At 38.3% G+C, this 60719-nt stretch overlaps 1 protein-coding gene and 1 pseudogene across 4 annotated transcripts; one reads left to right on the forward strand and one right to left on the reverse strand.

Annotated features, from left to right (window-relative positions):
• Window positions 1-2590: 2590 nt before the first annotated feature.
• Window positions 2591-42481, reverse strand: LOC308424827 (arylacetamide deacetylase-like 4; the record flags this gene model as incomplete). Of its 3 annotated transcripts, none has more annotated exons than XM_080922009.1 (4): window positions 2591-3365; window positions 4524-4587; window positions 5312-5483; window positions 42314-42481. In XM_080922009.1, 4 exons carry the CDS (start codon window positions 42479-42481, stop codon window positions 2591-2593), a joined length of 1179 nt encoding a protein of 392 aa, XP_080778135.1. The 3 variants fall into 3 exon arrangements, with proteins under 3 accessions (XP_080778135.1, XP_080778134.1, XP_080778133.1); XM_080922008.1 differs by lacking the exon at window positions 42314-42481 and adding an exon at window positions 16867-17034 and having other exon boundaries at window positions 5267-5483; XM_080922007.1 differs by lacking the exons at window positions 2591-3365; window positions 4524-4587; window positions 5312-5483 and adding exons at window positions 32943-33717; window positions 34794-34857; window positions 39609-39825.
• LOC308424826 (N-acetyltransferase ESCO1-like) lies at window positions 8292-10791 on the forward strand (annotated as a pseudogene). Its single transcript has one exon. The product of its transcript is annotated as an N-acetyltransferase ESCO1-like (transcript).
• Window positions 42482-60719: the final 18238 nt, after the last annotated feature.

Genomic DNA, 60719 nt, shown 5'->3' on the forward strand with positions numbered 1-60719 from the left:
GAAATTATTAAAATGGATTGCTCAACCTTTTATTGGCTCCCCTCAGTCTCACTCAGGATGCAGCTCTAGTGTGGAGCTGAGCACACACATTCAGCCCCCACACCACTTGACAATACAGGCTGCCTCTAAGAACTCAGGCATGGTTCACTCCACTGCCCCTGTTGTTTCAGTCCCAGGTGGAAATGACCACCCCAGTATGTTTCATTCCTCCACTGTCTAGTACAAACATGACTCCAAAGCCTAATAGCTTTCCATGTGGGCTTCTGTATTAAATTCTCAATCAACAAACCCTCTACACAATAAGATTACACCCAGTGGATAAAGATACAAACTGCCCTTCTATGTGAGATAAAAATACCTATGGAATCTTTTAAAAGTATTCATATCTACCTATCGTGAATTAAATCCACCTGGATATATATTATTCTTCTCAAACTCCATCTTGAATTTTCTCTTCCAAATCTCCTCCACCTCCTGCCTCCACTTCTGCTCCTTGGCCTTTTCCTCCTATCTATCTCATGTCCAATCATGTGTCGCCTTAACATAAGTCTACACAAACCTCTTTAACAGATGATGCCAAAAACTAGATATACATGTGTTGAAGAATAAATAAGGCCCCTATCCCTTTAGTTGCACAAAACCAACTCCCAGAAAATCAAAGATCTTATTATAGGACATGAAACATGAAATGCTTCAAGAGAAAGAAATGCTTCAAAATGCCAGCATATGGAATGGCCTTTAATAGAGAAGCAGTTGCTAAAGAAAGGTCAATTATCAACAAAGGGAATCATCAGCAATTAAAATGTTTGTGTACAACATAAAGAAAAACAATAATAATAACAAAAAACTTTTTAATTAAGCCAAGAGGCAACCTACAGAATATGAGAGAAAATTCTTGCCAGTTATAAACTTGATAAAGAATAAATATCTAAGAAATAAAAAGAACTTTTAAAAATCTAACCAGAAAATAATAATAATAATAATAAGGCTTTCCGGCAGAAAACAGAATTCCTCAAAGGGTAAATGCAAAAGGCAAAAGAAATTATGAAAGTGTTCAACAACTTAAGCTATCAGAAACACGAAAATTAAATCATAATGAGTTTCCATCTTACTCTCAAAAATATGACATCACCCAAACTATTTTTTAAGTAACAAATACCCAAAAAAAGTGTGAACAGTAAGGAACACTCACAGAAGATAGAAATAGAAACTGGTGCAGCCACGAAAGAAATCAGTGTGAAGGTTTTTCTCTAAGCTTAAAAGAGAGATTCAAAATGACCCAGACATACCAATCCTGGGCATCTATTCAAAACACTTCCTATATGCCTACAGAGATATCTACACATCCAAGGTTAATAACTGCTTTATTCATTGTAGCACAGAATGGAATCCTGCAATATGCCCATCAACAGATGAATAGATAATAAAAGTTCAGTACACATACACAAGGGATTGGGTTATTTTTTTTTTGTTATCTTATTTGTTTATTGTCTTTCTGGGGTAGAAGCACCTGTCATAGCACACATATGGAGGTCAGAAGACAATCTGAGGAGTTGGATTTTTGCTCCCATCAGGTGGGTCCATGGACTCAAACTCAAAAACTATGCTTTGAGGCAAGTGACTTTATTCTTTAAGTCATCTCACCAGCCTTACTTGAAAAAATCCCATTCAGACATCAAGAAAAATAGAAAGATAAAAATTTTAAATAGATAGAAATGGAAAATATATTAAGTGAGACAAAACAGACACACACACACACACGTGTGTGTGTGTGTGTGTGTGTGTGTGTGTGTGTTTTGGAGAGAGGGTAGAACCATAGGGAGTCGTATATTAGGAGATGTGGCTTTGTTGGCATAGGTTAGGCTTTATTTCAAGAAGTGTACTACTAGGAGATGGGATTTGAGGTCTCAGAAGTTCAAGCTACTTTACTTTCTGTTGCCTGCTGATCCAAATGTAGAACTTGCAGCTTCTGCTCCAGCACCAAGAAGTCAGACTTCTCCATTGGACTTCATCTTTTCATGATTATTGCCATGATCATAGTGGAATAAACCTCTGGGATTTTAAGACAGCCCTAATTAATTTTTCTTTGTTATATGAGCTGCCATGATTATGGTTCACAGCAATAAAACTCTACAACATCCAGCATGAGAAATCTGAACTTCTTGATTATGCTCCGTTAGAATTCCTGTTTAAATTTACATTCAGGTGTAGCTTCTCTACTGGTATTATTGAAAATGTGATATTCTGTTTCTGCACAATTTTCACATGTAACTATAAACATTGGGTTTGAATTTTATTCTGATGTAAGCATCTTTCATTTTTGACTAGTGGCCATTGTATAAGTTTAATTGTCCTAATAAAAAATACACAAAATCTCAGACATATTTCTTCCCTTTTATGTTTATGTAACCTACATGGCAGTAGCACACGCTGGGTTTTCTTAACTATCAAGCCATCAGTTCTTTGCTTCCATTTCATCCTGTTCTCTTAGACTGCACAATATAAACATCTCCCACAGCAAAATAAAGCTTAATCAACTCTACTGCACAGGACATCTTTATTTCATTACACTCAAAGACCAGAGTGATTATCATATGCTTTTTATGTAACTGACAACAGTGTTTGCTATTTTCACAGAGCAAGGGAAAGATAGAAACTTTCTATCAAATAGTAATAGGGATCCATGAAAGCCATCGGTCACATGGTACCAGGTCACAGGAACTCCCTGGTCTTCCAAGCGCTTCTTGTAAAGCATGGTATCATCTCGAACTATGTCATTCTCACAACTCACTAGGAATGTCTCAGGAAGCTGAGCAATGATTTTATCATCTGCTATGATAGGTGAAATTTCTGCAGTAAAAATTAATTTTGTTTCTAGATAGGCAGCCTCATTAAAATGTCCAGGAAACTCCGGTTGTATGTCTTGCCTCCAGAACCTTCTGGGGATATTGTCACTGCAGAGCCATTTTTTGTATTTCTTCCACTTGTCCACAGGTATAACAGCACCTGTCAACAAGGCATCTCTCCAAGAGAGGTCAATGGACAGGTATTGACACAAAAATGTAATCATCATGTCGGTGGTAAGAAATGGGGTATTTTTATTCTGTTGATGAGATGGTAAGAGAAAATTAATGCACTGCAAAATGGGAGTAATCAACACTTGAGCCCGGATCTGGGGGAGACTGGGCCTATTGAGCAAGATCTGTGAGACAGTGGCCACAGCCCAACCTCCAACACTCTCTCCACAGAGCACCACTCGAGATGGATCCACTCCATAGGTTTCCAGACCCTTCAGAAACAGGATGGTGGCATTCAGGCAATCCATAAGAATGGAAGGGTGGTGGTAGTCAGGAAGCTTGCGGTACCTAAAGAAGAAAGTGGAAACATAGCATGCCTGTTTACAAAGGGAAAACTGGAAGTCATTTCAATCATCATCCTCTCCTCTCAAAGGAGAAATCTAATTCAGTCCTCAGAGTTATCTTAAAAAGTAAACAAACTTATGGATGAGTGTATCACTCATTGGATAAGGAAAGTTCAAAGTTATTGTCTTTAGAAACCCATCGTGTATCATTAGATAGATAACAAACTGTTTCAGTAGAAGCTGGAAATGCAGTAAGTGCTGAGAGTAACACAAAATGTAGAGGCCAGACTCAAGAGGATTCAGAGGAGAATAAAGATTGTAACCTGAATTTAAGATATCCATGTGATAGTTTAACAAAGAATCTAGCTATTTTCTACTCCTGAGTATTTACATGAGTTTAAATTTCAAAGTAATAGATTAATTTTATAGGAGGAATTTTAATAGAACATAACATTGGGTCTGTAGCATAACTATTATTACTGGTTACTCTTATGATTTTCATTTGAAAAATAGCAAATGGGGCATGAACAAACATAAAATGTACAGCTTGGAAAGAAAGGAAAAACTAAAAGAGTTAATGTGCCGCAAAGAATGCCATATTGGTTATTAAGATTAATGCTATTCAGGAGCCGCCTTCTCTTCTCTACTCTAACAATGAGAAAGGTACTGGCCGGAAGGGACAACCTTAGACAACTAAGCTTCCAACTGGTCAAAGAGAGCCTGAGAAATTCTCTTCTCTACAAAACAACAGTACAGAAAAACTACTTCTAGTCTGATTTATAAGGGGATGGGTGTCATCCAGGCCCAGTGAAAAGTCTTTCTGGTTTTCATTAATTTAACTCCACAAAGAAATATTAACCTATAATAAGTTTTTTTTTTTTTTTTTACCATGGTTTTATGCTCAGTTCTTCATCATGTTATTTCCTTAAGGCTCATTTACTAAAGTGATTCTCCAGATTGGCATCATGTATTCTAATTTCAAAATCACACTTCCACAGCTCATAAGTCTTGCCATGCTTCTGTTGTTTTGACTTTGGTGTGCTCATATGTATGGGACTATATACAAGAGAAACACTCTCTGGGTTTTTTTGTTTTTTTTTTTTTTTTTAGTGATCTCTAGTCAAAAAGTAGTCAACTGTTCCAGGGCTCTCAGACCACTTACCCCACTGAAAGCAATACTGAGTCTGTCTCCTGGACCAGGAAACTGCACAGGCTATGGTAAAGGTCTGTAAGAGAAGGTCAGTTGCTAAATAGAGAAAACAGAACTTCCCACCACACTCCAATGGACATCAGCTACAATAGTGAATATGGCTGATAGCCCGTCTCTCAAGTTCGGAGTTCAAGTGTTTCAGTATGTCAAGGTCAGGGAGAGGTAATGGTGTGCAAATGGGAGAGAGGGTTAAGGTGCACGGCAGCAGCTAAAATGTAGCAGCAATGGGCTCTGACATGTGTTTTTAAGGATCCTTCTCTTGGGAAGACAGGACTAAATGAAAAGATAAAAAGTAGATCTATCGGTTTTGAGGTGTAGAGATGAAGAGGGTGGGAAGGAATAAATTGGTTTTTTACTACAGTAATCCAGCTGAGCTGAGGGAAGCACATGGCCATTGTGAAAAGACAAGAATAACCAGTGCTGCAAATGGGGAAAAGAGAGAGTCATACTCAGTGCCATGATAGCCCACCAAGACATTGATGTCCCAATCTGAAGATAGACTAATATAGGAAATATTGCTATGGAAGCTACAAATCCTCTGGCTAATGTGAGCCCTAATCTTTCTATGTTCTTTAACAAAAGCACCTACTTCCACTTGTTTTTAACCCCATAACAAAAGATCCTTATATAAATGTATGCAGCATTCGATCTTTTACCAGTACCTTCCTCTCCCATCCCATGTGGAAGCTACTCACTCAGGCTACCAAAAATGGCACCCCCTCCATGGTAGAAGACGATGCCTCTCCGGAGTTTGGAGGACACTGCCTTGGGCTGGAATAGTCTCACAGGGATTGTTCCAAAATGCATGTTGGTCACCACTAAGGTAGAATTCTTCTTTAGGGCCATTAAATCATGAATAAAAATAATGAAGCTGGGCATAGAGCAGATTCTCAGTTTCTGTAATATATTACCCTGTTGGAGGGAAAGGAAAATGAGAGTGTGAGAGTAGGGATTATAGGACAAGAGTATAGATGCTGCAGCCACTTAGCACTGTTTGTATGTATTTACCATTTCTCACATGCCTCCTGCATGTGCACAGATCTCATGGGCATAGCAACTAGCTTTGTACTCTTTTGCATTATGAAGGCAGTTCATATTTTTCTTCTCAAAGGCCCTTGGCGAATGATGAACTTGCTATGACTTGAGTGTTTCCTTTCAAACTTGTGTTGAAATGTCATTGCCATTGTGAGTGTTCAGAGATGGATCACTTGATGGTGACATGTTATCTCTACGTATGGTTGAAATCCACAGTGGAGAAGAGTGAAATCATTAATTCTGGCATAGGCTTCTGAGGAGTCAGTTCGGCTTGAATTTTTTTTTCTTTGAATATAGGCACACTTGTCTTTCTACTGAGGGATGTCACAAAGAAGGCTTATTGCTTGTTTTTGGGTTTTCCAAACAAATCCAGTGAGACAAACTCACTTACATTGTCTGTAAATTACCTTGTCTAGGGTACTCTTAGAGGAGCAGGAAAAAAAAAAAAAAAGACTGAAGGACAAGCCAGCTTAAGTAGAATAGCAAGAAGTCATTAAGTGAGAGGAAGTTGAGTGTTGCAATAGTCCTAATCTCAGTGTCCCAATTAGCTGTCAACTGACACATTTTAGAGTTGCCTGAAAACAGATATTCAGCTGGTAGGTTATCAAGATGAGATTGTCATGAAGGGATAACTGGGTGGGAGGGTGTCTCTTGATTGTTCATTGATGTAGAATGGGTCAGCCCATGCTAGGTACTACCATTCCCTGGAAGGTGGTTCTGGGCTATAAAGAAAGCTTGATAGGCATGAGCCTTTGAGAAAACCAGGAAGCAGTGATTCTTTATGATTTCTGCTTCAAGTTCCTGCTCCAGTTCCTCCGCTGACTTCAGTGATTGACTCTGGCCTGAAGTGAATTCTTTCTTCCCCTAAATTGTTTTTGGTCATAGTGTTTCATCACAGCAACAAAAAGGAAACCAGAACATTGACTGTCTTTTGCTCTCTCTAAAAAAAAAAAAAAAAAAAAAAAAAACCACACACACACACAAAAAACTGTTCATAGCCAGAAATGGTGAAGAAAGTTTTCCATGACTGTCAGCACTCATCATAACCCACAGTTTTTCATTATGAAGGATGCCTACCCTGTGTGTGTTGTTAATAGAAAGAAGTAAGCATGGTTGATTAGGTATATATTATGGGATTCACAGAAAGGACAAGAGGCTTGTACACTTTTCACAAATGAGCTTTTTCTTTCCTGGTTTTCACTTATTAGGGAGCGTAATGCAAATGTGATTGTGTCCCAACACGTGTAAGACTGTCAGAGGACAGTTTATCTCCTTCTACCACATGGGTCCCAGGGATTGAACCCCATTCATCAGGTTTTGTGAAGATAGCTTTCACTCAATGAGACAATTCACTGGCACTCCAATGTGATTTTCAAGCTAATATGTTCACTCTGATAAATCTTTGCTAACATAAACTGCAGGCATATTTCAGTAAACATTACAGGTTATCACCGTGTGTGTGCTCAATATATCACAGTCACTGGACTGTGTCCTCCATGGACTTCACACTTGGAGTATTTCTTTGTCATGAGGAAAAAAAAAACATGGTAGGTTAACAACAAAAGTTAGAGCAGCCAGTGCTTACCAGGTACTTATAATGTACCAGTAGTTCAATTATTAACATGTTTGATCCTTCTAATTCAAGCACAAGCATTTTCTCTGAGAAAGAATGGGAAACGGAGGCATAACAATGTCATAGTATCTGTTCAGAGTTGTTGAACAAGTCGTAACTGATAAACTGGATGAACTGGAAAGAGTTTGGGGTTGAAATCAAACAGGTATGATTTCAAGGCTGAGACCCCACCATGAGGTAACTGGAAAACACTGATCATTATCATTGATTTCCAACCTCTCTTGTTTGCAAATGAGAAACTGATATCCATGAAAATGACAGAAAGGAGGAGGTGGGGGATTCAGAAGACCTTGATGAAGGTCTTACTGATGAGTTTAAGAGGAAGAGCTTTTACAGGAGGACCCCCGGCCGTGCAGCAAGAAGGTGCTGTATAATGTGTTAAGAAGAGGTTATAAGGAATGGTTTTATCAAATTTTCTTGAGTTATGGTGGATGAAACATCAGTTCTATCTTGTAGGAAAATAACTAAATGGCAGCACAAAAGGAAATCTATGTTAATAGAGTACTTTACTAAGTGAAGGAGATTAAATAGAAGCCACAAACCAACAAACTTGGCCAACAAGGAAAGAAACCTGTTAGCCATGACATGTTACAAATTCATCAACGTCCAGTAGCTGAAGACTTCAGAAGAAAAAAAATTTCAGAAATGTTGTCAAAGTAGACAGGTCAGTGATAAATAACTCCTCTAGTAATAGGGTTAGGTCAGAAACTAATAATTAAGACAAATTGGATCTGAATAAAGTTTATTTTCATTAAAAAAATAAAAACTTCTGAAAATAATAAATTAGAATTTCCTTCAATTTTTCATTTCCCTATCCAACAGAAAGCAAATATCTTTCAACATTCATGCCAGCTTTTCTCATGTCTTAGAAATTGTCAAGAGCAACCTTACTTGAAACAACCTGGTAGTTTTGTTGGAAATGTACATTAGTATAAGTTAAAGTCAATTTTTAAGATCTATTCCTTAGTGATAATACTAAGTACTTAGCATCTGCACCTTCCTGGACACAGTCCTCAAAAACTCCTCAGAAAGAAAGACATTACTCAGGAATAATGTCCATTCAGGAGAAATCGAAAGAAAATTCTTCCAAAGTTACTAGAGAAAGTGAAGATGTGAATTTAGAACAAGAAAATGAAGATTCTCAAAACAGTCTAGCAAAGAAATCAGGCTCCAAGGATGCTGTAAAGGCACCAGTTAGATTTTCCAGCAAAAGTAAAATAAATCAATCTGAATTTGGTACTCGAATGAGTACAAGGTCAGCATCATGTTCAACTGATAAAAACACTACTAACTCCAATAATAAAAATATGGTATCTGTGAAGGGACAATCACAAGAATCTTCAAAAAAGAAGAAATTATGTCAGGAAAAATTAACACATGGAACCTTCAAAGGGAATGAACAACTTAACTGCAGATCACAAAGACTACAAGAGTTATCAGAGTGTACAACCAGGTCTTTGCGCAGTAGAGAGATTCAGGGTTAAATTCAAACAGTTAAACAGGATTTGCAATCAGCAAAAAGAGAACAGTATAACCGTCCTCAAAATAAATATAATAAAGTCAAAGTAAGTCTAAAGCATGTGAAAAGAAAAGTGCATGAAATAAAGTCTGATTGTAAGGAAGACAGACATCCAGTTACAAATAAAGTAATTTCCCAAAGGAAAGAATCACAAAGTACAGCATCAGACAACTTCTGCTTGTAGTTCTCAGTGCAGCCAAGGATCTGAGAAATGTCTCCAGAAGACTGTTAGGAATGAAGAAGCAAAACCTGTGCCTGTAACTGCTGAGATTAGAAAATTAAAAGCAGCTACTTCCGTGGTCTCTAAAAGGAATGAACTGAGGAAATCAGCTCATACACAAGTGAGTAGTAGCACAAAATTCTCCCAAATCCCACTGCCATTAGTGCCTGAACACAACATTGACCATGAATTGGAGCAAGCTGGAAAGAGCAAAAGAGGTAGCATTCTCCAACTTTGTGAAGAAATTGCTAGTGAAAATGAATCAGATACTGTAGAGGTAAAAAAAGTAATTGTCATGTGTGGAAAGAGGAGAAGCCTGAAGAAGTAAAACTGGAAGAGACTGATGCTGAAAGACAAATACTCCATCATAAAGAAACAAGCCAGGATGCGCAGTGTAATCATTTCTTTCCCAGTAGGAAAACAAAGCCTGTGAAATGTGCACTAAATGGAATAAATAGCTCAACTAAGAAGAACTCCCACTGGACTAAAATTAAACTCTCAAAATTTAACTCTGTGCAGCAACATAAATTGGACTCTCAAGTGCCTCCTAAGTTGAGCTTATTACAAACTGGTTTGTCCCTACCAGTTTTAGAAATGCCTCATCCAGTGTCTCAAAGTACATTTTTAGAGATGGAACCACATGGTAATGTAACTTGCCAACAGGATAAAATGAAAGGAATTAAATCTGAAGAAGTTAAAATTAATAATATTGCAATTGAAATTAATAAAGCTACAAAAGGGGCTCCTGGAAATTGTAATTTGGATAATCATATTAAACCCTCTCCTGACTCATCACTGAATAATCAGATGAAACATTCTTGTGAGTCAGCACCAGATCAGAATTTCAGCATATGTTCAGCGTCTGAAGTGGAGACTAGTCCATTAGAAAACACTGTTGCTGTTTCAACTCTTCTCAGTCAAGATAAGGTTGACAGAAAAGTTCCAGGTTCAGCTCTTAATCAGCAGCATACTGTACTCAGCAATGAAGCGTCTACCAACAGAAACAACAGGGATGTATCACCAAATCATTCTCAGCTGAAGTGTAATTCTCATTTGGAGATAACAATTCCAAAGTCCTTGAAACTGAAAGACTCAGAGAAAGTGGATGAAAAACAGCTGGTTATAGATGCAGGACACAAAAGATTTGGAGCAGTGTCCTGTAATATCTGTGGAATGCTTTATACCGCTTCAAATCCAGAAGATGAAACCCAGCACCTGCTTTTCCACAACCAGTTTATAAGTGCTGTAAAGTATGTGGGCAGGAAAAAAGAAAGAATTCTGGCTGAATATCCTGACATTAGGATAATAATGGTCCTTCCTGAAGACCCAAAGTATGCCCTGAAAAAGGTTGATGAAATTAAAGAGATGGTTGACAACGATCTGGGTTTCCAGCAGGTTCCACTGATGGGCTACTCCAGAACTAAAAGACTTCTCTTCATTTCTAATGACAGAAAAGTAGTCGGCTGCCTAATTGCAGAACGTATCCAGTGGGGCTATCGAATTATAGAAGAGAAACTTCCAGTTATCAGGTTAGAAGAAGAAAAGTTCAATTTGAAAGGCAAAAAGCCTGGAGCTGCTCAACATTGCCAGAACCTGAAATATGTGGGATCAGTCGAATACGGGTGTTCAGCATGATGCGGCGGAAGAAGATGGCTTCTCGCATGACTGAATGCCTAAGGAGTAACTTTATTTATGGCTCATATTTGAGTAAAGAAGAAATTGTGCTTTCAGATCCCACTCCTGATGGAAAGCTGTTTGCAACACAATACTGTTTCTGGTCTATAATTTTATCAGTGGACAGAATATCACCTAACATAGAGTGTGCTGCCTGTGCCAGAAGACATCTTTGGAAGAGAAAGAATTGGTTGCTGACTTTATCCAGAAACTAGGGCCATTTTTTTTACCAATGAACTCAGGACTGGCAGCAACCATATGGTTGTTCCATTTTCATAAAATTGGAAACAATGCAGTAATAGCTTATTATTGTTTTGTTTTTTAAATAAGATATTTTATTTTCTTTTACAGAAATTTATGATTGTATTTTATCTATAGTTATTTAGACATGTTTACATGCAGCAGATAATTGTTCATAGTGAACTGAAAATTAATGCAATGACTATGGTCTCAGTGATAAGTATATTTTGAAGTTCTTAATATGAAAATATACCAGTGTAGCTTGGTACTGTATTTTTTATATTGATCTACCGATACCAGTTATAGGTTTAAAGATTGTATTTTCAAAGTGAAAACCAATGCTTTTGAATTACTATTCAAAGAGAGTACAGTATTACACACTTAAGAATTTGAAGTTACTAAAGTAAACTCTAAGGAGTCCCCACAGAAAAGGAGAGCTCCACGTGAAAGAACTTGTGTGATAGCAGTGTCTCCATTGCTTATGTTTCTGACACTGAAGGTGGAAGGGGAAACTTCCCCTTCCCACCCCCATGTGGAGCCATAAATGACCAGAGTCACAGAGAACCATAGAATAGTTGAATAGTAAATGTGGACGGCTTGGTATCTTCATTGTTACTCCTCAGAAATCCTGCACTGAGTATACGCCCTCATTACTGGACGTCATCTTGATACTTGTCTGTCCTTCATAGTGCCCTCTACTTTTAAAGGATTATATGTTGAAAAACTGCTGTGGCCTTTTATGACCTGTATATTATGTAGAATAAATTAATAAAATACTTGATAGCTTAAAAGAAAAAAAAAGAGGACGAGCTTTAGATCTTGGTTGATTGAGCTTGTTTTAGTCCAGAGTCCAGCAGGGTGCCCCAATGTATTTCCCTCATGGACAGACTTCCCAATGGAAAACTCAATTATTTTTCTATGAAGCTGGAAAGCAATGAGTCGTCCTACAAGACAGATGCTCTGTGATGATTTCATCAGGACCATCAGCAGCTCAGCTCTGAATGCCTTGATTTCAACTTGCTTCTCCTTGGCCCAGGCTGGTTTCATCTCAGCATATGTTGCCATACCCTGTGACTTATCTTGCCATCTGTTTCCCTAAGAGACTCTTTAACACAACCCAAGCAGACAGCTCTAAATGATATAAATACCCAGCTTTAGGAATGATATTCTTGTAAAAGCCAACATGCTTCTCTTCCTTGTATAGATACATGCTCTTCCTCGGATGTCTCCACTATACTATCAAACTTTCATAAAGATAACCTAAAACTGCATGACAAAAATATGAACATCTGCACATATTTCTCCCAGCAAACCAGAACACTCTTATGAGAATGATCATAACCCAGTGCACTCTTAGTCACCACTCTAGAATAATAAACCCTTGTTCAGGAATTTTAAATAGTGGAGTATCACATTAGAACTCTCTAAGTCTCACATCCTACAAAGTTATAATGTATGTTGTAAAGGTATATTGCTTTGTACAAACAGATTCAATGACTTAGTACTAGAGCAAAGATGAAAGTATATGGTTAGATAATTACTACAATAAATATCAGTATAATTGTGACATTATTGCATTATATATATATATCAGGATTGCTTGTGGTCTAAACATTAGAGAGATACTGAAACACCATTAGAAAATGATCTTTCAAATGAATTGTGCTTCTTTATTTCCCCTCCCCCTGTGTGTGTGTACACACACACATATGTATTGAATATAAATTAGTTATGAGTTGAAGCCTACTGTGTCATAGATGCTAGGCTAGGACTCCAACTCTTAACTGCATCTCCCAATCCTTTACATCTTGTAGTAGGGATGGAGTCATTTGTAGCAAGCTTCAAATCAGTGACCACTTCAGCGAATGCTGCCATTGTCTCTAGGGTTTTGGTAATGTACCAGTAGTAGTATTATAACAAAGCCCAGACCTTACCACAACTGACTCCGTGATGAAAGTGCTATTCAGGATTTAAAACTCAGGAAGTAGGCAGTACCAGCAGCCAAAGTGAAAGAAGAGACCTAATCCAGCAATGTGCATATAGTTCTTGGAAAGTCTCAAAATGTACTAATTTGACAAAAGCCATCTAGGAAAGGGTAGCAAGTGAGTTTCCTGGAGATGGTCCACTGTTTTGTATGGATGTGATGGGTTCACTCTGAGATGCCAGGTCCTCAGAGACTGTATCCCAGTATTACTTCACAGTGATGATATTCTTTTCTTGCAATTATTATATAGCCTAATAATTCCTGGGCATCAGCCCACCCTATTGGATAAATGTCCCACAGATCATCATGAAGATGATCTTTAATGAATTAATACTGTATAAATGAATTAATTACTTTATAGCATTCTTTATTTGATTTAAATAATCTTAGGAATAAAAGTTTAAGGAGATGGTTTTAATTATTTTGCCAGAAAGATGTAATAAAGTTAAAATCAAGATAATAATGTGCCCCTCTTCATAGGATAGTAAGTAAATGCTGCATAATAAGAAATTCAATGAGCTTTCATAAATTGTATTTGAAGGAAAATAAGCTTGGGACAAATTTTTATCAATAAAAACATTAATTTTAGATAAGGACCTAAGATGAAGCCTCAGGTATGCACTATGATAAAGCAAGGCCATGTGAAACTGTTGTTTTGAACTTATAATGAGATGATAGAATTAAACAATGCTTTGAACTTACTATCAACATATTTTTCAACTTCTCTTTTATGTAACATTTTATCTTTGAGGTAATTTTATGAAGAACATTTGTCTAAGAAGAAATAAATTGTGCTCGACATCATTAGCCATCAGGGAAATGCAAATCAAAACAACCCTGAGATTACACCTCACACCAGTCAGAATGGCTAAGAACAAAAAATCAGATGACAGCAGATGCTGGAGAGGATGTGGAGAAAGAAGAACACTTCTTCACTGTTAGTGGGGCTGTAAACTGGTACAACCACTCTAGAAATTAGTCTGGCAATTCCTCAGAAAATTGGACATAGTACTACCCGAAGACTCAGTTATTCCACTTCTGGGCATATATCCCAGAGAAGCTCCAACATACAACAAAGGCACATGAACCACAATGTTCATAGCAGCTCTATTTATAATATTCAGAAGCTGGAAAGAACCCAGATGTCCTTCAGCAGATGAATGGATACAAAAATTATGGTATATTTACACAATGGAGTACTACTCAGCTATCAGAAACAATGACTTTATAAAATTCTTAAGAAAATGGATGCATCTAGAGAATATCATCCTCAGTGAGATAACCCAGTCACAAAAGAACAGACATAATATGCAGTCACTGATAATTGGATACTAACCCCAGAAATCTCAGAACACCCCAGAAACAACTCACAGACTATATGAAGTTCAAGAAAAAACAAAGGCCAAAAAGAAAACAAAGAAAGAAAATGAAAAACCATTATGCTTAATCTTTGCACACCAAGAAAACTTTGACTATTTCCAGGTTACATCTTATTTTACGTGTACTTTATGCTCATTGTAACTAGTAAGATTTTAATGCATACTATCAAACCTTTAAAAAGAAATCGAGTACTGACAAAAATGTATTCACATACTTTTATGCACAAATGCTTAAAATCTGTACAATTATCTTTGCTTTTTAAAATAAAGTTGTTCAATATTAAAAGGAGGAGAAGAAGAAGAAATAAATTGCCAGAGAGAAGAAATGAGGTATGGCTTTTGTGGCTCTTTTCCATCCATCCAATGTATATTTGTCTGTCTGCCTATATGTACATACATACATGTGAAGGTATGTATATAAGTATGTATGAACACTTGTGGAATTAATGAGACAGGAGGTCAGTGTGTGTGTGTGTCTATTTATTTGTATGTGTTTGTGTCTTTCTTGACTTTCTTCCATTTCTTTTCTTTTCTCTCTGGCTCAAAAAGAGTTAAAAACCGGATCCTGCCAGTCTCCAAATACCCCAGAGCTAAAGCTCTCCCAGAGCCCTCCTGACCTAAATCCTTCCCAGAGGAACCTGGTATGTATAATGATCATAATGTTTGATTTTAAATCAAAATTTTGCTTTTCAGGTGAGAACCCACGTTCTATCCACTTACCATCTAACGAGAGACACCCCAGGAGCACATAGAGCACAGGAACTGTAGGGCTGCCTAGAATGGGACTCTTCTAGTCTCCATCTATGCCCAGAGATGAGACTGTCCCAAAACCTTTCAGACCCAAAACCTGCCCACAGAAAGCTAGTCTAACAGAAGTGCTCTCACTCCTAAGCCCACAGATGGGACCCCACTTTCATTCCACTGAATGTCCAAGAACAGACCTGATGGGAGCATTCACAGCTTAGAAGCCATGGGGTGGTCTGGGACAGGAGCCTTGCCATCTCTGTCTGTGCCCAGAGTGAAGGCTGTTCAAAAGCCCTACAGAACCAAAATCTGCCAGGAGAGAGCTGATCTCCCACGAGTACTCTCACTCTTAAGATCACAGGCTTATAGGCCCACAGAGGGACAAGCTCCAGTCAGAGACAGCAAGACCAATTAACATCAGAGATAATAATTTTGCAAGACACAAGCACAAGACCCCAAGCAACAGAAACCAAGACAACTTGGAATTATCAGAACTCAGTTAACCCACCACAAAAAATACTAGATGTCCCAACACACCAGAAAAGTAAGATTTGGATTTAAAAATCACATCTTATGATGATGACAGAGGACTTTAAGGATGACATAAATAACTCTCTTAAATAAATACAGGACACAGGTAAACAAGTAGAAGCCCTTAAAGAAGAAATACAAAAATTCCTCAAAGACATACAGGAAAACACAACCAAACAGGGAAAGAAATTGAGGAAAACCACCCAGGAACTAAAAATGGAAAGAAAAACAATAAAGAAATTACAAAGAGAGATAACTCTGGAGTTATAAAACCTAGGGATAAGATCAGGAGTCATAGACACAAGCATAACCAATAGAATACAAGATATTGAAGAAAGAATCTCAGGTGTAGAAGATACCATAGAAAACATTGACACAATAGTCAAAAAAATGCAAAAACCAAAAATGTCTTAAGACAAAATGTAAAATCGCAAACCTTCTGTACGGCAAAGAACACTGTAAACAGGACATTGCTCAAGTCCAAGTAGATCAAAGACTTCCACATAAAACCAAATATGCTCAAACCAATAGAAGAGAAAATGAAGGAAAGCTTTAACACATGGGCACTGGGAAAATTTTCCTGTACAGAACACAAGTGGCTTATGCTCTAAGATCAAGAATATACAAATCAAACCTCATAAAATTGCAAAGCTTCTGTAAGGTAAAGGACACTGTCATTAGGACAAAACAGTAACCAACAGAATGGGAAAAGATCTTTTGCCAAGCATACATCCAATTGAGGGCTAATCTTCAATATATACAAAAATAAAACTCAAGAAGTTAGGCTCCAGCAAATCAAATAACCTTATTAAAAATGTGGGACAAACAAAAGCTAAGAATATAGCTTTGTGGAAATTTTTGGTATCCAAAGATCATTATGCTTAATCTATACTCACCAAGAAAACTGTTTCCATGTTATGTTCTGTCTTATATGTACTTTATGCTTATGGTAACTAGTGGGATTTCAATGCATGCTATCAAACCTCTAAAAAATTAAGTACTGACAAAAATATTCACATAGTGTTATGCCAAAATGCCTTTTAAAATATGTATGTATATCCCTCTTTTTTTATATAAAGTTGTAAGCGAGGAAAAAAATTGGGGACAAAGCTAAACAAAGAATTCTTATCTGAGGAATATCGAATGGCTGAGAAGCACCTAAAGAAATGTTCATCATTTTTACTCATCAGGGATATTCAAATCAAAACATGGGAGATTCCTCAGACTTCATCTTGTGGAAATCTAGACAAAGAAGAGAAGGGAATGAAAAGAGAAGAAAGAAGTTACTAACAACACCCCAGTGCAGAGTGCCACCCCACACCAAGAGCAAACTCACCAAGGCAAGCGCAAAGAGCACCACACAATGCATAAGCCTTAACTTGACTGGATACTGTAGAGAGGAAGAAATTTCTGCTGTGAGAAAATGCTTTACCACAGCCCATATAAAGAGTCCCAGTAAGAACATGGGCAGACCCACTAGCAGCAGCTGCCACAGAACAGCCATGTTCCTGAGGCCCTGGCTCCTGAGTTGCTGTCCTGAAGGACAAACTTCAAAATGTTTGAGCGGATTACCTAACCCACGTTTATACACTACTTCTTACAGTCCATTGCCTCAAGTATGCTCCTTATCTGAACTGTACCCGAGTTAGTTTCATAAGCCAGCTAAGGAGAGCCAGAAGTACTTTATGCCTGAGAAACAAAAAGAATTAAAAATTGTGTCTGAACCATTAAGGTGGATTTGACACCATTTTAAGACTCTTATACATGCCAGCGTCTGAGGATTCAAGGAAGGTGTCTGACAGGGATTACACACCCTAATGTCCTGACTCAACTTTTCAATTGTATCACATGAGAAGAAACCTCTTCTGCACCACATTCCCAACTGATTAGTTCAATACCCTCTCACTATTCAATTCCCCAATCCAGGATGCAGAGGTTTTCAGAGAATTTTCTTATTAAAAATAATCAACTAAGATCTAGTGAGATGGTTTGACATGAAAAGGCACTTGGGGTGCAGTTGGATGTCATGGGTTCAATTCTCAAGATTCAGATAATGAAAAGAGAGACTCAGGTCCTGAAATTTGTCCACTGACGTTTATATATGCACCATGGAATGCAAACATATGCATGTATAAATCAAAGTACTTTTTAAAATGATCCTGAGTGAGGTAACCCAGTCACAAAAGAACAGATATAATATGCAGTCACTGATAATTGGATACTAGCTCCAGAAAGCTCTAAATACCCCAGAAACAACTCATGGGCCATATGAAGATGAAAACAAAACAAAACAACAACAAAAAAAGCCCAAAAAGTAAAAGCCTTAGTCCTTCTTAGAAAAAAAAGTAAGTGTACAGCACCCTCTCAGAGTGTGGTACACCTGGTTCTTAAATCATTAATAATTCAAGAGCTAAGAATATAGCCTTGTGGCAATTTTTGGTATTCAAAGATCATTATTTTTAATCTATACACACCAAGAAAGCTCTGACTATTTCCATTTACATTCTGTTCTACATGTACTTTAAGGTTATGGTAACTAGTAAGATTTCAGTGCATACTATCAAACCTCTAAAAGAATCAAGTACTGACAAAAATATATTCACATAGGTTTATGCCAAAAAAAATCTAAAAGAAAAAAAAAAATCCAAGATGGTAATGCACCTTAACAAATGAAATGATTGCTATACAAGCCTGTAAACCTAAATCCAATCCTTGGATAACCCATAAAAAATACCTAAATGCAGTGGCATATATGTGTAATACTAGCACACTTCTTATCGTGAAATCAGAGACAGAAACAGAGTCGTCCAGAAACTCATAGGCTAGCTCTTCTGGAGTATTCAGCATGACAGAAATGAGAGAGACCTTCTCTCAACAAGATGTCAAGACTCAATTTCTGAAAGTTGTCCTCTGTTGTCCACAAACACGGTGTGATACATATGTCCACACTCATGGATATATAATAAGCACACAAAAGTAACTGATTTTAAAAAACTGAATGAGTCCATTTGATTTCTTCAAAACAAAACGAAACAAAATGACCTATCCATGTGAAAGAGATAAATATCTTACTGTAAAATGATGAAAAAAAATTATCCCAAGCCAATGGAACTACATATCTAGAAGGTTTTGCTACTACTATTCTAATATTTTTAAAGTTGACTAGAATCAAAACTGACTATAAATGATAAAGATTGTTTATTACTTACTAAGAGAACAAATCAAAAATAGGATATGACAATTCTAAACACGTAAATACTAAGCACAGGCACCCCAAACTTCATAAAACAAGTATTACTAGATATATAGTTACATATTAACCACTATATGTTGACAGTGGATACTTTCAATATTCCTTGAAAAATGTCATCTCCCTACAAAAAAACAACAACAAAAAGGAGTGTGTAGTTTTGCTGAATGTGTGTAAATTTTTAAGTTTTGTTATCAGAATAATGCTAACTTCATAAAAGAGTTCAGTTTTTGGTATTTCGAATAAGAATGGCCTTTGCACCCACCCATATGCTTGGGTGTGTGAATATTGGTCCCCAGTTCCTGGAACTGCTTGAGGAAGTTTGGAAGGTACAGCCTGTTGAAGAAAGTATGTCACTGGAGGCAGGCTTGGAGAATTTAAAGATGTGTGCTATTTCCACTTTGCTCTCTCTTTTTCATGACTAAAGTTGAAGAAGTGAGCTCTCGGCAGCCCCAGAGAGCTCTCCTGCCACCATGCTGCCTTCTGCCTGTGGCCACTCCATCCCACTCTTGGTTCATCTCACCTCTCTTGATCTGTAAGTCCCAATTGAGTCTTTCTTCAATAGGTACCCTTGATCCTGGTGTTTTATCACAGCAACAAAAAAGTAAACCATACAGTTTTATTTCTTCTTTTCTTAGTTGATGAATTGCTTTGGAGAACATGGATGTAAGTTCTTCATACAATTGAATAGTGAATTTGTCTGGATCAGAACTGTTTTTGAATCAATCTTATTGCTTATCATAGATTTGTTTACTTATCTTGTTGGTCTGATAGATAATATGCATAGAAATTCACCTACTTATTTTATTTTTTTTCTTATTTAGTGGAATACATTCTTTATTTTTTATTAATCATTCCATTCATTTACATCTCAAATAATTTCCCACTTGCAGGTTATGCCTCCACAAGCTCCCCATCCCACAACCTCCCTCTCCTTCCTCCCCTTTGCCTCAATGAGAATATTCCCCCACCCACCTTCTCCCACCCCACCCCTCCAGCATCTCCCTATGCTAGGGCATCAAACTTCCACAGGACCAAGGACTGCTCTCCCCATTGATGTCAGACAAGGCCATCCTCTGCTACATATGTATCTGGAGCGACTGATCCCTCCCACCCTGTATACTCCTTGGTTGGTTGTCTGGGCCCTGGGAGCACTGGGTGGTCTTTCCAACTGATGTTGTTCTTTCTATGAGGTTACAATCCTCAACTCCTCCAGTTCTTCTGCCCGTCCCCCTACAAAGGTCCCTGAGCTCAGTCTAATGGTTGGCTACAAGCATCCACATTTGCATTGGTCGGTTGCTGGCTGAACCTCCCAAGGAAAAACCAAACCAGGTTCCTGTGAGCAAGCATCTCTTGGCAAAGGCAACAGTGTCTGGTTTGATGTCTGCAGGCAGGATGAATCCCCATATGGGGCAGACCCAAGATGGCCCTTCCTTTAGTTCCTGCTCCATATTTTGTCCCTGTTCTTCCTTTGGACAGGAACATTTCTGGGTTAAAAGCTTTGAGATGGATGTGTGTCCCCATCCCTTGACTGGGGACCATGCCTATCTACTGGACGTGGTCTCTACAGTTACTATTTCTCCTTCTCTGATATTATCATCCCCATTGAAGTCAGGGAGCCTCTTATTTCCCTAGCACCTGGGACCCTTCAAAGGCTATCCCCATTTCCTTATCCCTCCCTTCTGCTACATATTTTTATTTGATTTCTTGACCCTCTATACCTCTCTCCTGTCCCCTCCAGTACCTGATGCTGCCCCCTCTATAGTCTCCCCTTCATCTCTCCTTCCCAGGTCCCTGCTTCAACCACCTCCCCCTATCATCCTGTTTCTCCCTCAATGCAAGACTGAAGCATCCACATCCTGGTCTTCCTTCCTCCTAAGCTCCATATGATCTGTGGGCATTGTGAGGTTTTTGGACCAATATCCACTTATCAGTGAGTACATACTACATGTATTCTTTGTGTCTGGATTCCTCACTCAGGATGATATTTTCTAGTTCCATCCACTTGCCTGCAAATTTTATAAAGACATTGTTTTTAATAGCTGAGTAGTCCACCATTATGTAAATGTACCAAATTTTCTGTATCCATTCTTCTGTTGAGGGATATTTGTGTTGTTTACTGCTTCTGGCTATTATAAAGTAAGGCTGCTATAAACTTAGTGGAGCATGTGTCCTTGTTATATATTGGACCATCTTTTGGGTATATGCCCAGGAATGGTATAGCTGGGTCCTCAGATAGTACTATATCCAATTTTGTGAGGAATCACCAGAATGATTTCCAGAGTGCTTGTACCAGCTTGCAATCCCACCAACAATGGAGGAGTGTTCCTCTTTCTTTACATCCTCAACAACATCTGGTGTCACCTGTGTTTCTTACTTTAGCCATTCTGACTTGTGTGAGGTGGTTTCTCAGAGTCATTTTGATTTGCATTTCTCTGATGACTACAGTTGAATATTTTTATTGGTTGCTTTATTTATTTGCATTTTAAACGTTAGCCCCTTCCCAGTTTTTCCCCAAGCCCACTATACTCTCCTCCATCCCCCTGCCTATATGAGAGTGCTTCCCCACCTCCCACTCACTCCTGCCTCAACAGCCTACAGTTCCCTTGTGTTGGGCTACCAAGCCTCCACAGACCCAAATTGTTCCCCTCCCAGTGATGCCAGATAAGTCAGTTCTCTGCTACATATCCAGTTGGAGCCATGTGTACCTAATGTGTACCCTTTTGTTGGTGGTTTAGTCCCTGGGAACCCTAGGGAGTCTGTTTAGCTGACATTGTTACACTTCCCATGAAGTTGCAACCCCTTCAGCTTCTACAATCCTTGGCCTAACTTCCCAATTGGTGTCCCCAAGTTTAGTCCAATGTTTGACTGTATACATGCTCATCTATATTGGTCCACCTCTGACAGAGCTTCTCAGGGAACAGCTATACTGGGCTCCTGTCAAAAAGTACTTCTTGGTATTAGCAACAGTGTATGGGTAGGTCCCTAGGTGGGACAATTCCTAGATGGTTTTTCTTTGAGTTTCTGCTCCACTCTTTGTCCCTTTATTTCTTTTTGACAGGAAGAATTCCAGATGAATATTTTTGAGGAGGGTAAGTGGCCTCACCCCTCAACTGGGGGCCTTGCCTATTCACTGGACAGGGTCTCTACAAGTTCTATCTCCTTTTTGTTAGACATTTCAGCCTAAGTACTTCCTGTTGGGTCCTGGAAACCTCTTGGGTCCCTGGCATCTGAGACTTTCTAGTGGGTATCTCCAGTTCTACCTCCTCCATAATGCTATACACCTCCTTTCAAATTCCTGACCCTCTGTACTTCTCCCCTATCTCTTCCCATATATAAACTGGCCCTCCTTTTCTCTCCCATCATTGCTAAGGAAGGATAGGTTCCAGTCAGAGACAGCTAACGCAGGGAGCACTAGAGAGGCAAGCACAAGAACATGAGCAACAGAAACCAAGGCTACATGGCATCATCAGAACACATTTTTTTCCACTGCAGCTAGTCCTGAATATCCCATCACACCTAAAAAGCAAGATCATAATTTCAAATCAGTTTTTGTGAAGATTATAGAGGAATTGAGTAATAACAAGAATAACTCCTTTTAAAAAATACAGGAGAACACCACCAAACGAGAGAAGAAATTGGGCAAAACCATCCAGGATCAAAAAATGGAAATAGGATCAATAACAAAATCACAAAGGGAGACAGACCTAGACATAGAAAACCTAGGGAAAGGATCAGAAATCATAGATGCAAGCATCACCAACAGAATACAAGAAATTTAATAGAAAATCTCAGGGGCTGAAGATACCATAGAAAACATTGATACAACAGTCAAAGAAAATAAAAATGCCAAAAACTCCTAACCCAAAGCATTCAGGAAATCCAGGACACAATGAGAAGACCAAACCTAAGAATAATAGGCATAGAATAGAGAGAAGATTCTCAAATTAAAAGGCCAATAAATATTTTAAATAAAATTAGAGAAGAAAAAAATTCTAACCTGAAGAAAGAAATGAACGTGAACATACAAGAAGCTTAAAGAATTCTAAGTAAACTGGACAAGGAAAGAAATTCTTCCCATCACATAATAGTCAAAACACCAAATGAACAAAACAAAGAAAGAATATTAAAAGCAGTAAGAAAAAAAGATCAAGTAACATATAATAGCAGACCTGCAAAATTATACCAGACCTTTTAAAAGAGACCAGGAAAACTGGAAGATCCTGGACAGATATCATTCAGACCATAAGAGAACACAAATGCCAGCCCAAGCTAATATACCCAGCGAAACTCTCAAATACCATAAATGGAGAAACCAAAATCTTCCATGACAAAAATAAATTCACACAATAGCTTTCCACAAATACAGATTAACAAAGAATAATTGATGGAAATATCTAGCACAAGAAGAGAAACTGCATGCTACAAAATGCAAGAAAATTTTCTTCTTTCAAAAAACCCAAAAGAAGATATCCACAAAAACATAATTCCACATATAACAACAAAAATAACAGGAAGCAACAATCACTATTCTTTAACATCTCAACGTAAATGGACTCAATTCCCCCAGTAAAAAGACATAGACTAACAGATTGGATATGTAAACAGGACCCAGTATTTTACAACATAGAGGAAATACACCTCAGTGACAAAGACAGACACTATTTCAGAGTAAGAGGCTGAAAAACAATTTTCCAAGCAACTGGTCACAAGAAACAATCTGGAGTAGCCATTCTAATATCAAATAAAATTGACTTTCAAACAAAGTTTATTAAAAAGATAAGAAAGGACATCTCATACTCATCAAAGAAAAAAGCCTACCAAGATGAACTCTAAATTCTGAACATCTATGTTTCAAACGAAAGGGCACTCACATTCATAAAAAGATAATTTGCTCAAGGCATATATTACACCACACACAATAATAGTGGGAGATTTCAAATGCCACTTTCTTCAATGGATCATAGAAACAGAACTGAACCACAACTCAGGGAAACTAACAGAACTTATGGAACAAATGGACTTGACAGATATCTATAAAACATTTCATCCTAAAATAAAAAAAGATATGTTCTTCTCAGCACCTCAGGGTACCATTGCCAAAATTGACTATATAATCAGTCACAAAACAGGCCTCAACAGATATGAGAAGATTAAAGCACTCCCCTAAATCTTATTGGATCACCATAGACTAAGACTGGTCTTCAATAACAACAAAAGCAAGAGGAAGTCCACATATACATGGAAGGTGAACTGTTCTCTACTCGATGATAGCATGGTCAAGAAAGAAATAAAGAAAAAATTAAGGATTTTTTAGAAATTAATAAAAATGAAAACACAGCATACCCGAACTTGAAATGCAATGAAAGGGGTGCTAAGAGGAAAACTCATAACTCTGAGTGCCTCCATAAAAAAAATTGGAGAAAGCATATACTAGCAGCTTGATATCACACAAGAAAGTGCTAAAGGAATCAAATACAGACAAGAGTAGTAGAAAGCAGAAAATAATCAAACTCAAGGCCAAAAGCAACAAAGTAGAAACAAAAAGAACTATACAATGAACCAACAAAACCAGGAGCTGGTTCTTTGAGAAAATCAACAAGATAAATAAATCTTTAGCCAGACTAACCAGAGAACACAGAGATAGTATCCAAATTAACAAAATCAGAAATGAAAAAGAAGACATAATGGAATCAGAGGAAATTCAAAAATCATCAGAACCTACTACAACAGTTATACACAACAAAACTGGAAAATCTAGAGGGAATAGGTAAAATTCTAGACAGAAATGAGGTAGCAATGTTAAGCCAGAATCAGATAAACCATCTAAACAGTCCCATAACACCTAAGGAATAAAAGCAGTTATTAAAAGCCTCCCAACCAAAGAAAAGCCCTGAACAAGATGGATTGATTCTATGAGACTTTCAAAGAAGACCTAATATCAATACTCTCCAAACTATTCCACAAAATAGAAACAGAAGGAACACTATTCAACTCAGTCTTTGAAGCTACAATTATACTCAAACCTAAACCACAGGAAGATCCTACAAATAAAGAGAATTTCAGACCAATTTTTCTCATGAACACCAATGCAAAAATACTCAATAAAATCATGCAAACTGAATCCAAAAACACATCAAAATGATCATTCACCATAATCAAGTAGGCTTCATCCTTGGGATGCAGGATGGTTTAATATACAAAAATCCATCAACATAATCCACTATATAAACAAACTAAAAGGGATAAAAAAATGATCATCTCATTAGATGCTGAGAAAGCATTTGACAAAATTTCACACCCCTTCATGTTAAAAATCATGGAAAGATCAGGAATTCGAGGCCCATACCTAAACATAGCAAAAGCAATAGACAGAAAACCAGTAGCCAACATCAAATTAAATGAGGAGAAACTTGAAGCAATCCTACTAAAATCAGGGACTAGACAAGGCTGCCCACTCTTCCCCTACGTATTTAATATAATACTGGAACCCCTGGCTAAAGCAACTAAACAGCAAAAGGAAGGCAAAGGGATACAAATCAGAAAGGAAGAAGTCAAAATATCACTATTTTTAGACAATATGATAGGATACTTAAATGACCCCCAAAATTCCACCAGACTACTCCTACAGCTGATAAACAACTTCAGCTAAGTGACTGGATATAAAATTAACTCAAACAAATTGGTAGCCTTCCTCTACTCAAAGAATAAACATGCTGAGAAAAAAATTAGAAAAAAACACCCTTTACAACAGTCACAAATAATATGAAATACCTTGATGTGAACCTAACCAAGCAAGTAAAAGATCTGTATGAAAAGAACTTGAAATCTCTGAATAAAAAAATTGAAGATCTCAGAAGATACAAAGATCTCCCATGCTCATGGATTGAAACTATCAACATTGTAAAGATGGCCATCTTGCCAAAAGCAGTCTACAAATTCAATGCAATCCCCATCAAAATTTCAACAATTCTTCCTAGAGTAAGAAGGAGCAATTTGCAAAATCATTTAGAGTAACAAAAAACCCAGGATAGTGAAATATATTCTCAACAAAAAAAGAACTTCCAGGGGAATCACCATTCCTGACCTCAAGCTATATTACAGATCAATCATGATAAAAACTGCATTTTATCATTACAAAGATAGGCAGGTAGAACAATGGAACAGAATTGGATACCCAGAAATGAATCCATACACTTATGGTCACTTAATTTTTGACAAAGGAGCTAAAAACATTCAACTGAAAAAGGACAGCTTCTTCAACAAATGGTGCTGTTTAAACTAGCAGTCAGTATGCAGAAGAATGCAAATCATTCTTTCTTATGTCTTTGTACAAAGCTCAAGTGCAAACAGATCAAAGACCTCCACATAAAACCAGTTACAATGAAACTATTAGAAAAGAAAGTGGGCGAAAAAAGAAGAGAAAGTGGTGAAAAGCTTAGAACACATAGGCTCAGGGGAAATTGTCCTGAACAAAACACCCATGCCTTATGCTCTAAGATCAAGAATCAACAAATGGAACCTTATGAAATTGCAAAGTATCTGTAAGACTAAGGACTGTGTCAAGAAGACAAAACGGCAGCCAACAGCTTGGAAAAGAATCTTTACCAATCCTTTGTCTGGTAGAGAGCTAATATCCAACATACACAAGGAACTCGAGAAGTGAGGCACCAGATAATCAAACAATCTTTTTTAAAAGTGGAGTACAGAGCTAAACAACAAATTCTCAACTGAGGAATTCAGAATGATCAGGAAGCACCCAAAGAAATGCTCAAAATACCCAGTCATCAGGTAAATGAAAGTCAAAACAACCCTGAGATTTCACCTCTCATCAGTCAGAATGGATAAGATCAAAAATTCAGATGACAGCAGATGCTGGTGAAAAACCCCCGGATCAGGAAAGCCCCTCACTCAAGTACTGGGAGAACTCGAACCCAAAAACTCACAAAGAGCCAGACTTGCTGCAAATAGGAAAGAGGTGTATTTAGGAAATCAGAGCACTGAGGACAACTCGTATCTCACACAGGAGATAGAGGAGTTGACCTGAGCTCAATTAGGGGGACATATTTATAGGGAAAATTACATAGGTAGTTAGCCACAAGCACATAGCAATTTCATTGGTTTATTCAAAATTGGCATTTTCTGTCTGTTTTGGATGATTCAAATCCAGACCATCTTGTTTTGGTAGATACCAACCTTCATACTTGTTTATGTCTGGACTGCAGAGTCGGACTTTGTCAACACCAGATGGTTTATAGTAAGGCTGCTTCTTGAAACATGTTATGTTATTCTTAGCCTTGAGGCATATCTGTTCTCAGGGTAGAGTCAGTGGAGCTATCTTGAAATTTTAACTCTTTCACTGGCAAGGATGAGGAGAAAGAGGAACATACCTCCACTGTTGGTGAGGTTGTAAGCTGGTACAACCACTCTGAAAGTCAGTCTAGTGGTTCCTCAGAAAATTTGACATAATAATACCTGAAAACCCAGATATCTCACTCCTGGACATGTACTCAAAAGACACTGTGACATATAACAAGGACACATGCTCCACCATATTTATAGCAGCTTTATTTATAATAGCCACAGCTGGAAAGAACCCAGATGTCCTTCAACAGAAAAAATGGATAGAGAAAGTGTGGTACATTTACACAATGGAGCACTACTCAGCTATTAGAAACAATATAATCTTGGAATTCGTAGGCAAATGGATGGAACTAGAGACTATCACTCTGAGTGAGGTAAGCCAGTCACAAAAGAACAGACATGGTATGCACTCACTGATAAATGGATATTAGCCTCAAAAAGCTCTGAATATCCAAAAAACAATTCAGGGACCTTATGGAGCTCAAAAAGAAGGAAAGCCAAATGTGGATGCCTCTGTCTTTCTTAGAAGGGAGAACAAAGCACTCAACAGTAGGAAATGCAAGGTCAAATAGAGGAACAGGGATTGAAGAAAAGATCATTCAGAAGCCACTTCACCCAGGGATCCACCCCATATGCAACCATCACATCCAAGCACTATAGCTGATGCCAAGAAGTACTTATTGGCAGGAACCAGATAGAGATGTCTCCTCAGGGACTATGTCAGAGTCATATAGATACAGCTGAGCATTCTTGCAGCTAACCATCAGACTTAACTTGGAAACCCCAATGAAGATGCTAGGGAAAAGACTGAAAGAGTTGAAAGGGATTGCAACCTCATGGGAAGAACAACATTGTCAAAGAACCAAACCCTCCCAAACCCCCATGGACTAAAACACCAGCCTTTGAGCAAACATTGAGAGACCTATTGATACAGTTGATGTGTATATGAAGATGCCAGTGTCTGGCATCAATGTGAGAAGAGGTTTTTGGTCCAGGGAGGGCATGTTTTTTTCAATGTAGGGGAATGCCAAGTCAATGAGGTGGAGAGGGTGATTAGGAGGGAGTGAACCTTTGTGAAGGCAAATGAAGGAGGAGGAGGAGAGGCAGGGTATGGGGAAAAGGGATAACTTCTCAAATGTAAATACAGAGTGTCTAATAAAAATATGAAAAAGGGTAATTTTAAGAATAAAAGTATGCTTCAGAAGAAATAAGGGAAGTAATCTCATTTAAAAACTTCTCATAGGCTTCTTCATTGAAGGATGTTAGCTACTTGTATCTGTGAGTATAAGAATAAGCATTATAATGTAACAACCATGCTAGTCTAGCAAAGTGGCAGTAGTAGATTCTTTTCTAAGGGCCATGACCTCAATAGCCCACAAAACCTGGTAGGTTCCCAGTATCCAGTACACGTTTTCCCTCTTGTTGAATGTGTCTTAAGTTCAACTAGAAAGCGGCTGTTTGCCACTAATATGAGAGTGCCACCTACTGTACCTTTAAGAATACATTGCCACACTAGTGATTGCTGTAGGTTCATAATTGTTGCAGCCTGATAGAACTGCTTAATTGCATCTCTCCAGTCGAAGTTTGCATATTATTTTCCGGTCAGTTCAAGCTCAAATCTTCTGAATCCTGTATTCTAAGTATGTGGTGTCTTCAGAAATATTGGCCCACCTTCAATCCTGAGAGGAAAGGAAGGACTACATTGATAATTCATATTTTGAGGGTCACTTGAACTACCATTCAAAAAAAATTCTGCCTAAGAGGCCAGCAGAATGAATAAGAATATGCAATCTTAGGAGGTGGGAGGTACGGTGACCCTCTAGAATGCACCAGAGATCTGGGAAGTGAGAGACCCTCAGGACTCAAAGGGAGGGACCTTAGATAAAATGCCCAACTGTGGGAAGAGGAAACTTGTAGAATCCATCTCCAGTAGAAACACAGGGCATCAAGTGGAGGGTTGGGGTGGCCATCCCACAGTCAACAAGAAGTGCATGCTTACAGGAGCCTGATACAGCTGTCTCCTGAGTGGCTCTGCCAGAGCCTGACAAATACAGAGGTGGATGCTCTCAACCAACCATTGGACTGAGAATGGGGTCCCCAATGGAGGAGTTAGGGAAAGGAGTAAAGGAGCTGAAAGGATTTTCAACCCCATAGGAAGAACAACAATATCAACCAACCAGACCCCCCAGAGCTCCCAGAAACTAAACCACAAACCAAAGAGTATACATGGAGGGACCCATGACTCCAGCCACATTGGTAGCTGAGGATGACCTTATCAGACATCAACAGGAAGAGAGGCTCTTGGTTCTGTAAAATCTTGATGCTCCAGTGTAGGGGAATGCCAAGACAGGGAAGTGGAAGGGAATGGGGGGAAGCACTGTCATAGAGGCAGGGATAAGAGAGATGGGATAGGGGGATTTCAGAGGGGAAAATGAGAAAGATATAACATTTGAAATATAAGTAAAGAATATCAAAAAAAAAAAAAAGACTGTGACCTAGAATTGTTCCTGTCTAAAAGAACTGTGGGGACAAAGATGGAGAATGAACTGATGGAAAGGTGGTCCAGTGACTGGCCCAAATTGGGATCCATCTTAAGAGGAGGCTGCAAGGCCTGACACTATTACTGATGCTTTGGTGTCCTTGCAGACAGGAGCCTCTGCCTTCCAAGAGCCCATAAAAGCAGCTGACTGAGACAGATGCAGATATTTACACCCAACTAATTGACTAAAGTCAAGTGCCCCTTGTATCAGGGGAAGGCTGGAAGAAGTTGAGAAGGAGAGTGATCCCATAGGATGACCAGCATTCTCAACTAATCTGGATTCCCGAGATCTCTCAGACACTGAGCTACCAACCAAGCAGTATACATGACCTGGTGTGAGGCCCCGATACATATGCAGCAGAAGACTGCCTGGTCTGGCCTCAGAGAAAGAAAACATCTAATTCTTGAGAGACTTTAGATCTCAGGAAGTGGGGAGGCCTGGTAGGGTTGGGTGGGGTGAAGGTAGGTACATATTCTTGGAAACAGGAGAAAATAAATAGGATGAGAAACTGTCAGAGGGTAGACTGAGAGGGGGATTACTATTGGACTGTATAAAAAGATTAAAAATAATACTAAAGACAGGAAGGGAGAAGGTAGGAAGGAAACAGGAAGGAAGGAAAAGAGAGGGAGGGAGGGAAAGAGGGAGGAAGGGAGAGACAGAGGGAGGGAGGAAAAAAGAAAAAGTCTTTTTATACATAGTTCAAACTATGTTTAGTAATCTCTGCAATGGATGTAGATTGCTTGAGGCTGTTAACACAGTTTTTTTTAAATTCTTTGCAGTACATTAACTCAGGTATTCCATATAACACAATATGTGCATGTCCATGAATAACTCTTTGTTCTAATGTCTATAATTGTGTTATGTATATGATTATGTTTCAAGTTAGACATTTGTTTCTTTCCTTGGCAACATGTGTTTTTGATAAGAAATCAAGGATATTGAAAAAATTCTTGTGACTAGTACTGAAATTTTTCTAAATGTATGGATGGCCCCTAAGCAGCTTAAGTTTCATTGATAGATAGATAGATGATAGATAGACAGATAGTTACATAGGAAGGAAGAAAAGATAGATGTGAGAGACAGACAGACAGACAGACAGACAAAGGAGGAGTAGAAGCTCAGAAATTCAGAAATTAAACAGGAAATCAGGAGATGGGAAAATATTTTCAACAGGAGATAGGCATAAAATTTAACTAAATTAAAATAAATTAAATTTCAATAACAGGCATTAGATATAGATGATAGATAGATATAGATGATATAAATATATATAGTTTTATAGTTTATGCCATGATATATAGTTTGCACTAGATATTTTATATAGTGTATTATTTGAGGTTAATATGAAATAATATTATTTTCCTTGAGGCTTTATCAAACAATCTTTGTGTCATCTGTCCTTCATCTTTTCTTCTCCTTCTGAATTGGACTTTTTCATTCTCCCTAGTTGGAGACCTCTCCCTATTGTTATTTTCCAACTCCATATCACCAGAATCTCCTACTCCCTTCCTCTCCCAACCACCATGGTCCCTTTATTCTTTCTTAGTTTTGGCAGTTATTCTATTTTGTTTACTCAAATCTGTCAATTTGGAGCTAGTAACTGTGGATGAAAGAAAATTTTCTGAGACACCCCAGTCTATGTAATCTACTCTCGGCCTATACATTTACCTGAAAATTACATGCAGAAGTCAACAGAACATAGGAACCACAGCATCAATGGATAATCTGCATCACAGTTTCTGCATCAGAAAAAATTATCTGGAGGTTGTTGGATAGCTGTGGTGGTTTAAATATGTGGGACCCCCATAAGTTCATGAGTTTGAACACTTGATTATAGAGAGTGGCATTATTGTGATATGTGACCTTATTGGAGGAGATATGGCCTTGTTAAAGAAAATGTGTCACTGTGGAGGTGGAACTTTGTGGTCATATATGCTCAAGGTATGCCAGGGTGACAGTTCCCATCTGCTACCTGTGGATCAAGATGTGGAACTCTCATCTTCTTCAGCACTATGTTTGCCCGGATGCTGCTATGCTTCCCATCATAATGCTAATAGATTAAACCTCTGAATTTGTAAGCCAACCCCAATTACCTTTTCTCCTTTATAAGAGTTTCCTTGGTCATGATATCTCTTCACAGTAATGAAACCTTAAGACAATGACTTTGGAACTTAGACCTGGGAAAACCATTAAGTGCTCAGAGCTTAATCTCAAGAGTAGGTGAAGTAATAGGAATTTATTCCCTAATGGGAGGAGTATAACCTGGTGCAGGTTTTGTGAAAATCAAAATGAATGTTTATTAATAAACTGAAGACAGAACTCTCAAATTTTCCAGGTATATCACTGCTGGACTTCTACCCAAAAAGACTCCACATTTCTCTGTAGAGATACCTGCACATTCAAAGTAATAACTACTCTGTTCATAGTAGCAGAAATGACATTAGGTCAGATACACATCAATAAGTATTTGAATAATAAAAGTGTGGTACACATACATAATACAGTTTTATTCAGTCATAAAGATAAAGAAATAGCATAACTTTCAAGAAAATTAAGAGTTGTTAAGTGTTAAATTGAAAGGAGTAAGTAATATTTCAATATAAAAAAATACTACATGTTATCTCTCATGTGTAGTTCCCATGTTCTAATGAAAGTATAAAGGCAGAAATTAAACAGGAGCTAAGAATAGAAGAAAGTATTTTTAGCAGAATATGGCCAAATAATTAAATTTCTATAACTGGTATCTATTCTGAATCTGAATTACAAAAATCAGAAAAATCTTAAATTCTTCAAAGAATTTAATTCTAGCAAACTCTGTTAGGGTACTTGTCTACATGTACAATATGTAGTTGTTCTTCTGATGTTGCTAAAAATGTGGTATTCTGTTTCTGCACAATTTTGTACATTTTACCATTACTTTTGAGCTTTGTTTTTATTTTGATCTTGCTGTCTTTCTTCCTTAATTAGAACCCATTGTGTAAATTTAAACCCACTAACAAAGAAAGAACAACATAATTGCAGGCACTTCTCACTTTGATGTCTATTTTACCTAATAGTAGAATGTGATGCTGTTAGATGTACCATGGAACACTTGCCATTGGAAGGCAACAATAAGTTTTATGTCATTCAATGTAAAATCCTTCTCTCTCAGACCACATACTGTTTACCTGTCTCCTTCTACAATGAAAGAAAATTTATCATCAAGGAGCCAAGTATAAGCCATTCTTTCTTTATTTCATCCAAGGATCATAGCCACCATCATACATCCTTAATGTAACTGATGACAGCATTTAAAGCACGCATGGAGCAGGGAAAAGAGAAAGGCTGCTTATTAAATAAAAAGAAGCATCCATGAAAGCCATCCTCCACATGGTACCAGGTCACAGGGACTCCCTGGTCTTCCAGGCGCTTTTTATAGAGTAAGGCATCATCCCGAAGGATATCATGTTCACAGCTCACCAGAAACGTGTCTGGAAGTTGAGCAATGATCTTGTCATCTGTTAGGAGAGGGGAAATTTTTTCATCCAAAACATGCTTAGTTTCCAGATAGGCAGTCTCATTGAAAGGTCCTAGAAACTCGGGACGAAAGTCTTTGCTCTTGAACCTTTGAGGAATATTGTCAGAGCTGAGCCACTTGCTGTACTTTTTCCAGGTGTCCAGGGGCACAGAGGCTCCTGTCAACATGGCATTTTTCCAAGAGAGATCAATGTTTAGGTATCTACAAATAAATGTAATTGCTAACTCTCTGGTAAGCAAGGGGGCATTTTGATTCTGCAGGTGCGATGGTAACTGGAAGTTAACGCCCTGCAAAACTGGAGTAATCAGCACTTGAGCCCTGATCTGGGGCAGGTTGGCTTGACTGACCAAAGCCTGAGTGACAGTGGCCACAGCCCAACCTCCAACACTCTCTCCAGAGATCATCACCCGGGAGGGATCTACGCCATAGGTTTGAAGGTTCTTCAGGAAGTGGATGGAGGCGTTCAGGCAGTCAAGATGAATAGCAGGATGATGGTGGTTAGGAAGCTTGCGGTACCTAGGGAGAGAAGAGTGAACAAAGCACACTTATGTACACAGTCACTGGAGTCCATTGCAAACAAAATATCTACTCTCACATGAGACCAAAAATGTGGCACCAAATACCGCTAACATAAATGTCTGTCCTCCTTTCTCTTACATGGACTTGAGAAAACCTGTCTATAGTAAAGTTGGTCAAGAATTTCCATTCCATCCCGCACCATGCATGATTCATTGGTGAGCACACAGAAACAGGAGAATTCAAAGCTGTTGCCTAGGAAGCATAAAAGCCAGTAAAGATCCAGACGAGGCCATTGAAACTTTGCTGGCCACATCTCTCTCTGCACTCACCTCTCCCTGATGTGTTGTGCAAGTGTTAAGCACTGATAAAACCACTGCCAGCCACTCTCAATGTATTTTTTTGCCGACTTTCATGAGGCAGCTCTTTTAGTTGAGCTGGTTACAGCAAGGTAGAAATACTGGCAATGATGCCATCGAACCAGCGGCAGCATAACAATAGCAGAGGAAGGAGAAAACCGAAGCAAACAGTGGAGGAGTTAGACCCAGGAGAACCAGAGATGGCTAGTGGGCAAAGGAGCAACCAGAAGTTTTATACAGGGGCAGACTTGCAGGAACTGCCAGAAGCACTGACAGACAGTGGTGGAAATGAGAGCACACCAGTGGAGGAAATCTGAAAAAGCAGCATCACAGAAACCTCCATCTTCAACTTGGCCTTCAGCCTGCTCAGCCCACTGCACGACATTACACAATCTTAATACTCCTCCTCCACTCAGAGCAAGGCTAGGCTAAGGTGTGTATCTGTCATCTCTGTTCATCTTTAAGTGTTTGATAGGTTTACAAGAATTCCCAGAATTCATTCCATTTTAATTAGCTTTACAAATCATTTTTACCTTGTATATTAGGTTTTGGCTAAGGCTAACTCACTTTACACTATCTAGGTTCCTTCATGATATTGTGTGATATTTTGCAGGTTAGAGTACAAAAGCAACTTTCTCTGCCCTCCAGTCCAAAAATAAATTTCCAGACAGACACTCTCTTCTTTTAAGAAGTCACTGACTACATCAGTCTACTCACCCCACCAACAGGACCACTGAGTCTGTCTCACGGGCAAGGAAGATGCCTAGGCTATGGCAAGTATCTGTAAGAGAAGGCCCACTGTTAACAGTTGTGACAAGAACCAAGCACATTCTACCACAAAGCCAGGGACAGCAGCCACCTTAGTGAACCCAGAGATGATACTTTCTCTCTGAACTTTTGAGAAGTTCAGTGGCTACGGCCTAATAAGGGCAAGAAGAGACATGGGGGATGATATTAGGAATGACACTCAGAGGTATGGGAAAGGCTAGTGACAAGCTCTTTAGTGTGTTTGTAAGGATCCTCCTCGTGGGAATATAACACTAAAGCAAAAACTGAGAGCGGAGCCAGCACAACTCTACCTTGGGTTTAACAAAGGAGGAGATGAAGGGAGTATGTTTTTTCCCACCACAAACCACCGAAGTTGAGGAAAGTGCATGAATTTGAGAGCATTGTTAAAGGACAAAGATGTCCACTACTATAACTGGTGAGGGAAGAAAGGACTCACGTCTAGTGCCAAGACAGCCCTGCTAGGATATTGCTGTCCATATCTGGACTTAGACCACTTAGAAAGTATTGCTGTATAAATCACAGCCCACTGACTGAGATGAGCCCCAAGCTCTGGACCCAACCTCTCTTTAAGAAAAACTGATGCCAACCCAGAGGTACCTCTATTCTCCTGCTGCCCATCTTCCCCACTAGTGGAGCCCTTCATTCTTGAGATACTTCTCCTCCACCTCCATTAGACTTTTGAACCATACAGGTAAATTTCCCTTCACCCACCCAACCTCCTGTTCTCTGAGCCCTCTCTGCCAAGTCATACTGCCCAGAGCAGTCTGCAATCCCAGGGGGACTTCTAGTCTCCTGCCACCTCTCTGCCTAGCTTCATCATACCCGAGGCTCCTGAACCAAACTAAATTGCATGTCAGGAACTCTACAGCCCAAGGATACCCACTAGAGGTCTGACACACCAGGACCATCAAGGTGCACCCCCTCCCAATATCTACTACAAGGACATCCAGGCACCAAAAACACCCATATGGCTAAAGGCCCTCAAAAGAACACAGTCAACAAGAGCCATGGTGATATGACACCACCAAAGCACAACTACCCAACTATAGCAAGCCCTAAATATCCTAACACAACCAAAACATAAAAACATCGCCCTAAATCAAATCTTATAAAGTGGATAGAGGCCTTTAAAGAGGAAACAAATGAATACCTTAAGGATATACAGAAAAATACAATTAAACAAGCGAGGGAAATAAATAAAACCATGCAGGACCTGAAAGTGGAAATAGAAGCAATAAAGAAAACATACACTGAGAAACCCCAGGTGATGAAAAACCTAGAGAAGAGAACAGCAGATACAAGCATCACAAACAGAATACAGAAGATGAAAGAGAGAATCTCAGGTGCAGACGATACAATAGAAGAAGTTAATACATCAGTCCAAGAAAATGTCAAATATAAAAATTCTGGACACAAAACATCCATGAAATCTCATATAGCTTGAAAAGATCTAACCTAATAATAATAGTAATAGAAGAATATAAAGAGTCCCAGCTACAAGGCCCAGAAAATATTTTAGACAAAAATCATACAAGAAAAAATTTCAACCTCAAGAAATAAAACCCCTTATGAAACATACAAGAAACTTATAGAATATCAACTAGATTGGAATAGAAAAGAAAATCCTCCAAGCATATAATATCATAACACAAAATTTACAGAAGAAAGAATATTAAAAGCAGTAAGGGGAAAAGACAAGTAACATACAAAGACAGACCTATCAGAATTATGCCTGGCTTCTCAACAGAGACTCTAAAAGTAAGAAGGGCCTGGACAGATAACCTCTAAACAATTACAGCAAAACTCTCAATCACGAGGGAAAGAAAAAAAGATATTTCAAGACAAATTCAAAGTCAAACAATACCTATCCACAAATCCAGCCCTACACAATATACCAGAAGAAAAACTCCAACCCAAGAAGGTTAACTACACCAAAAAAAAAAAAAAAAAAAAAAAAAAAAAAAAAAAAAACAATAAAATAAGTAATCCCATACCAGCAAAACAAGGGAAACACACAAAATCAATCATCAATCTCTCTCTCTCTCTTTATTTCCCTGCTTCTCTCTCTCTCTCTCTCTCTCTCTCTCTCTCTCTCTCTCACTCTCTCTCTCTCTCTCTCTCTCTCTCCCTCCCTCCCTCCCTCCCTTCCTCCCTCCCTCCCTCCCTCCCTTTCTTTCTCCCTCCCTCTCTCTCTCTCTCTTTCCCATGCACATGAATCAGTAGGATAAACATAATGAAAATGGCCATCTTACCAAAAGCAATCTACAGATTCAATGTTGTTGCAGTAAATATTAAATGGATGGCTTAACCTTTCATCAGCCCCACACAGTGTGGAGTCGAGCACACACATTCAGTCCCCACACCACTTGGCACTCCAGGCTATCTCTAAGAACTCAGGCACAGTTCATTCTACCGCCCCTGTTCTTTCTGTCCTGGGTGGATACGACCACCCTGGCATCTTTCTTTTTTCCATTGCCCAGCACAAACATGGCTCCGAAGCCCTAAAGCTTTTCAGGTAGGTTTATATATTAAATTCTCAATACACAAACCCTCTACACAGTAAGATTATATTCAGTAGACGAAGATAAAAACTGCCCTTCTATATGAGATAAAAAGACCTATAGAATCCATTAAAAATATTCATATTTACCTATCATCAACTAAGTTCAACTGGATCTAGATACTCTTTCACTAGTTCCATCTAAATTCTTAGAGACAGCCTGGCATGCCAAGTAGTGTGGGGACTGAATACATGTGCTTGGCTCCACACTGGAGGCTCCATCCAGAAGTTGACTCAGACAGATACAGACACCCACAGCCAAACAGTGGAGCTTGGGGATTCTTATAGAAGAATAGAAGGAAGGACTGTGGGTCCCTAAGGGGTAGGAACTGCAATGGAGGACCAACAGAATCAACTAACATGGACCCTTGGGGTTCTCAAAGTATGAGCCACCAACAAAAGAGCACACACACGCTGAACCTAGACCTCTTCGCACACATGTAGCAGATGTGCACGTTTGTCTTCATGTGAGTCCTGAACAACTAAGGGGAGGGGCAACCAGGTGGTTTTTTTTTCTTGTTTGGTTTCTTCTTGAGGCAGCAGAGAGGGAAGATCATCAGCAGGGGTAAGACTTGGTCTTATGATATATTTACGGTTGCTATATAATAAAAAATTTACCTGTCTTAAATCTAAGTCACTTTCCTGTGTTAGCTGACCTGCCTGTTTGATTTCCTCTGAGATCAGAAACTGTTTATCACTTCATCATAAAATTGCAGGGAATTATGTGAAAGTGCTGATTTTTGTGGTGAGTCAGCCAGAAGCCTCTCTGGCTAAGCTGGTTAACTCTTTTTGAACCAGAAAGGAAAGAAAGGAAAAGAATTAAGATGCTTTATACAGGCAAACATGCACAGGCATATATGCATTCAAACATTCACACACACACACACACACACACACACACACACACACTGGCTGGTCCCAACTGTCTGTCACAATTAACTCCACAAGTATTCATGCATTAGATAGAAAGATAGATAGATAGATAGATAGATGGATAGATAAATAGATAGATAGATAGATAGATAGATAGATAGATAGATAGATAGATAGATAGACAGACAGACAGACAGACCTACACACAAACATATAGACAGACATGTATACATTTGGATGGATGGATGGATGGATGGATGGATGGATGGATGGATGGATGGATGGATGGATGGAGGGAGGGAGGGATGGATGGATGGATGGATGGATGGATGGGGCAAAGTTTCCCAAGCCAAACCATTCAACCAACAACTTTATTTCTTTTCTCTGGTCTTTTTATGCCTTCTTAGACAAAAAGTTCTTTAGAAAATTACCTCAGAAATAAACTGTTATATAAAATGGGAGTTACAAAAGGATGTTGATATTAAGTTCAAAGAAGTGTTTCATTATAATATACTTATTAAAAGTTAAAAGCAACAATTTTTACATGGTCTTGACTTACGATAGTACACACCTGTGACTTTATCCTTGGACCTAAATGTTTTTTTTTTCTTAAACACAAAATTGTCCCAAATCTATTTCTCTTTTTAGTGTGATTATAAAAGCTTCTTGTATTTCCAATTATTCATTCTGTACTTACTATTCTGAGGAGTGGGCAACATTCTATTCTTGATTCTAAATTTATTACACCTTTTTACAACCGAGGCCATCTCTAAAAACGTTCTTCATAAAATTATTTAAATTAAATCAGGAATTCTATAGAATCATTCTCTATTTGTCTGTATAACATCACTACAAGATAGTACATCTTTGTTGTTCTGCAGAGATCTACTCAAAAGTATGATCTAATATCTAGTGATTGTTATAAATATTTAACAATAATAGAGAAAGCATATTAATAGCAGTAATCTCCTAAAATGGATTTCTCTTGGGCCTTCCCTATAGGAGCAAATACATCATAGATTTTAATCTAAGGTGGACCCATCTCAGGAAGATCACCTGCTAGTTTTTAGCTTCTAGATGTTTGATCTTGACACTGAGAGGAGAAGGAGAAGGGAGGAGGATTGTGGGAGGGGTGAGGGTAGCGAAATGGATATAAAGTGAAAAAGTAAATTAATTTTTATAAAGGAAAAAGAAAAAAAATTCCAACTACTACTGAATTAACTCCACCCTGACAAGTCCTCACGAGAATATGTGCACATTCTTACTTTTACTGAAGATCCCCTCCCCCACAACACATGGAAGCTCCTTACCCAGACTTCCAAATATTGCACCTCCTCCATGGTAGAATATAATGCCTCGCCGGTTTTTGGAATATCCTCCTTTGGGCTTGAACAGCCTCACAGGGACTGTCCCAAAACGCATGTCAGTCACTAAAACATTGGGATCTTTCTTTATGATTATTAGGTCTTGAATAAACTGTAAAAACCCAGGCATGGAACAAATTCTCGTTTTCTCTAGTATGGTACCCTGTAGAAAGTAAAAATAAAAAAACAGAAAGTTGAGCATAGGAGAGTGTGAGGTGGATGATTTCATGCTGAAGCCACTTAGCATCACTCATGTGTGTTCACCAATTCTCACCTACTACATACCTGTGCAAAGGGGTCATGAGGACATCAATGACTGTGGATTCTTTTCAGATAGGAGAGAGTATTCAAGCTCTCTTCTCCTAAAGTCCTGATTGATATAATAGGTTGCTGTGTTTGAAGTGCTGGCCTCCATCAAAACTTACATTCAAATTCCATTGCTAGTGGCAGTGTTAAGAAGTGGAAAATGTTAGTTGAAATGAATTGGCATCTTCATGTGTTATGTTTTTATGGAGTGACTGATGCAGAGATGACAACTCCTCTCTTCCCCCACCACTCACCACCTGAGTCAGTCAAGACAGCTGACCCCACCTAGCTATAGTGTAGGATAAAAGGTTATTCTCTATTTAGTATTCAGAGCAACAAATCAGAGCCTAGAAGAATTGTCACCAGAGAGGCTTCATCCACTAACTGATGCGAACAGAGACCCACAGCAAAGGTTAGGCAGCACTCAAGGAATCCTGAGGAATAGAGGAAAAATAATTATAGGAGCCAAAATAATTAAGAACACCACAAGAAAACACACAGAATCAACTTATCAGATGCCATACACACTGTTAGAGACTGATTTTACAATGAGAGCTTGTATGAATCTGACTTAGATCCTCTGAATATATGTTACAGTTGTGTAGCTTGGTAGTTTTGTGAAACTCCTAAAATTGGCAACAGAGGCTGTCTCTGAGTCTTTTGTCTGTTTGGGGGACCTTTGTCCTCCTACTGGGTTGCCTTTTCCAGTCTTACTATGAAAGAATGTGTCTAGACTTATTGTAACTTAATATACCCTGTTTTTTGATCACTTGGAGGCCTGCCTTTTTCTAAAGAGTATATCTTCTGGGTACACATGTACCAAGCAACTATCTGCAGATGCTTAGGTTAGGAACTATTTCTATATTGAAGCAGTAAGGTTGGAAAGATCCACTTATTTCTGTGCCTTGGAAGATCCAAGGTCCTCATTTTTAGTGCCAGGAGCTCAAATTAGCCTGTGACTGTTGCTTATTTCTCTAAAGTGACCCATTGTTCATGGCGGAGAATTTTTTTAGGAGAGGAATATAAGTTTTTTTATCACTTATCAAAACCTACAAAGTCTAATCAAGTGCCATCTTAGGCTTTCACCAAGTTGGTGATTCACGTGCCATTGCTTCATATCTTATGAGGACTTTGAGGTAAAGAGAAGTTAGCCAAGGACGGTTGAGTCAGTAAGAACACAGCAGACACACTGCCCAGACAGCCTGATTAAACACTTGTCACAATTTTCTCTGCAGTTCTCATCAACTGTCCTCTGAGGTAATCACTGTGAACTTTCTAGCTACTACCAGGATTCCACTCAGAATTGGGACATCAGAACTCAATCCTATAGCCTACTTCTCATATGGGACAGGCTGCATTTTCCACATCTGTTGTACCTATCTGCATGTGTTGTTCCCTCTTCCCAATTTTCAGCCCAGATGGACATCTCAGGACACAACTGTCCAGTGCAACTACACTAGAGGGCTAGATAAATCCATCACATGGATGTCACCAAAGACGGCCTGATCTTCATTTGGGACAAAGCTGAGTAAATTAATCTCTGTCCTCATAGCCTTATGTGGATGAAAGGAAATTATCTGGAGACAAAAACATGGAAAGTTATGGAAAGAGGACACTGTGCCTCAAGGTGCTTTTAGATTTGTCAGGCTTTAATGTGCAGCAACAGGGTCTGAAGTTATTTTCTTAGTCCTCAGAAAAGAGATTCATAGACAAGAGCAGTGATGTTCCTTGTAGTTTGCATCCTCAGGAGATGGAGTAGGGATTGCAAATATAGGGCCAGGCTAGACAGCATTGCAAGTTGCTACCTCAATGAAAAAGAAAAATAGACAGCTGCAAGAAGGATAAAAAAAGAAAGGGGGGACATAAAGAGGGGGAAATGTATAGAAAAAAGATGGGGTGAACTCATTGAATTCCCTCTCCCCACTGAGCCATACGTGAGCTGTTCCGAGGCCTCCAACACATACCATAGCAAAGAACTGTTCTGTATGACCTCAGTGGGACAAAAATTCCCTAATACTTGAGAGACTTGAGGCCTCAGGGAGGAAGGAGGCCTTTTGTGGGGGTCAGGAGGAATGGGATGAGGGACTGTGGAAGTGGGGACTGGAAGCAGGCAACAGCTGGATTGTAAATGAATGAATGAATGAATGAATGAATGAATGAATGAATAAATAAATAAATAAATAAATAAATAGGGAGAGAAAAGGGATGGGGAAGGTGAAGGGTAGGATATAAGAGACTTCCCCAACCCAATCTTAAGAGTATCTTGAGAAGGAAGAGAGAGAGATGAGAAGAGCAAAGTAAGAGACGAAGAGTACCCCCAATTCATGGTGGGACCCAAGACTCACCAAAGTTATCAGGTAGCAGAAAACAAAATGTAAAATCCTTAACTTGACTGGATGCTTCAGGGTCGATGGAATATTAACAGTGAGAAAATGCTGGATGAAAACCCATACAAAGACTCCCAGGAAGAATATGAGCAGCCCCCCTAGGAGCACCAGCCACAAAACAGCCATGATCCAGATGTTCCAGAGGCCCTAGGATCTGTTGTCCTGGGAACCTTACTTTAGAACTTGTAGGATGAGCACTGGACCTGTTTTTACTGACAGCTGCCTTCACACTCTCCTTTCAGATTATATTGACACAGTCACCTGACCAGTTTCTCAGAACTCCACCTAAGTTAGCCAACAAGAGGCAGAAAGTTCTCCTCCCATTGATGTATGACAAGGACATTCTCAGAAACATATGTGGCTAGTGCCATGGGTTGCTCCATGTGTATTCTTTAGGGTTGGTGGTTAGTCCCTGGGAGCTCTGGGGGATCTGATTGGTTAATATTGTTGCTCTCTCTATGGTGTTGCAAAACCCTTCACCTCTTTCATTCCTTTCTCTAACTCTTCCATTGAGGACCCTGTTCTCAGTTCAATGGCTGGCTGTGAGCAGAGCCTCTCAGGGGACATACATATCAGGATCCTGTCTGCAAACACTTCTTGGCATCAGCAATAGTAATTTATTTGGTGTCTTCATATGGGATGGATCCCCAGGTGGAGCAGTCTCAGGATGGCCTTTCCTTCCGTCTCTGCTCTACACTTTGTCTCTGTATATTCTTTCTAACTCTATGAAGAATTGAATTGAAATTTTGGTGGGGACCATACTGAATCTGTCAATTGCTTTAGGAAAGATGACCATTTTTACCATTTACCATTTATTTGATTCTTCCAATCCATGAGCATAGGAGATCTTTCTGTTTTCTGAAATCTTTTTTAATTTCTTTCTTCGAAGACTTGAAGTTCTTGTCATACAGATCTTTCATTTGCATGGTTAGAGTCACACAAATGTATTTTATATTACTTGTGATTATTGTGAGGGGTGTCATTTCTCTAATTTCTTATTCAGTCCACTTTTTCTTTAAATAGAGAAAGGTTAGTGATTTGTTTCAGTTAATTTAATATCCACCACTTTACTTAAGTTGTTTATCAGGTCTAGAAGTTCTCTGGCAGAATTTTGGGGGTCAGTTAACTATACTATCATATCATCTTCAAATAGTGATATTTTGACATCTTTCTTTTCAATTTGTATCCATTTGACCTCCTTTTGTAGTCTGATTGCTTTGACTAGGATTTTCAGTACTATACTGATTAGGTAGAAGGAGAGTGGGCAGCCTTGTCTAGTCTCTGACTTTAGTGGGATTGCTTCAAGTTTCTCTCCATTTAGTTTGATGTTGGCTACTGGTTTGCTGTATATTGCTTTTACTGTGTTTAGATATGGACCTTGAGTTCCCAATGTCTCCAATACTTTTTAACAAGAAGGGGTTCTGTATTTTGTCAAAGGATTTTTTAGCATCTAATGAGTTGATCATGTGTTTTCCCCCCTGGAGTTTGTTTATACAATGGATTATATTAAAGGATTTCTGTATATTGAACCATTTCTGCATTCCTGGATTGAAGCCTACTTGATTGTAGTGAATGACTGTTTTAATATGTTCTTAGATTCAGTTTGTGAGAATTTTATTGAATATTTTTGCATCAATATTCATAAAGAATACTTGCCTGAAGTTCACTTTCTTTGTTGTGTCTTTGTGTGGTTTAGGTATCAATGTAACTATGGCTTCATAGAAAGAATTGGGTAGTATTCTTTCTGTTTCTATCTTGCAGAATAGTTTGAGAAGTATTAGTATTAGATCTTCTTTGAAAGTCTGATAGAATTCTGCATTAAATCCATCTGTTTCTGGTTTTTTGTTTTTGGTTTTTTTTTTTTTTTTTTTTTTTTTTTTTTTTTTTGGTTGGGAGACTTCTAATGACTGCTTCTCTTTCCTTAGGAGTTATGGGACTGTTTAGATACTTTATCAGATTCTGAATTAACTTTGGTACCTGTTATCTGTCTAGAAGTTTGTCCATTTCACCCTGATTTTTCAGTTTTGTTGAGTATAGGCTTTTGTAGTAAAATTTGATGGTTTTTTTTTTTTTTTTTTTTTTTTTTTTTTTTTGATTTCCTCCATTTCTGTTGTTAGGTCTCTCTTTTCCTTTCTGATTTTGTTAATTTGGATACTGTCTCTGTGCCCTCTGGTTAATCTGGCTAAGGGTCTATCTATCCTATTGATTTTCTCAAAGAACCAGCTCCTGGTTTTGTTGGTTCTTTATATAGTTCTTTTTGTTTCTACTTCATTGGTTTCAGCCCTGATTTTGATTATTTTCTGATTTCTACTCCTCTTGGGTGTATTGATTCTTTAGGTGAGCTTTCAGGGGTGCTATCAAGCTGTCAATGTGTGCTCTATCCAGTTTCTTTTTGGAGGCACCTGAAGCTATGAGTTTTCCTCTCAACACTGCTTTCATTGTGCCCCCTAAGTTTGGGCATGTTGTACCTTCGTTTTTATTAAATTCTAAAAAGTCTTTCATTTTTTCCTTTATTTTTTACTTGATCAAATTATCTTTGAGTAGAGTGTTGTTCAGCTTCCATGTGTATTTGGGCTTTCTATTGTTTTTGTTGTTATTGGAGACCATCCATAGGCTGTGGTGACCTGACAGGATGCATGGGTTTATTTAATCTTCTTTTATCTGTTTAGGCCTGTTTTATGACTGATTATACGGTCATTTTGGAAAAGGTACCAAGAGGTGCTAAGAAGATGGTATATTATTTTGTTTTAGGATGAAATGTTCTATAGATATTTGTTAAATCCATTTGAGTCATAACTGCTGTTATGTTCATGGTGTCTCTCTTTAATTTCTGTTTCTATGTTCTGTCCCTTGCTAAGAGTGGGGTATTGAATTCTCCTACGATTATTGTGTGAAATGCAGTATGTGCTTTGAGTAAAACTTTTAGTAAAGTTTCTTTTATGAATGTTGGTGCCCTTGCATTTATAAAATAGATGTTCAGAATTGAGAGTTCATCTTGGCAGGTTTTTTCTTTCATGTGTATGATGTGTCCTTTCTTTCTTTTTTAATAATTTTTGGTTGAAAGTCCATTCTAGCTTGTTTCTTGGGACTATTTGCTCGGAAATTTTTTTCCAGCCCTTTACTCTGAGGTAGTGACTATCTTTGTCACTGACATGCATTTACTCTATGCAGCAAAAGGCTGGGTTCTGTTTACTTATCCAGTCAGTCTATGTCTTTTTATTGAAGAATTGAGTCCTTTCATGTACAAGATATTAAGAAAAAGTGATTGCTGCTTCCTTTTATTTTTTTATGTTAGAGTTAGAATTATGTTTGTGTGGCTATCTATCTTTGGGTTTGTTGAAAGATTCCTTTCTTGCTTTGTCTAGGGGGTAGTTTCTCTACTTGTGTTGGAGTTTTCCATCTATTATCCTTTGTAGGGCTGGATTTGTGAAAAATAATATTGTGTAAATTTGGTTTTGTCCTGGGATATCTTGGTTTTTCCATCTATGTTAATTGAGAGTTTTGCTGAATATAGTATTCTGGGCTGGCATTTATGTTCTCTTAGGGTCTCTTAGACATCTGCCCAGGATCTTCTGGCTTATAAAGTCTCTGATAAAAATTCTGGTGAAATTTTGATAGGACTTCCTGTATATGTTACTTGACTATTTTTCCTTACTGATTTTAATATTCTTTCTTTGTTTTGGGGGGGGGGGTTTGCAGTCAGTGTTTTGATTATTATGTGACAGAAGGTAAGTTTTTTTGGTCCAGACTATTTGGAGCTCTGTAGGACTCTTGTATGTTCATGGTTATTTAAATATAAATTGTGTAATTTTTAGGTAAGTGCATGGGACTAAAAAACAGTGTAAATGAAGTATCACAGCCTCAGAAATACAAACACTTCTTCTGTCTCTTATTTCAGTCATGAATTATTAAATAGGGGCTCATAAGAGAGAAAAATCAGAACCTGTAAAAGCAAAAGCAGAACAACATGTGAGACATGAAAAGCAGGGGGAGAAGTATTGAAGAGGATTAAGTGAAATGAAAGACTGGAATGTGGAAAAGAGAAGCAGTAGAGAAAGTCAAGCAAAACTGAAGATATATGGAAAACTCATTTTGAAGTGACATTCTTGACATCCCTTCAATTTAAACTTTTCATAAAAAAATATGCTGTGTGGGAGAGTATACCTGCTCCAATGTATTGATACCAGTGTGGTGGGTGGGCAACCTCCTTACAAACAGTTGGTCTCAGAGGTATCCTAAGCTATCCTGTAGAAAAGTATAGGTGATTTCCACCACTGGTAAGCTCTTCTCTGCTGGCTAGCCATCAATGTGCTAGAACAAGAAAAAAAGAGAAGGGGAGTTAAAGAAGGGACTATGAACAGAAAAGACATCCTATGTTAATGATTCAGTTAGCTAGCAAATCTTGGTACCCTACAGATACTTCCACAAAACAGCCCTGAACATGTTACTTAAAGCAGAAGGCTCCTTTTCCCCTAGAAAACTAAATAACTTTTGTACTTCTCAATGGTAAAGGAAGTACAAAAACTATGATAGTAACTAAATAATGGTAAAATTCACAACTGGGTAAATCAGGACATGATCCTGGATTGAAAGTAGAGTCAGGATGCTGTTTTAGACCTGGGTGTCAGCAGCCAAAGTCCAACCCCTAATACTCTCTCTACAGAGGACTGCACAAAGGGGTTTACCCAAACATTTCCAGGTTTTTCAGGAAGTAAATGGAAACATTAAGGAATTCTTTGACAAGGACAGGATGATGGAAGACAGGAACGTACAGTACCTGAAAAAGGAAAGAACAAACGCAGCATGTGTCTTTGCAAAGACTTCACTGGGAGTTATTTCAATCATCATCCTCCATCTTCAGAAATGGATGAATCAAATATTGAGCAAAGTTCACAATAATTGTGGCCACTTGCCACTAAGACAGCTCTAGCTCTTCAAGTTGTAGCCCCAGCGAAATGTGTTTCAAACAATTTGCAATAAATTGTCCTTGCAATATGAGGCCAGAGAAAGGAAATTGTCAAGGTGACTTACCTAGAAGAGAGACTCTAGCCTGGTTTAGAAGAAATGATATAATGCTTATCATAAACACACTTCTACATGAAGGTCTGCTGACACTGTAGCACACTCTCTGTGACATAAGATGATCCATTTTTCTAACATTGATCAATGACTTCCCAAAATGCAAGAATGGTCACAGCCATTCTTCCTTGGCCCAGGATAAAACAACCAGCTTGAGCTTAAAGACCATAAAGGTAAGAAACTGGACAGAGACCCTGTGGAGGCACCTCAGAATGAGAAAGCCAGATAATTAAGATAAATTTTAGAACATTTTTCATGCTATTAGACCTTGTCCTGCATATTTTTTTAGTGTTTTAGTGCTCCCTTTTCTTCTGGACCTCAGGGCCAAATTCCATTCACCCATAACCATCAACAGTGGACCTCAAGAACTATACCCCAGAATAATCTTAATATTCCCATTATTTGTCATCTAATGGTGACACAGGGTCATGCTTCATTATTCTACCCATCCTCTGATAAAACAGTCCATTGCAGAGATGACAGATAGATAATTCTTTAGTGGTCTACAAATTTACAAAAGCATCTAAGTGACACACAGGTGCACCTAAGAACATGATGATATAGGATGAGAGATCAATCCACACAGGGTGCAAGGACCAGGCATAAGTGTAAAATTCTGGGGAATGTTATGGTCCAGTAAGACAAGTATGATACCTGAAAAAATAATTGAGAAAAATTCTATAACACCTAATGTCTACAAATGTAAAAGAGATGAAGCTGTCCTTGGACTCCTGGGATATTGGCTGGTTTTCACACCCACCTTGCCCAAGTTACCCACCCACTGTATAATTAACTTGGAAAATAGAGGTACCATACAGACCTACAACCAATAGGCACAAGATATTTTTAATAAGGCTAAGATCATCTTTTTCTAAGGGCTTATATCATCATAGGAAAAGCTAAACTGCTGTGTGGACATTTACCCCAGTGGATATAAAAGATGTTGATAGAGATCATTCACAGGGAACTAGGAGTTAGACTATATAGAACATATGCATTTGAGATGGATGCAAATATGCTTATGTGAATGCTATTATAGGCTTCTTGAAAACATGTCCATGTCAAGAAAAAAAATATGAGAGTCACCATCACACATGTCACACAACTCTGTTGTAAGTGTGGGCACAGGTGAGAATAGATGGTGACGAGAGAAGTCATTTCACAAACTGATGTATCAATGTAGGTTAAATGCGAGCCAGTTCTATGACACTTCCACCTACCATACAGTTTAACTGGGATAGGAAATGTTTAAATATATTATTAGAGCAATAGTTGAGAGCTTAAGAACAAGAAGCAACCTGCATGGGTGAAAAGGGCACACTCAAAGGCCATAAGTTCATTAATTAAAAACACCAGGTGCCAGAGATAGATGGCCTCCCTGCAACTTGTTAACCAGAGCAGCACACTGGGGCCCATAAAACATCAAGGCTCTTCCTGCTGCTGTTGTATACATGCCAGGCCTAGATAATAGGACTATTGCTACAGACACCATGCTGTCTGCTTGTGGTACATGGAGAAATAAAGCTAGGACAGAGGTGGAAGTTCTCTCCTTACTTGATATCTTTCATAGTGCCAGAAGGTGCTCTAAGGGCTGCTGGAGAGAACTGTCAGCAAAATCCACTATCAGTTATGGTCCCTGCATGCTACAGTACCAAATGCCAACCAAGGTATAGATGAATGTGAAGTGGCGGCATGAGTAATGTGGAAAACTCGGGAACATGCAAACCCCACTCCACAGGATTTTATATTATAAACCACTTACTGAGAAGGAAATAGTTACAGAGCTAGTTGTTTTTACTAGGATAGATATGATGTGCTTACCAAAATGGCTCTGAACATTTGTGTATGAAGCAATTAATCACTGTTTTTCTGTCAACCATAGAATTTTCTCTTGAAATGAATAGTGGGCCATAGGGTTCTACCAACCTTCAATGACACTCCTAAAAACTAGGGACAGTTAATATAGCACAGTGGCTCAATAATTATCTTGATGGCCATTAACTATTGCTCACTCTAAGGCTCAGGGAATGTTGATGAAGAACTCAGGAAGGGTTTAAGAAAAAAGAAGAAATTCTGGGCTGTAAAGTAGTTTCTTCTTTATAGAAACATTCCCTACAAGAGGGGAACAAAAAACACATGAGAATCAAGGTGCAACACAAACATTTCTGAAAACTGTGAGACCTGAAGGATTTATGAAGGTAATAAGCAACTGATGGAGGAGGGGAGGGGGTTCTTAGCAGAAGCACAGAACTGATGTTCTCTACCCTTTCAAGCTGCAGAAATATCCAAATGACTTGAATATACATCCTCAGATGTCATATTCTTGAGACAGACACCCTCCTTATAGTAGTGGCTGCTTTTTCCTTGGAAGCTGTCACTGTACTACGTGGACTTGATTAGGAAACATTTAAGATGGTACTGAAAGTACAGAATTATTAGAGATCTTCCTTCCACCGAGCCAGAGGTCTCTGGTAATAACAGTCCCAAGCATATCACTCAACTCTTGGACTCCACCTGTAGAATAAACAAAAGTGATTGTTAAGGAATTTTGAAAAATGTAATGTTGTATGAAACTTTCAAATGGTAAATAAGCATTCTTTGTTGTTGCTCCTGTTGAGGTCACACAGAAGGGCCAAGCTTCTCACTTGGGGATCATAGAATATTTGCAGGCTATTCTTTTTTATTATTATTAATTTACATCCCTGCTGCAGCTTCTCCTCTCTCTTTCCCTCTCCCGTACCCCTCCCTTCTCAGTGAAGAAGGAGGCTTCCATGGATCTCAACCAGCCTTGCCTTATCAAGTTGCAGTAGGTACATATTTTCCTATTGAAGGTAGACAGAGCAGCCCAATTAGAGAAAGAGACGTCAAAGCTAAGCAACACAGTCAGAGACAGCCCTTCTCCAATTATTAGGGGACCCACATGAAGAAAATTCAAGCTGCACATCACTTACATGTATGTAGGGGGCCAAAGTCCATACCGTGCTTGCTCTATGGTTAGTGCTTCAGATTCTGTGGATTGCTGTGGGCCCAGGTTGTTTGATTCTGTTGGTTTTTGAGTGGTGTTCTTGATATCTCTGGCTCCATCAATCTTTTCGTCACCTCTTCCACGAGCTTCCCTGAGCTCTGCCTAATGTTTGACTGTGGAACTCTGCATGTTTTCTATCTACTGCTAGGTGAAGCAGCACTTCTGCTAGGGTCCTGTATGCAAGTACAGCAGGTTATTATTATAGTGTCAGGGGCTGGGTCCCAAGTTGGGCCAGTCATTGTTTGGCCATTCCCAAAATTTCTGCTCCATCTTTATCCCTGTGTATCTTGAAGGCAAGACAAATTTTAGGTTGACAGTTGTGCTGTTGGTTGGTGTTCACATCTTTCCAGGGGAAGTCTTCCATGATTAGAACATGGAAATTTTAGGTTCCATTTCCCCCATTGCCCAAAAGTCTCAGACCTGGGGTTTTGCCTGTATGTTTCTGTAATGTTCCCTTGTTTTAGGCTTCTGGATCATTCCAGAGCTGCACCCTCACCAATTCAATTTTCTCCCAGTTGTCTCTCCTTACGTTCTCCCAACATTTGATCCCTCCAGTCCCCTCCCTAGACACTCTTTCAGCCAGTTCACATGTTCCATAGGTATCTATGACGTCTGTTACATTTCCACTTCTGAGTGATACTAAAGTATCTGCCCTTGGGACTTCCCTGTTATTTAGGTTTTTTGGGTCTGTGTACTGGGGCATAATTATCTTGTACTTTATGGCTAACATCTACTTTTAAGTGAGTAAATACCGGGTGAGCCTTTCTGGGTCTGGGTTACCTGGTTCAGGTTTATATTATCTAGCTTTATTCATTTGTCTGTAAATTTCTTTTAACAGCTGTGCAGTATTCCATTGTGTAAATGAACCACATTTTCTTTATCCATTCTTTTGTTAAAGAACATCTAGGTTGTTTCCAGTTTCTCACTATAATGAGTGAACCTGCTATGAACATAATGAGAAAGTTTCCTTATGGTGTGGTGGAACTTCTTTTGGGTATATTCTCAGGAGGTGTTTAGCTGTCTTCCAGTAGAACTATTTTCATTTTTTGAGAAAGCAACAGATTGAGTTTCAGAGTAGCAAAACAAGTTCACACTCCCACTAGCAAAGCAAGAGTGTTCCCATTGCTCCACATCTTTACCAACATGTGCTGACTCTCTAGTTTTTGATCTTAGCCATTCAGATATGTGTAAAGTGGAATCTAAGAGTTGCTTTGATTTGCATTTCCCTGATGACTAAGGAATTTGAACATTTCTTTTTTTAATTGTCTTCTTATATATGTTTATTATATATTAAATAAATTTATTATGTGTTTTATAAAATACATATACATATGCAAAAATTTATCAATTATGCACATTGCCATTATGTAATACCCTTTAGGTACCAGTTTTTTTAATGTGTATCAGAGTTACAATAAGCAGCTAAATCTTTATTGGCATTCAAATTTACAGCACATACATTCTGTGATGTCAAACTATAGATCCACAGTGCATGTAGGGATGTGGGGAATGAAGTTTAAGTGCAAAAGACTTTTCCAAATATACTTTTTTTTCCTTACCACTTTATTTTTTTAAGAAAGAAGGATACATTTACAGATCTTTAAAGGCATTTTGACATAACATTATATGAATATTTTATAGCCTTGTGGTAATTCTTGGTATTCACAGATCATTATGCTTAATCTATACCCAACAAGAAATCTGTTTCCATGTTATGTTCTGTCCTACATGTACTTCATGCTTATGGTAATAAATGGGATTTCTATGCATGCTATCAAATCTCTAAAAGAATTAAGTACTGAACATTTCTTTAAGCGTTTCTTAGCCACTCAAACTTTGTCTTTTGAGACTTCTCTGTTCAGCTTTGTACCCCATTATTTAATTGAGGAATTTGTTTTGTTGGTGTCAAACTACTTGAGTTCTTTATATATATGCACATATGTTATTGGATATTAGGCTTCTGTCAGATGGTGGGTTAGCAAAGATAGTTTTCCAATCTATAGGCTGACATTTTTCCAGTTTCCAGTGTCCTTTGCCTTACAGAAAAACTTTTTAGATTCATGAAGTCTGATTATTAAATGTTGATCTTAGAGCCTGAGCCACTGGTGTTCTGCTCAGGAAGTTGTCTGTTATATCAATTCATTCAAGGCCACTTTCTTAAACCACCACACACCCGACTAATTCTTTTAAAATGAACATTTTCCCCACTTGCTGTCTTCAAGATATATGCCTCATCATAAAAAAAACAAACAAACAAATATTTTTGGTGAGAAAAATGGAAAAGTAATTCAGAGTAGGTGGAACTAGAAAACAAAAATGTTGTGTCTGTACTAACAAAACAGACTCTAAATCCAGACTATGCGTATGTAATAAAGAAGGTTACTTCTTTATGATTAAAGGAACAATCCATCATTAGGAAATTACAATTATAATGATATATGCATACAACCCAGGTGCTCCTAATTTCATAGAACCAATACCAGTATATATAAAGCCTCAAATTAAACCCAATACAGTATTATGATATCAATATTCAGCTATAACCAATAGACAGGTCAACTAGACAAAAATAAATAAATACAAACACATGAGAGTTAAATGGTATCATAGATCATGTGAATGTAACTGACATCTACAAAACACTCTACAAAAACACTATTGAATGAATGATCTGCTCTGCAGCTCACAGATCTTTCCATGAAGTATAACACAAATCAAGTCTCCACCAAGACAGAAAAAATGAAGTAACTTCATATATTCCATCTGAGCAGGGTTGAATAAATCCATAAGAACAACAAAAAGCACACAAATCATAGAGACCAAATAGCACACTACAGAATACTGAAGAGGATTTATATCCAGAATATTTTTAGTAGAATACCTTCTCCAAGGTTTCCAAGTACAAGTGGACTGGACATTATAAATGCAATTTGCAGGTTACTGGTCTCTTTTGTAACAAAAAAAAATCCATGTAAGCTTCAGGTCCTTTGAGTTTTTTAGCTCAACTTCTCTCCCTAATTCATATTTGTCATAGCAGATTTTCACTTGGTTGACAGACACTATCCACAATCAGCTGTGGGCTAAAAACTGCTCAAAGCTAATCAACACTACATCATCCCCAGTTAGTCCTACAAAAGTGAGCTTGCTAAAAGATGATATGAACGAGACCAGTAGATATGATGTCTCCCTGCCTTTCAGCATGGTCAGCAACCAGGTGCTTCTGATAAATGACCCATTTCCCGAATCCCCTCCTAGATTTTGACTAACATTCCAGTCTGCCTGAGCCCTGACAGCAATGCCCTGACTTCAGCTAAGAAGTAGCTACAAAAGAAGATATGCCGTCCCTATTCACAACAAAAGCCTGGAGTGTTAGATATAAAGGAAACTCACTGGCTAAGGGAACAAAATGGCTAGATATAATGCTCGTAGGCATACCAGGATACATAATTGCATTCAGGCTCCCTCATTATCAAAAATCATAATACCAAATCAACCAAGATCTATCAACAAGTAGATTTATTAGCTGAATTAGTTATATAATGTTATAAGGCATAGACCTGCTCTACGCAGAAGACAAATGTTATTGTAAGGGCTTAATTTAATTTTTTTTCTATACTAACCAATCATATTTAATTAGAAAGACCCTAGCCATGATAAAAAAAAAAAACAATCTTAAAACCAAATATTTAGATCAGTATGAAAGAAACAAGTGGTTCCAATCTTTGTTCAATCAATTCTCTTGTAGTTAACTACCTGTTTCAGCTACTTCAGTTTCCCTGTCCTCCTAATATAATCTCATGATTTAGCCATTCATCTTTCAGTTCATTTTAAATTCTGTTTCATATAAAGTTGACAATGCTAAGGTATTTTTCCGCCATCAATATTATCAGCCCTTGCAACAACTAGAAATGAAAGCTTCCTGTCAAAGATTTGACAGGAATACATAAACAAGGGAGGAAGGAGAAAACAGCCTGACCTCATTTTGATGGCAGGAGCCATCTTGAGTTTGTAGTGAAGTTTCTATTTTCTATAAAATTTAAATTTCTGTTTCTTGGAGACTGACCCAAAATGTCTGACACTAAAAACCAATTGGCAACCAGCTAAGGTATTCCTTGGTTATTTACTGCACCCACTGTTCAAGGAGGGGCTTTGGTAACGACTTTGGTTTGCCACTGTAACCACACTTTCTTTAAACGATCACCCACATGTGGTCTTGCCTTATAAAAGAAGTATGAAAAACTGGCCTTAGGTTGGTCTCTGAACCCCAGCTTAAGGAAAGACAGCCACCAGCTAGCTCTTTGGTGTGTGCACAATGTAGCTTGCTTTGATTTTAGCCATTATTTGGATGAGTAGTTTCTTTCTTTGTGTCTGTTGGATCAAGCATAACAATGTGAACCATAGGAGGTTCAGGTACATAATCCCAACAGGGTTCAGCAGTATCTGATACATTCACCAGAGATAACATAGCAAAGAACAATTCTGCAATCACACCCTTCCCCTGAGACCTATCAACTCTTTTCCCTCGGTCACTTGTTTTTACATATGAGTCACTGTTGGTAGACATACTGTTCCCTTTAGCCTGACAACTTGGTCATGCTGTTCTCTCTTTTTTTTCTTCAGCCCCTATAGAAGGTTGTAAATCTCCTTGTCCATATTCTACAGATCAAATCAATCTTTTAAGTAACCACATTGGTTTTGTCCACACCTCGAGGCAAAACACAAATATAATCTTGGCTTCTGTGAATTGCTGGTCTAGGCCATTCCACTTGCCACATAACATCTTTCCACAGAACTGTAACCCTGAATTGTTTCAAAGGGGCCCAAAAATGTTCCACGGGTGTAAGGCCATCCTTCTCCAAATTTTTCAGTTTTAAAGAATATAAAATAGAAGGCAGAATATTGTGAGGTGTAGCCATCCTAGCCTTCTCCCCTTCCTTTAATTCTAGATAATATTTAAATTCTTTATGGGATGCCTGTAATGTGAGTCACAAAATAGTGATGGTGAAATTCCTGTAAAGGCTCGGTGGTACACAGAAGAGCATTGTTGGTTTTTAATATTTTATGGAGGCACTAAATGGCAAAGGCTTTGATTAAAAAGGTGATGACATGATTTACTACTTCTCCTGATAGGAGAGCAGTAAAGATGAGCAACGAATTGGTGTCCACAATGGCACGATCATATTTTAATTTTCCTAAACTGGGGACGTTTATGTGCCAAATATGATTCCTCAGGAAGTTAGGGCATAAGATGACTGAAGCATATGTTAGCTTTTATACATGAAGGCCATTCCTTATCTATCAACTGAGATTGCTCTTTACTTATTGAAAATCATTTCTTCAACGTTGAAGTATTTTGATGAATGCACACATGAGAGTCTCATGCTTCCTTTTGCTTGTTAGTTCCTAGGGAAACAGAGTGTTAAAAGAGAACCTGCCTTTGCATTACCCTCAGACAAAGGTCCTGCAAGATTAGAATGTGGCCAAATATAGCCAAAATCAACTGGATTTTCTTGTGCCCCCCAATTCCTGTTGAGCTAATTGCAATAAATTATGAATATGGGTGCCTGGTGGAGTAATCTTTTCTGTTTCTAGATGCAGCACTGCCAGCACTCTGTATTGTGAATCACAATATAAATTTGGAATAACCAATTCCAGTGCTTTACTCTGAAGTAATGCCTGTCTTTGATGTTGAAGTATGATTCTTGTATGCAGGAGAATAATGGATCCTGTTTTCACATCCATTCTGGTAGTATGTGTCTTGTTGTGGAATTGCATCCATTGGTATTGAGAAATGTTAAATTCCAATGATTCCTATTATTTTGATGTGGGTAATGGTAGTATGTATGCATACTCATGTTTTTCTTCTTTCGGTTTTGCTTGTGTGACATTATTTCCTGAGTTTTAGTGGGTGTAGTTAGCCTCTGTGGATTGCAATTTTCCTTCTAGTATCTTGTGTAGGGTGAAATTTATGGACAAAGATTGTTTACATTTTGTTTTTTGTGGAATATATTGTCTTCTCCATTAATGCTGATTGAAATTTTTGCAGAGTAATCTGAGTTAGCATGTGTGGTCTCTTAAAGACTATAAGACATCTGCCCAGGCCCTTCTGGTTTTTAAAGTCTCTGTTGAGAAGCTGAGTATGACTCTGATATATCTGCCTTTATGTGTTACTTGAGCTTTTTACCTTGCAACTTTTAAACTTCTTTCTTTGTTCTGTACATTTAGTGTTTTAATTTTTATATGCCAGGAGGTTTTTCTTTCTTGGTCTGATCTATTTGTTGTCCTATAAGCTACTTGTATGTTCATAAGCATCTATTTCTTTAAGTTAGGGAAATTTTCATCTATGACTTTGATAAAATATTTTCTGGGCCTTTGAGCTGGAAATCTTCTTCTAATCCTATTATTCTTAGGTTTGGTCTTTTCATAGTGTCTCAAATTTCCTAGGTGTTTTTTGTCAGAAACTTTTAGTTAACATTTTCTTTAACTGATGTATCAATTTCTTCTATTGTTTCTTATCTGCTTGGGATTCTCTCTTCTATCTCTTGTATTCTGTGGGTGATGCTTGCATCTGAAATTTCTATTGTCTTACCCAGGTTTTCCATATCCAAGATTTTCTCAGATTGTATTTTCTTCATTGATTCTAGTTTCATTTCAAGGTCAAGTCTTGAACAGTTTTATTCTTTCCTCCACCTGTTTAATTGTATTTTTTTTTGTATTTCCTTAAGGGATTTATCCTTTACTAATATCATTCTCTTTAAAAGCCTCTATCACCTTCATAAGATTGGATTTAAGATCATTTTCTTGTGCTTCAGCTGTGTTGGGGTATCCAGGACTTGTCGTAGGATATCTTGGCTGTGGTGGTACCAAGTTGTCCTGAGTGTTGTTTATTGTGTTCTTACTCTGACCTTTAACTATCTGGTTGTCCCTAATGCTGGCGGGCCTCCAGGAACACAGCCAGAGTTGTGGACTAAAAAATGGAGCCCCTGAGACCAGGTAGAGTTTACCACTGTTGGGTGTGTCTTAAGGGTACTTAACAGGCAAGTGCTTGTAGTGGTTGGAGGATCCTTACCTAGTTGTCCCTAATGGCCACTGGCCTCCAAGAATACAAGCAGAATTATGGGGCATAAAATGAAGTATGGAGGACAGGGTGAAGTCTCCCATTGTTGGGTGTACTTTAGGGGAACTTGTCAGGCATGGAATTGAGGTCTTACCTGGTTTTTTTCCTGATGTTGGCAGGCCTCGGGTTATGCACTGGAAGAGTTATTTATAGGAAAATGGAGTTTGGGAGACAGGACTCAGTTTGTCACTACTGGTATGCCTTAAAGCAACCCAGCAGTCAAGAGATTGGGATAAAGTGGTCTCACTTGTTTGTCCCTGGTGCACCCCTCAGAGAATTCAGGAAGAGGTATAGGCCATAAAATGGAGAACATGGGACAAGGTACAGTTTAATGCCTTTTGGTGTGTCCCAGGGAGACATAGCAGGCAAAGGCTTGGGGATGAGGATTCTGACTGTTATTGGTACCTCTGAGGATGCTGGCAGAGTTATGAGCCAGAATATAAATTCAAAGATTAAGAATCAGTCATAAGGCTATGTAGATCAAACATAATCCCATTTGTTGTATAAAAGCAACTGGGTGAATAAATATTAGTGCACCAGGATAGAAACCAAAAGGGACCAGGCCACCCTTTCCATCTTTTCTGGTATCTGGAAGTACTACTTGTGAAGAAGGTATTGACTAAAGCCTAGTACTTTTGGGAAATAAAATAGAATGTTTAGATGCACAATCAATTCATTTACTGGAAGGAAAATGATTATCAACCAGAAAATGATAGCAAAATCTACAAAGTATTCCACAAAAATTCCAACTTGTTTTTTTTTTCCTTTGGTCATAAGAAACATAACATTTTATTGGCTGCTGTTTAAATAAAAGCTTTGTGTCAAATCTGCCCATAATTACCAATTCAGCAACCATAAATCATTACAGAGTGATGACCTTCTTTGGACTGATAGAGATGTACTCACTCTATTGGACCTTCATCACAGAACTACCCTGTGCAAATGCTGGGAGAAGGAATAACTAGCAGTGCAGGAACAGCATATATATTTAAGATATGCAAAGCTGAATGTTCCTGAACACATTTTCCACCTGCTGTAATCCTGAATGTGCAGGCTAAGTCCATTCTAAAGGAGATGAAGGATCAGGATTTCCCTTAAAAACATCAAATAATGGTTGCTGAGTTTTGGTGAGTTTTTTTAACATAGGTAAAGTCCAAGTAAAATCTTCTATCAGTTTTAGAAAATCATTTCATATTTTTAAATTATTCCTTTCTAGTTACAACCCTTTGAAAAACAACTGGTGAAGACTATCAATGTTACTACGTATAAGACTGGAAGATGCACTGACTGGTTATGTACACAAACTGGAGTTATCACAGAGAAAGGAGCCTCAGTTGAGGAAATGCGTCCATGAGATCCAGCTGTAAGGCATTTTCTCAACCAGTGATCAAGGGGGGAGGGCCCAGCCCACTGTGGGTGGTGCCATCCCTGGGCTGGTAGACCTGGGTTCTATAAGAAAGCAGCTTGAGCAAGCCAGGGGAAGCAAGACAGTAAGTAATATCCCTCCATGGCCTCTGCATCAGCTCCTGCTTCCTGACCTGCTTGAGTTCCAGTCCTGACTTCCTTTGGTGATGAACAGCAGTGTGGAAGTGTGAGCTGAATAAACCCTTTCCTCCCCAACTTGCTTCTTGGTCATGATGTTTGTGCAGGAATAGAAACCCTGACTAGGACAAAGTAGTATGTTGAAATTTTTCAAGAGCTATAGCCAACCCATAATGGGCTATTCCAATTATCTTCCACAAACAGATCTCCAAGCATTGTATTACTTTTCAGCAGAAACCAGAACATCCTCTATATAATGTACAATAAAAACTAGAAGAAATAGCTCTCTAGCAAAATTCACCTACCATGGTAGCAACAAATTTTTGATACAAATCAGACTATTTGCTATTCCTTGAGGCAAAATTTCCCAATGATATTTTTTATAAATTCAAATAGATTAAGAAAAGATATACTGACAGCAAACATTTTACAGTCTTTAGAGTGTAACAGTATAGTATAAAAATAGTCCATTAAATCTAACATTATAATGGGCCATTCCTTAGGAATAGTAATCAGTGTTGGAAGGCTTGGTTATGAAGGTCCCATTAATTCCAGAGTGACATTTACTTGACACAGATCCTGCAAAAGACACTATTTTCCTGACATTTTCTTTATCACAAAAATAGGAGACTTCCATTGACTGATAGATTCTCCTAAATACTACTTCTCTAGTTTCAGCATTAAAACCTGGGCAGCTATTTTTTTTCCTTTGAGAAAGAGCCACTGATCCACTAAGCTAGAATCCTGAGAAAGCCGAGTTATAGGATCAACATAATATTTTTCAATAGCTCATAGAAGAAACACCCTAAACTTAGGAATAGGGCTTAAAGGTTCAGTAATTCCCTATGATTGTTTCCCAGACCCTTTTCAAGTATCTATCCTCATAAGAGCATCATATGTTCAGCACAGATATTGCATACAAAATGACACATGCCAAAGTTCTGAAGGAAATTTTTCCCTTAAATTAACTGCCAACCATCATAACACATAAGGCTGCAAAGGGGCTGATAGGCCATCATCAATTTTTGAACTAAGAATCCTTGAGCTTTGTTGAGGTCCGGAAACTCCCAATCTTCAAAGCTCCACTTGCTGCTTAGAAGGAGCCAGTGACAAAGGCATGACTGAGCAGAAAGAACTGAAATATCACTATCAGTATCAGTATCTAACAAGCCTTCAAATCTCTACCATCTATCCAGAGAGGTCTCTCGTTAGTGATTGATTCCATCCAATATATATCTGAGGACGCAAAACCTTCTGTCCCTCATTTGTAAGCATACTTTACCTGATTAAATGCTGGCAGCAGTACCAATAGTAATTGAGCAATATGTTGTCCCTTTTTGTAGTTTCAATGCTAGTGGGAGTAGATGCTATAATTTTAATCTCACCAGTATTATCCCTATCTATAACTTCTGGAAAAATCTGCAAGCCTTCTCTTGTTACATGATTTCTGCCTATTATCAGTTCAGCCACCCCTCATGGAAGAGGCCCAAATATACTAGTAGGCCTATATTCTCATTTCTTATGTTAGTACAAATCTACAGGCCACACTGAAGTCATGTCCAGCACTGCCTGAGGTTGCTCTCAAAAGTCTTGACACACAT

The sequence above is a fragment of the Micromys minutus genome (assembly GCF_963924665.1).
Source record: "Micromys minutus genome assembly, chromosome: 9".
NCBI classification, from domain to species: Eukaryota; Metazoa; Chordata; class Mammalia; order Rodentia; family Muridae; genus Micromys; species Micromys minutus.